General features: G+C 38.3%; 2 protein-coding genes across 3 annotated transcripts in view; both read left to right on the top strand.

Annotated features, from left to right (window-relative positions):
- The first annotated feature begins 18,863 nt into the window (after positions 1-18,863).
- AGTR1 (angiotensin II receptor type 1) lies at positions 18,864-48,403 on the top strand. Of its 2 annotated transcripts, XM_086755054.1 has the most exons (3): positions 18,864-19,011; positions 24,203-24,325; positions 41,172-48,403. In XM_086755054.1, exon 3 carries the CDS (start codon positions 41,225-41,227, stop codon positions 42,302-42,304), a length of 1,080 nt encoding a protein of 359 aa, XP_086611180.1. In that variant the 5' UTR covers positions 18,864-19,011; positions 24,203-24,325; positions 41,172-41,224; the 3' UTR covers positions 42,305-48,403. The 2 variants fall into 2 exon arrangements, with proteins under 2 accessions (XP_086611180.1, XP_086611181.1); XM_086755055.1 differs by lacking the exon at positions 24,203-24,325 and having other exon boundaries at positions 18,895-19,011.
- A 21,262-nt stretch (positions 48,404-69,665) lies between these two features.
- Positions 69,666-72,089, top strand: part of CPB1 (carboxypeptidase B1) — a 20,357-nt gene continuing 17,933 nt past the window's right edge. Inside the window, exons 1-3 of the mRNA XM_010115865.2 lie at positions 69,666-69,821; positions 69,929-70,004; positions 71,630-71,754. Coding sequence (XP_010114167.2) covers positions 69,751-69,821; positions 69,929-70,004; positions 71,630-71,754 — 272 coding nt within the window. The 5' untranslated portion in view covers positions 69,666-69,750. The remainder of the gene's footprint in view (positions 69,822-69,928; positions 70,005-71,629; positions 71,755-72,089) is intronic.

The raw sequence follows: 72,089 nt of genomic DNA on the forward strand, positions 1-72,089 counted from the left end.
CCAAAATCAACTGTGTGCCAGCAACAGAGAAAGAAGTTGAAGGTGTTAGACAAGTGACATTTCTCTTTATTAGTGTCATTGAGGGGGTCTTTTTGCATTATCTGATCTGAAGCTTTAATTTTGAGAGGAACAGCCAAAGTCAGTAACTTCAGTCCCTTATTGTTCATCTAAAGTCATTAATAGAATACAGACTTTACATTAAGTAATGAAAAATAAGCTTTAACTGATATTTCAATAGCATTTCTCCACTAACATTCATCAGTGTTGAGAAAAGAGCATCATTTCTGTATTAGCCACATGAAGCCTCCAAGGATTTATGGTGTTCCAGATGGCTAACTCTTATACAGGACTGCTAACAAGTTGGAATTTTTAGATAAAACCCTTCAAGTTTTACCTTAGAACACAAGAAAAGCAATTGCACTTTACATCCTTTCACAGGTGCAAATAAGTATGTAACAGTAAGAAATTAATTGCTTAATTTCAAGTCAAAGTTAGCTACTCTCTCTACAGAATCAACACTGCCTACTCCAGGAGGCAGCAATGAGGTGAGGTCCTTAAGCAGGATATTAGAAATTCTACAGCTTGATACCACATGGCTCCTAACTCCCAAAGCATACAAAAGAGAGAAATATCTCTGAAGAGCCAGAAGACTTACCCAAATCTGGAATCAAAGTTAGGGAAAAAAAAATAAAAAAAAACACCAACAAAAAACCCCAACCCTCCCTTTAAACGCTTATTTAGTTTTTGTAGCCTCTTGAGAGGCGTTTAGTAATAATCTGAACTTTTATACTTCGTTCATTGTACACGGACTTAGAATTTTGCTTGTCTAGGTAAAATGAAACAAGGGGTTTTAAGAATATTGCATCCTCTAAGAATGCTTGGGAAAAAAAAAAACGAAAAGAACAATAAATAAAAATAAGGCTAAAACACCTGTGATCCCATATACATATGTATATACATATACATATAAGAGAAAGTACATATTCTGGGAAACAGAGATCCCAAGTTCTCTAGCCACTCTCAGACAAAGACTAATTAAGGATGGCATCTCATCTTTACATATGAGCCAAATTAAATTATAAAAAATTTAAAAAACCCACAATGCCTATTTCCTCACTAACAGAAAAACATACAAACAATATACCATTCTCTGGTAGAAACTGCATTTAAGAATGTATGTGCTCACCATAATCTCCTCAAAGGCATTTTTATAAATGGCTACAACATTTTCTTTCTGCCTGCCTTGTTTTCCTGCTCTCCCTGCCAGTATTAAACAATGTTTTTTCTCCTACTTACCAGCACTGAGCTAAGCGTGACCTCCTCAGAGCAAGGCTAATCGCAGCAGTCCACCTCGCCTTACTAAGGAAGGGCAGAGCCCTTTCTCTGCAATTTTAAAGATCTTGAGACAACAGGTTGCCATTGAGAGATTTCTGGCTGAAGCTAACAAGGACTGTGAAGCAAACTCAACAAAGACAAATACATAGCAGTTAATCAAGACCAGCATTTCTGCCAGCTGCTTTAATTTCAGTGTTCTCAGCACATCATCAGATACTATGTGATCTAGCTCTGTCTGCAACATCCAGGCAGCCCAGGTTGCACGGTGCTCAATATTGGAGCTGCACCCAGCCACATTTATAACCTCTCAATTTACCAATGAGCCAACCAAATTACCACACTAAGAAAAAGAAACCTACCTAACTGGGTTGTATCATTTCTTCCCACTTAAGCCTCCACCTTGAGCGTGGGCATTTTTCACAGGTGAGGCAGGCAGAAGCTAACAGCACTGACAGCACCTCATCAACCCCAGGTGGGCTGTCATTACTTCAAAGCTGGTTCCAATATTCAAATATTTTTAACGACCTGCTATCTCCACCAATCACCAGGAGTGCACTGAAGCCCTTTTCAAATGGATAATGCCTTTCCAAGATCAACTTCAAAACCTATGTTAGAGCAAGTGTGCAAAAGTTAGCCAGACACAACAGCCTAACCTTGACTTGGGGAAAGAAGACAGTTACGCAATTGAAAAGACAAACCTCTGCTAGCCAACTGAATGCAATAATGAATACAAAGTCTATATCCCTATATGCTTTAGGAAACTCTTACATTTATTTTTAACTGGGAACATCCATATTAACCTTGAATAACACTGTATGCTGCGATCTCTCAAAGGCAGATAGGGCTTCTAAATATAGGAAAAAACTGATTAGAATAACAAAATATACTTAAGTATCAGTTTTCACCCTTGTGGGCTCTACAGTAAGACAACTGACGGAAGCAAGTTACACATCTTAAGCTGCAGGCATCAAAATTAATTATTCTACACCAAAGCATGCCTCAAAAGGGACCACTCTAATTAGGATTATAAGCATTAGTGCACATTGTGAATTTTATGTGGGTTTTTTTTTTTTAGTTTATAAATCCCTTTTGTACATAATCGTTTTGTTATTGTTATTTGAAATAAACACAAACCAGAAATTTAAAATCTTATTAAAATATATGCAGTTAAACACTGAATAAAGTGTATATAATCCTCCCACAATTTCAGACTTTATGGACAATATCTATCTTCTAGAGTCTTTAAGTACATTAATTGCATGGATTTTAAGTACCATTAACATTCATCCAATATTGTTATTCCAGAAAGCTTCCAGCTAGGATTAGGACCTTTTGGAAACAAAATTTAATTTGCAGGGAAGATAATCATAACATTTTAATCTATCTCAATGTATTAAAAATGAAAGGAAAAAATCAGCTAATATTGTTTTTAAACACTGGAGACCTGGCCCCCAGCTTACAGAAATGAAAACCAATCCCTCCATTGATGGCAGATTGTAGACAAGGCTATAAGTGAACTGGGGCCCCAGTTGGGGTAATTCACTATGTGCTCCACATTTACTGCTGCATGGGAAGTGTGAGCTAATTCACCTTTTCAGACTCTCACCACCTTGTCTGAGGCCTCTAGGAGAGGAAGCAGATGCTGGGGTGGAAGCAGACGGTGCATTGATTGCTTCTTTTAGGATTAGTATTAAAGCGTGTAATGTATAGCACTTAACCTCCACTCTGACAAAACACCCTCTGCTCCTGCACCTTTCGATCAGCCACTAGCACGCTGCGCAATGACAGAAAAGAAGGATTTTGCCTTAAGCCCACAGAGCATTTATAATCATTTGACTATGTAGGAACAGCATAGATTAATCTTGGTTCTGTTTCTGAATGTGGTAGTTGTTTGTTTTTGAAAGTGCTACAAGGCAACATTAGGTTGCTGGTGCCAGATACCCTATTTATAATTACATCTCAGAGACAATTTCTAAAACAATTTGTTAACATGTAAGAGTTGTTGCTAGTAAGAGGAAAATTTTTGAAGGGCAGTTCTGCATATAGTCACTATGAAATTCATGGTGCTTTCTCCAAAATTTAGTTTGTGAACCCCAGGCTCTAAGTAATTTTTTCCAGTTAATTACTGCTTTCCTCCCTAATTTTCTCAAAAATTTTTGTCACAATATCCCTCAGATTATTTCATAGCATCACAATTAGCTTTAAAACAGCTATCATTTTCCACTCAGAACTTGCTATGTTTTAAAAGTGAACAAACCAAATTTTTCCTACTTTCAGACCTGTTGTAAAGCCTAATTAACATATGTAAAGTTATCTTAGATACACACAATATCTTAGATACAGACAAAGTAAGAGTAGAAAAAGAGTTGTTATCACTGTTCATTAATTTCTTCAGAAGGAACAGGGAGGGGAAGGGGAAGAGGCGCTAACCAATTCATTTCCACTATTCCCTTTTAATAGAAACATTATATAGCATAAAATTTGACATAGAGAATCACAGTTTTGTTGCTAGGAACTGTGACATGTATTCACTGAAACATCCCCTTCAGAGAGGGGACACGCAAGCTGCAAGCACTGCCTGAAAGGAAAATTCCACTGAGAAGCTAGTCTACCACTTACTATTGCTGGAATAACGGCTGATAACACCGATCACACGAGCTAATCACACTGTTAACATCTCTTTCCACATTAGGTTACACGATTTCCATCTGAGCCATTGCTATATCCATCTTAGTTGTTTGTTACAGACACATCCCTGAGGACACAAGCATTTATGTGATCCAAAGCTAAAGGAAACCTTTTCCTTAATATCACTGGACTTTGGGTAAAACCTATGAGCCCCAGACAATGACAAAATATACACCTTGGCTGTCCTGAGCCAGCAGCTACCAAGCCCTCATCCACAAAAGTAAAAATGGAAACCTCATAAAGGTGAAGTTTCAGGACTAGTATCAAAATCATGTAATCTACAGATGCAAAACCAACTTCAACAAGTGTATGCGCAGCAGAACTAGAGCATTTTAATTAACAGAAGTTTTAAACTTTTTTTTTTGTAAAGTAAAAAAAGACAACAGTCTGTGAAGACCTTCAGAAGACAGATTTAATTACATGTGTACGTGAAGGGAAGCAAACAAAGCATTGCTGGTTATATGACACTTATCAATGTGAGAGAATACAAGGAAGATGAACTTGACTGTGTAAATTTTAGTCAGCAAAACAAGCATGTTTAGATTTGTCCAAAATGAAAGGAGGGGACTGACTACAGTAGCGTCTGGCTTATGGCAAGCCTCACATCGTAAATGCTTTGGATAAATAACTGCTGACCAAACCCTGACTTGTTCAGGACTTTCCAGTAATCATTATAGAACAGACTGGCTTACAAACAAAGTTTAACGTATTAACTTTGGTCGGCTTTAGAATCTGTTTGTAGCCTACATAAGGGACCCAGACACACCGAAGACTAGCTAAATACCTACTGCCTTCTCAGGACTCCTGACAAGTTACCAGCCATTTTCCTGACATCTCTGTCTTTCAAATGCACATCAATTTGCTACCTATCCTAGAAAAGTGGCTCCCGCCACTCCTTCCTGGGCTACCTTTTGGAAAGGCAACTGCAATTTATGTCCTTAATCACTAGCTACATTCTAAGTTTCCAGGAAGATAATGGTTCTAATGCAATTACTTCTAAAAAACACCACAGTACTGACCATAACACATTTTATTCAGCACCACATTTCTTACCTGGATAACCATACCCATTGTCCTCCAAGTGTTTGTGCACCATCTGAATGCTTTTCTTGTATTGATTGTATTTAAGGAAAGAGCTTCATCATATTTCTGCAGGTCAGCCCCAAGCCTTAATGACTGTATGCCTTGCTAAGGGAGTGGTTTTCCACATAAGCTATGAGCAGTATCAAATCTTTTTGAAGTCGGATACATGTTTACATTTCTTCCAGCCATGTACATGTTTGTTTTTTTCTTAAATTTATTCTCTCACTCGAGAACTGGCATTTCATATGCTTACTCCTTATGAAGCCTCTTTCTTTTCAGTTGTTTGACCTCTAAGTCATTGCTACTATCTATCACCCAAATTTTGCAGCTGTAGCTCCTCATCCTCCAGCTGGAGTTCAGCCCTTATAAGCCCCTTATGAGTTGGAGAATTTAACCCTGAAGAGGTCCTTCCATTTTTCTGCAGCTGACAACAGTTACTCTCTTTAATGAATCCTAGTTATGAGTGATTTCTACTCCCTCTTATTTTCACTATAGGCCCACACCAAGTTCCTCTGTGGTTTTCCTTTCCATCTATTTTCTCATAAAATGAGGCACATGGATGCACCTTGGTGAGCTTATCACAACTTAGCCCCCTCTCCCATCTTCCCACAAGTATGTCAGCTACTTCCTTGGGGTCCTATCATTTCCCTTCCTTCTTCCACAATATAATATGAACCAATTTTTAAGCATTTAGAACACACTGTTTTAAAAGAAAGTCAACTCATCCAGCCATTCCACGAGCTGGGACTCTTCCCATGGTGTGACAGGGGTCACCATACCTTATGTATGCTCCAGTCCCTGCTAACTAATAACAGAATTCAAGCATTCAGCTCCCCTAGATGAGTTTCAGTAGTCATATTCAAACATCAGAGAAGTCCTACCCATGACTCTTAGTAACTCTTAGCTTTTCTTTGTCTACTTACACAGTCATGGGGTTGTAAGAGTGCATGGTGTTGACTCCCTCTAGGTATCATTTTCCAAACCCTTCCTGTAACCTTTTATGCATTTCAAACATTTTTGTTCTCCAGTTGCCATCTCTGTGTCCTCTCATTGTATTTGAGCGGAACTGGTTTATTCCTTTGGATTTGTAAGCAATTTTTCAGCTTGTGAAAAGTTTCAAACAAAAGCTGCCATGTGAATTGCATTTTGGATGCGATCACTGAGCTATCTCAGTTCTTTGTTCACAATGCATAGCTCTAGCACAATATACCTCTAATCCAAATAGTTGCCAGCAAACTGGTAAGTTGAGGCACAAAAAAAAAAACCAACCCAAAACTACAGGAGTCTCCCACATTCTTCATAAAGCAGCGTATAAAACAGACAAAAACAAACAAAAAAAATCAGTAAGCTCCAGTCAGTAACCACAGGCATCCCAGAGACAACACAGAACAGCATTAAATACATCAGGTAGTGATTCACACCTTTTTTCCATAGAGTCATGCCATAAGAAAAGGGAACATGGAGTATTCATGTTCATATAATCGTTGCATTTAAAGACATGAGAATTACACATTGGTAGAATTTGAATGTCTGAACAGGCAGATATTCTTACTAGAAATGTTTTGTTTTTCTAATGAGTTCTTTTTCCTTTTATATTTTATTCTTGACCAATTTCACCACTTTTAAAAAACATTTTAAATAAAATCCTGTTGCTATTTGTTTCTGCCAATTTTGTTCTACTAAATTCAGTTTTGCCTGCAGCAGCATTTCAATTCTGACTTACAACTTGCACTAGTAAAGCCAATTAAATCTCATGGTATCACTTTCACTTAACCTAAACAGAATTAAGAGCTTCCCTCAAAACAGATTGGTTTCTTCTAAGCCATATTTTAGGTGATACAAGGAACGTAAAAAAAAAAAAACCAACCCAAACAAAAAAAAAACCCAACAAAAAACCCAACCCAAAAATAACAACAAAACTAAAGAAACCAAAACAAAAGATCAGAAAATACTCAATGTCATTCAAATGCATTTGCACACACTGGCTATTTTCACAAAAGTCTCCCAAGAAAGGCTTAAAATGAATCTTGGAGATACTGAGGATAGACTATTATAAGCATTGGTGAGATTTCAACAAAGTGAAGTAGAAAAACGGCCAGGGAGAAAAAAAATATAATAATACTTTCTGATTTGCAGAGCCTCCTAATCAGGACTGTCTGTTTTGTGTCCATGAGTAAAAAGATAGCCTAAACTCTTACTATGACTTCCTATTATCAACAGCCTACTGCACTTAGCTGAAGTTGGTGGGTTTTTTTTCACTATGAGTTTCCCCACTACCAACAAGCTATAGACACATACCACTAAAACAGGAAGAAATACACTAAACAGGACTTCAGTTCTCTTACTTCGCTCACATCATCTCTGTGATCTGTCTGTAGCAGAGAGACCATGTCTCCAAAAATGCACATTACCACTCAGCTGAAACAACCCAAGCCTTTTTTTTTTTTCTTTTCACTTACCCTAATTTAATACATCTGGGGGCAATCCAAAGACAGCTAACACTGGTATTTGGGTATCAATTTTCAACCTGATCAGCCCTATATTAGGTTTTGTGGTTCATCTACTCTCTTTTGTCAGCAATAATACAGAAGGAAATAATGAGCACTTCAAAAATTTGTGTTACAGTCATGGACCTTAATGCTGCTTTAAGATACTGGGGTAGTATAAGAATACAATAAAAGAAAAACAAGAGGCTTTTTTTTTTTATTTGAGAATGCATGGAAGCAGGCAAAATATCTGCTTGTGAATTGATGTTCTTCCTTCTCTTTCATTTCCTGATTATTGTAGGCTTTTCTACAATGCTAATGCGCTTTTGAAAGAGCTTTTAAAAACAAACAAACAAACCCTGTGCTTTTACTTTCTTCTGAGCATACAAACAGGAGAGATCCCAAAACAATGTGCAGAGGCAGACAAATCCTGTAAGACCTCCATCGGTGAAGAAAGGGTCGGAGATTTTAAGGCAGTAAAATCATGAGGAAGAAAAAGCAGATAAACACTGTAACAGAAGAGGAGAGGAAAAGGCAACAAAAGGGATGGAACGCGATCACTGCAAAAAGGTGGAATATCCTTTACAAAAGACAAAGTAGTAATGTGGTGGCAGAAGGCTTCAGATCAAGATGCCTATGGATGGAAGTTTGAGGAAGGCACAGGCAGATCCAGCTTTGCCTGGGAGCAGCCTGCCCAAGAGCAACATTGTCCTAACATTCAGAGGCTGACTTCTATGAGGCTTCAGCTTCTGAAGTAACCTACAACCAGCATGGACCATTCCTGTTTCATCCCTGCTTCAGATGCAGCATAAAGAACACAGGAGCAATGTGGCAAGTTTATTTTCCCAGCTATGAAAATCTCTCCTTGGGTGCTATTGATAGTGCGGTATAGAGAAGCAGACTCAGACCCTAAATTGCAAGACAACTGACATGGTCTGGCCCAAGATTTTCATAGTCTAAAACCCATTATACACATACTATTCAGTGAGGCAACAAATGTTCCTCCTCCTGTCTCTGTGACTTTCTCAAGTTCTGGATTCTTATACGTGTCAAAGTGTGCAGTGAAAATGAGACCTGCCAGATGCATCAGATAGCTCTTGTCCTGACAGCTTCTCCACATGCAATTCTGGAGAGTTCACTACAGCTGTAACTTCTAGGTAAGTAAAAGCCTGTCTTCCTAGTAGCAGGTTCTTCCACTTCACTTCAAATTAGAACTAACTTTTTGCTTGAACAGGCCTACAGAAATAAATAGGAAAACTAGAAAACAAAATATGGTTTTGCAAGAGAAAGAATGGCATGTTTTGGCTCTAAAAAAAATCAGAACAAAGCACACTGCCGATTTCCCATTGCTCAGACACAAGGCAAATTGCCAAGAATATTGCTGATTCTGAGAATCGATAGAGAGTTGTTCTATCACATAGCTACACTTTCCTGTATGGATTCTCTTTTTTTGGCTTAATGTAATTAAACCAGAACAGATACTGTTTCCAGTAAACTTGCCCTAATATTGAAGTAAATATCTTGTGTTTATAACCCTTGATCAAAGCTAAAACCCCAAATACTGCAAAAGAAATAATAGTCCTTGATAAACACGCAGAATTTTGATGCTTATAAATAGTTTATTGAAATATGAACAAAGATATGTAGCTGGCACTTCCAAACAGAGGTCTATAGGTAGAATCAATTCACTAAGATTTGTACGTGCCGATGTTTTAGAGTTACATTCCACAACAGGAAGGTAGTAAGGGTGTTTTACACTAATTGTTCAAAGCACTCTACATTCCTTCAGCGGTACAACACTGTTCCAGCTGGGCTGGGTCAGCACTTCCTTCAGAAAACAGGTATCCCAATCCTTGCAAAATGGTCAGGAAAACATGCTCTGGGCTGAATATAAACTGGGAATGGCAGAAACACATTCTGTTTTCCAGACTCTTAGGAAAATTTACCTTAATGATTAAACTTGTTCACAAATACAGCCTCACTCCCTGATTACCTGTAGGGAGCACATTTAATCCAGAACATTTCTAAAAGGATTTATATGTCTTTGTGCTAGTATTTTGATTTTAGCAAGATTTCAACATGCTGACATCACCCATTAGATGATTTCAACATCTTATGATTGTTGACTGCATAACACAGAGTGATCCTGACCCTTTATGTATGTTTTAGAGGAGAAAATTAAGAACATTGGTCATTATGACCAGAATTGTCCTCCTAAGCCTAGTAGTCCAAGCTCCTGCTATAAAGGGCACTCACATCAAAAACACAGATCTGTACTTTGGAGAAAAAAGTTTTGAATGACAATTGTAACATACAGCATGCTTTTTGACGTATACTTATGTAGTGTACAGAGAATATAGGTAAGTACACAGATATGTTTACATGTCTATATATTTTTATGTTTCTTTCTAGGTACACTGAGAGAGGCTTTAGAAAACTGTCATTCATCCTCTGTAATTCACATCTGCTAAAGAAAAAAAGCATTCTAAATGCTGCCACTCTTTGGTGTTCAAAACTTAACAATATAAATCTATTCAATAAAAACACTTCAAAGAAAAAGAGCCTGATAACCATGCTGTGATCCTCCAGTGGTTCGTTGTTCTTCTCCTCATATTTACATAGTTCACTGTTAATAACCTAAGCTGTTCCATTGCAATAAACCAAACATCACAGTAAACAAGCTAAAGTCATCTAAATTATGAACAAACATGTTCTTACTGTTCATTAAGGTTGCTTAGGAACTAGTTTTACTTTTTTTGAAAAACAGTCAATGTCTGGATAAACAACCCAGCCCCCAAAACATACAGGGAAAACAGCTATCATCTGAAAGGTATGAAACTGGAGTGTCACAGGCGCACCCCAGCCTGGCCAGGCTGGCTGAGAGCACCCAGATAGCGCCTTACAAACAGGGACAACGGTGTGCTCTGGCCAAGATTTAAATGAAGAAACCAGACACCTAAATTGGACTTTTAAATCATATGCAATCATACAGAGATATGTCCCGATTCTTTGGAATATTAACAACCAATATTAGCACAAATAACTAGGTCTTCTAGACATTAACTAACCATGAAAGAAAATGGTTCCAAGAAGGTAGTTAGCCCCACTAATTAGCCTTATCCCCCAAACCTTTGCCCCAGCAGTGCTCCCTCATGTTTTTTATTCAGTGCCACAATGTTTCTCTAAGCCTTCCACCCTCTGTGACACGTAGTGGAAGGGCAGAGAGAAAAAATATAGCAGAAGGATCTTTCCCCCGAGTCAAAGCACCACAACACAGAGCACTTGCAGATCAGAGCAGAGAGCTCCTGCTACGTGGGCAGGTACAGGAGCCGGAGGCTCCTACCACAGCCTGGTCACCCAGCTCCACAACAGAGGGACTTCAAAATGCATACTGAATGTGTAAATCTGTGAATCTCTGGTGGATTTTATGCTTTGGAATTTGGACCAAAACCAAGGTTCTGGGTCCAATGCAAACACTCCAAACTGCTGGAGTGTTTGCAAATAGCAAGCTAATTCAGTTTCTGAAAAAATAAACTTGTCAACAACAGAATGGGAAGTTGGCTTTTTGTATTGCAAAAGGTGATACAGTAAGGATACTTAAGCTATTCATGGGAGTCAGGAAAGTATAAAGGATCTCCAAAAAATATGGTATTGATACAAGATGATTATTCAAAGTTCATATTGTTATGCTACAGTCACATGCTATTTAAACAAATTAAATATTTCGCATGCACTGAAACACTGCTCTGCCAGGACATTATACTTAGTCCCTATATAAGTGTAAATAGTGACATAAGGCAATGAAGCACCAAGCTCTTTGGTTCTGCTGCTCATGGACACCTTTTCAGTAGTATACTGGGTACTTGATTAGATTTTGATTGAAGTGACAGATTTGTGAAGAAGCGTTACTTCTACAGTAGATCAGACACCACTCCATACTTGGAAACTTGCACGGACTTTTAACATCAAGTTGATAAGTATTAGAATTTAGCTGCTTTTTATCTTACTTTATAAAATGTTTGCTCTTATTTATAATAACTTGATTAGAAAGCGCTGACTCTCAGACCATAGTGGTTTGCAGATAGCACTGCTCTGGGGCTGAGACAGTAGGGGGTTTGAATTTTCACTCTGTCATAAGTTTCCCGAGGATCTCCAGCAAGTTGCAGAGTGATTATGTGGCCTAATTTCCCCGTGACGTGACGATAACAGTACTTCTGCCCAGTCCATTTAAGTCCGACAGGAATTGAGCAGGGTTAGGTTGATGACCAATATGTGCTTGGAACAACTGGGTGTTCAGCCACAACTACAATAATTATTATCCTCACTCTTAACTGCTCTGATGAGGAGGGAAAAAATGATGGTTTTGTGTAAAAAAGCAAAAGAAGCAGCTTAACACCTCTGTAATAAAAATACCATCTTTTATTCTCCTGTTGGTTACATTTCTTTTTCAGAAAGAGCAAAACCCCCTTCTAACTACAAAATAGCATTTTATCCAAGCAATCTGCACAGGGAGGAAAATACATCTTTTTGTGCTTCTGTTTAACTCGAATAACATGGTAAATAATGTTAAGAGGGTCTGATAGTTGTAAATTTACCGAATTCCAGAAGTAAAAACTGACTTCTAAGTCTTTCCACAGTTAGGTTGGAGAAGAGAGTTTTTCATATAGTAATTATCACTGATAACACTGCACACTCTCCATTAAATTTTAATCACAATGATTAGGTTCAAGAAGAAGTAGAGGCAAGCTCAAATACCAATTTTTGTTTCTCCTTTTGTTCCCAAGTATAAAAGTGTTTTAATGAATATGTCCTCTATTTAAGTTTACCACAATGAGAAGTCTTGTTTGTTGTTTTGAGAAAAGACATTTTAAAAATTACTAATTACACATTAGTCCAAACCCATTTTTCGGAGATGATTAAGCAATGCAAACAACATCTTGCTTTACTACAACCACAGCCTTTTCCAGAAACTGATAATTTTATGATCAGTTAAAGATTAAATGGTGTAGTTCTTGTGACCTACAAGAGCCTGAAATCATTAACATGCCATCAGAAGATGCTCATCATCCTCTTCTACTGCACAATAAAAGAACCACATATACTGTAGTCACACATTTTACAATGTAGATTTCTCTATTTCAGTATTTAATAAACTCTTTTCAAATTTTAACTCACTTCTACCCTGAACATAATTTTAATACAAAATTTGCTTTGGATGAGATGAATTTACTCAATGGAAGGGTAAACCAAGGGCTACAATGTGTTCCCCCACTAACAGTATTCAATTCAGTTCACACATAGCACCACATATTGAGAATAAATCACACAACTCTCCAAACATACTTCATGACCATCATCACTGCTTCCAGCTCTAAGGAATGTAAACATAATTTATTTCACAGAAATACTTTTTTTGGCTCAAATTCTGCTTTTGTATCACCTGAAACATAAATGATGCAACTAGCATGACATTGTGTGGAGATCAGAGCTGAATCTGGAACAGACATGACAGTCAGTGATGGAAATGGGAGCCAAGCTTCACAGACTTTTGGATCACAATCACGTTCAGTGTTCACTGTCTTGAGCTAAATTTTGTAAAAATATTCTTCTGATTGGCATGATCTGTGTAATATTTTATTTAACAGCATGTGTCTTTTTAAAAAACACATTTAAAATATAACATTTTGCTGCCAGTTCCCAAAAAGAACATGATCACGCAGAACTGGTGAACATCCCCAGGCCAGACTTAAATGGCAAAACCAAGCTAAATGATATATGTGTCTCTGATGAAACACTATTAAAAAGTAAAGCCTGTAAGTCTGAGGGAAAAAAAAGGCTGATTTTCAAAGGAATAGGAACATGTTTGATAAATAAAGGACCCCAAATATCTGCCTCCTCACAAACGGCATACTTTCACTCCAGTCTGACGTTTCTTAGAGGCACTCAAAAGATGTCTCTCCTTGGCTCTCCCTGCCCCAGTCAGGTGAAAAGCAGCATGAGCAGAATAAAAGGTTCCTTATCAAGAGTGCTCTTCATTCATTTAAACAAACACCAGATTTTTTACATGAACAAGAAAAACAATAGACAAAGGTAAAGAAAAGGAAGGATACACAGGAAGGAAACACATAATGCAATTTAAAAAAAAAAAACCTTATTCCTGTCTGCTTTAGTATTAAACTAAATAATAAGGACAGCAAACCAGGGTCTACTTTACATCCAGTTTGGAGACAGATATTTTGCCCACACGGGAAGACAGGTATCTGTCTTTTGGAGCTGCCAGTCCTGCAGCAGCTCCCATGACTGCACAGATAGAGCAGCACATGAGCAGCAAATCCAGCCTCCCTGCATTTTCTCTCCATATCCTGCACACCTAGCCTGTGCCCACACGTGGAGGCGAGAGTGCACTGCACTGATTGCAGCTCCACCAGCTAGGAGGGCAGCCACAGAAACGAGGTAAGAGTGTAGTAAGTTCATTGAATAATACCATATTTCAACATTGCCATCTAGGATTTTTCAAGCTAATGAACTTAATGTCATGAACCCTTAAGAAAGTCTTCAAAACAAGAAGAAATATCTCCCAAATTAGTCTTCTTTCCAGTTATTTCTCAAAGAGCTGACTATGGTTCCCTGACCCTGTGGACTGCAGAGCAGTGTCAGGACAGTTCGGGGGGCCCAGCCCAGTCCCCGGGTGCTGCTTTGTCAGTGCCTGGGCTCATCCAGCTCAGGTCTTGCTTCCCAGCAGTGCAGCACTTCATACTTGCCATTGCTGTGGATATCCTTGCCTCAAAAAGAGGGTGGTCTCTGTCACCAACCTCCCAGGACAGTGAGAAAATGACATGGCTCTGTCACCTCTGTGTCCTGCAGATCCTCTCACTCCCCTGGGAGCCCTGATGATGTCTACAGGAGGACATGAAGTTTGCACTTCATGTCCCCTCTGTCTTAGAAAGCAGAAAGAGTTCTAGGAGAAGGGCTGGGGTTCTGCACTAAACTAGTGAACTGACAGTTTCATCAAGCATGGATTTACTCTAGGAATAAAGAAGAGTCTAAGTCTCCATCCCTCCTCTGCCCACAGAACCATCAAACACTACTTCCCCATTAGTAACAGCAGCTGCCCAGGCAGGGCTTGGATGTGTTGCACTCGCTATACACCCGCAGGTCTGCTACAGTCTCGCTGCAATCCAGACCCAGCAGGCAGCCAGCCTGCTCTTGCTGGCCACCTGCACAGCAACCCTGGCACTCCAAGGCTATTCCATGTGTTGCATCTGCCACTGAATTCAACAGCTCAAACCCACAAAGCAGTTGCTGCTGCTATTAAACTCACCATCTAGCAAACTAGCAACCTAGATGTAAAAATAAGTACACAACTGCCCTATTTTATAAACTTTTAAAAGTCAAGATGTTGTGTCTCATTCAGTTCAGCTTCCTAAAATCACAATAGAGGACAATCAAAAAAATCTACTACTTATCTGTCAAAATAAATCCAGTTGAGAAAATGCTGAGATTTGAAACACTGGCTTCTTTGGAGTCTTCATATTTTTCAGCCCCCTCTTTTGCTGTATCCTAAGATAATTATAAGGGATACAATTAAAGCACACAAGCTGAGGAAGACTAGAAGTTAAAGCATATAGCTTCCTGGAAAGAGATTAACTATCTTAATTATGCAAGGACCTCATCAGAAAAAAAAAAAATGTAAATTTCCATAACTCTGGAGAGATATTAGCACCACTGCTGCTCAGAAGTCTGCAAATGACCTCCCTCACTTGTGCCAAAAGACATTTCTCCCGCTCTCTCACATACCCAAATACATATTATTCTTAGCAGAATATTCTAGCCTTAGCAAAACCTCATGGTCTCCAACAGTCTCACATAGAGACTGGATGACAGCAGTGATATACATTCCTATTCCTACAAGACAAGCTAATAACATTATTCCTTCAGCTGAACAAGTTTGGGATCAAGAGGAGGACACAGAGAATTACTATGTTTACTTTTTCTTCAAAATTTTCTTTTCTTAACATTTTCCAGTAACGTTCAGTTGCAGTAGACCTGAAGGAAGGGAATATACAGTGAAAATGTAGGTCATTGACAAAAGAGAATTAAAAAGTCTGAATAATAGATGCATTGACTTGGGATTGATTCCTGGTCCCTTTTCTCAGAACGGGTTTATATTCGTAAACAGGATGTGACTGAAAGACTCATTATGGCAGAAGGAGAGTCTTTTGACAAGAAATGTTCCTAAAAAAGCATTTGTAAGTTTTCTTGTCTTCAGGCAAATCATCAGCATACTCACATCAGCTTGCTACCAGGACATTTACAGGTTTCCAGTATGAGCAAAGACCTACCTCTGAATCACTCATTTTCTCATAAGCAAATGCACAGCTATATTCTACATGCAAAAATTCCAATCTATTTCCTGAAAGAAACAACAGTGGGAAAATGCATCAGAAATGCAAACAAAAGAATAGAAGCAGCATGCCACAAATCTCACAATCTGTGGTGCTCTCCTCAAGCCTGGCTCTTGAAGCCCAGAGGCATGGGGATCTATCAGCTTTCAACAAAGAAGATAATTTTCTACGACTCATTCTTGCAGAAAAAAAAAAATTGAAAATGTGAAAAAAAGCACAAACAAAAGTTTCAGATGTGAAACATTCCAAACATATTACTAAAAATCACAGGGTTTTAAAGGCAATGTGATTTTGAGGTCCCAATGAAGATTTGTTTTAAACAATTTATTCTCAATACAGTCCTAGTGATTTTAATAAACATTGCTATTAGAAGAGCTATCTATTTGACTTAATAGCAACCAAATTGCCCAGTCCAGTCACCTTCTTAATGACAGCTGTTTGTTCTAACACAAGCGGTAGAATGAAACCTGCTCCCTGAAGCCTTTTCTGTATTACAGACACCTCAATCAGTTCTGGTGGAAAGAAGCCTCTTTATTTACAGCAGTTCAATGAAAACAGAATTCTAGTCATCAAGTCTATTATTCACTGGATGTTCCTGTAAATCACATTTCTATGGTGAGTGCATGTTTGAGTGCTCATCGTGTTACAATTCTGTTACTGGTATTCCAGACACAAAACTGCTGGTAATGAGGAGATTTTCACAAAATTACATGAAATTACATCTTCTCTCTTGTGCACATCTACCAGAGATGGACTGAACTCAACAGAGAGATGCAGACCCAAATTCAATTTTACAAGCATTAAAAAAAAAAAAATTCCAATTTAAAAATAAGTTTATTTTTTCATTTTACTCTGGTTAAAAGTTCCGTTATTATTTACTTTCCCCATCCCTTTCCTGAAGAGAAGAGATGGTGGAAGGCCATAAAGGGAACAACTGATCCCAGGCAATGACTCACACATCCAGAGGCATTTTGGGACAAAGTAGCCAGTATCTGATGCTGGCATTGGGATTTGGCTTCAGTTCCTTCGGCTCAGCTCTAGGAGAGCTGGAAGACCACTAGAGGACCAACCCCTGCAAACATCACCTTATGGAGTTCTCCTCCCCATCCGCTCCATCCAGCAGGTTTTACCACTGAACAGACCGAGGCAGAACTCCGCAGTATCTGCCGAATACATTGATACTCAGTAGAGTTTTGTAATCAGTCACACATGTACAAGAAATTGTTTAGATAGAATAAACGTGTCCCCTATGTCAAGAGTCCTGTGTAATACAACCAGTACCATGGAAATGAAAGACCAAACTACAGTAGTCAGCTTCAGGGACTGTAGAGGCCTGAACAGTACTTACTGGCAAGCGGCTTCCAGTCCCTATCACGATAAATCTGTGAACACACATATAGTTGATCATTAGGAGATATCTCAGCATGATCTCTTCAGAGAGGAAGCCAATTACAAACCCCCCAAGTGGCAGGAGCGTTGGAGCACGCTGCCAATATAGGCCGCTTCGATCCTGACTGCTATTCTGATGAAAATGCAGGTGATTTTTCCTGACATGGCATAAGTAAGATCAGGATAAAAGATTGTGTCACAGGTAAATTAGTGTCAACATGTAAGGCACTTGTGGTCCATCAGACACAGCCTGGAACAATTAAGTTTGTGCAATGTGCCTCAGTTCTGTATTTCTAGCTGAACCTCTGATTTAGCTAACAGATTTTCAAAAACAAATTATAGCCAGACAAGACCTGATTATATATCTGCAGATGATGAAAAGTAATTATTATTCCAGTTAAAGTTGTTATTACTGCAGAATCCAAATGTTTCCTCTTGATTTGTTTTCTCCTATCACTAAGATTGCTGTAGATCCTAATTAGTCTTAGCCACAATAAAGTTACATTGAAAGATATCACCATCCTAGGTCACCATGACTTCCTTAAGAGGGCCTTCAAAAACACACTAGGTGTTTAAAAAGATTAGAAAGCAATTTGCAATTGTGCAGTTCCCACTGGAAGCATTAGCTCTTTCCATGGTCAGACGACCGTAAAATAAAACTTCTGAAATCCTATTATCGATGAGCATGAGTCTCAGAAATCCTGCCTGGAAAGTTGCTCCTTGTCCTGTTTACCAGATCTGGATTAAGAGAGAAACAAACAAACAAAAAATCCTTCATATACCTAGTCCTTTTTTTTTTACATCAGCCAGTAACAACACAAAGAGTGTACCTCCTAGGACAGGTGTTCCAAGGGGGCTTACCATACCCGTTTCCTTCTCCCCTCTACTCCCAGAGAATAAAGTTGGACAGATTTATCACGGCTGTGTTACATATACCACAACTTCACTCGTGATGATCTCAACATTTCAGCCGTGCTCACAAGCGGCTTGGGGGATTCCTAGAGAAACTGGAAACGTTTGTACGCCACTTGCCACCCCTGCTTCAGAAAGCTGAGGGCAAAAGCAAGGAGCGGGCGCCCCAGACCCGACCCCCGCCCTACCCGTGCAGCCTGCGCGGCGCTGGCAGTCACCCCTTCTCCCAAATCACCCCGAGCCCGTCAGCGTGGGCTCCGCGCTGCGACGCGCAGCGCCAGGAGACCCTCTCCTGCCCGTCCCCCCGCCGCAGGCAGCCTCCCGCTGCCGGCGGAGCCGTGCGGACCAGCCGCCTCGGCACGGGCAGCGCGGGGGCGGCTGCGAGCGGGCCAGCGGACGCGGAGCGGGGAACGTAGGAAAAGGGGGAGGAAGGAGGAAGGAGATGGGTCAGAGGGGTCCGTCCCGGGAGATGGGTGGGGAGAGAACGGGTGAGCTGGGCTGTGCTGCAACGCCCCCCACTATAAGTGCAGGGGCCACACAGCGGAGCGGGAGGAGCGGTGCGGCCGGGAAGGGAAAGCACGCAGAGTCCGGCCGAGCCGAGCCCAGTGCAGTCCAGTCCAGTCGAGTCCAGTCCGAGCCTGGTGCAGTGCGAGGGCCGTCGGGGCTGAGCCGCCCGCCCCGGCTGGGCTGCGGCAGCCACTCCGCGAAGCCAGGTAAGGCGCGTCCCGCCGGCCGCCCCGGCTTCCGCGGGCGCGGGGCCGCCCCTGCGCGCCAGCCGCCGGCTCTGCCCCCGGAGCCCCGCCGCCGTCGCGCCGCTTCTCACCTGCCCCACGGGAACACGCTGCGCGGCCCCGGGGGAGGGAAGGCGTCGCTGGTTTGCCATACGGGCTCCTGCTGAATTCCTGCTTTGACAGTACGAGGTTGGCAGAGCAAGGCTCCGTTCAGACACGTAAGCCCAGCGCCCTGACTCGCCCTTCGAGGCCCGCTCGCTAAGCCCACACCACATGTTTATTTTGGAGACAGCTGAATGTCCCACGGACTCACAGCCATACCCGGCGTGTCAGCTCTCGTGCCTTGTCACCCGTCGAAAGATAAAGCGAAGGCGCTGCTTGACAGGAGCAGTGACACCTTCTCGCCGTCGAGGCTCTTCCCAGCCGCCTGCCAGAGGCAGCCCCCCTGTTGCTAGCCCAGATCAGATGAGCGCTTGAAATTTTTATTACTGTGCTAAACCCAATGGTATTATATATACTATATATACACTAATCAAAAAAAAAACCCGAAAAGCAATGCTGATGATTTTTTAGACTTCGTATGAGCAACTTACACCAGTTAGTAACCAGTATCGGTCTCATCAAAATTCTGTAGCATACACACCACGTAGCCAGACATCTCTTCCACAGAAAAAAAAAAATTGGAGCGATCGACAACCAAAGACTAAATTTGAGTTAGTAGAAGTTAAAAACGCTTGTTTGCTTGCTGTCTTTTTTAAATTTTTTTTCTCCCCCTCTCAATCAGCCTGCTCTTAAACTTAGCTTGGACTCTCAAAAATGAAACTGGGCTAGAGTTCTTCAACATATTCAGGTGAAATCCTGTAACACAGTTACTGTCCTCCCACTCTCCATACACTGAAACACTTAAAATGCTGGCACTTATTTACAGGCATATAAGCCCTGTACTCTTCCAAGCAAATCAGCTCACCTATCAGGAGCTGGATAAGTGAATCAGATCACAGTATGGACAAGCAGTAAATTTACAGGATTCAGTTATGCTCATTCCTGTATTTCTGCAAACCCACCGGAATTAATGAGATGTATGGCAATAAGCGACAGCAGGATTCTGTCCAGAGCAGGCTATGGTTCACTGTAAATTTCCATCACTTCCATAAGTAGCAGGACTTGTTTTGATTGTGTTGTGTTGCATAGCATGGGACAGGCTAGTAACTAGCCTCAGTAAAATCACAAGCCCCCAAAAGGGATGAGGCTAAAGAGACATTTGGGTTTTTTTGGTTTCTTTTTTTTTTTTTTTTTTCATTTGTGGGGCTGTGGGTGTGTGTCTTTTCTTTTCACTTGCGTGAATCCACACTGCTAACGTTGTTAGACTTTTGCCTAACTGAGTATGGCCTGAAGCAGGTAATTACCATGGTGATGTAAAAAGGCTCTTTTAGCTCTGTTTTACTGTCAGATTAATATTTCACACTCCTGACTGTGGCAGTCTGTTTTTCTTCTTGCCACCATAATCTTGTAAGTTACAGCATCTTTCAAAAATATGATGAAGTGCCTGCAAATTAAGCTTTTGCTCATGTATTAAGAATTTTAACTATATGCCTTTCCAGCAGGAACATGACATTTCTGTACACCTTCCCTCTCTACAACTCAAACTACATAGCAGAGAAAAATCAGTTACAACTATAAAGTGCTTCTTGGTTTATATTGTTGAACTGCGAAAGCAAAGTGGTCCTATATGATTAAGAGAGAGAAGTCACCTTTATAGTTAAATTTGAATATAGTTGGTTTCATTCTCCCCTTACTTCTGTCCATGCAGTAAATGGAAACAGAATTAATTCTTACGCTGGAGGAGAGCAGAAGCGGGCCCGTTTCCGATGCTGTGAGGTGTCCTGCCTTCCTGCCTGGAAACAGTGCCTTGCTTGGGTTGCACAGCATGTGCAAACTGCAGCTACAAGTTACTAGTTTAAAAGGCAGTAAATACCAGCCTCGTATACCACTATCCAGCACTGCAGAAGTGAGGAGTGCTGCCTTTCAGTTTAAAATATCACAGCTCTACAACCTGCTTTTTACAGTCCACCTAGAACAAGAATATGAATGATTTGTATTTGTGTTACCCACTGAATGAATAGTGTCTTTAATTGTATTAGTTATCTGAAAATGTATCTTTTTTTTTTTTTTTTTTGCTATTTGTAGTACTATAAAAACAGAAGCAGATGCAGAATGTAAACATGGTGTTTATTTACATGTTTATTTACACTTTCTGGAATAATTCTGTTGAAACGTATGGACGTGTTTGCAGACATGGAAATATGTGTCAGTTAATTCCCATTAAAAAATTTATTTCGAATAACGAGCACTCATTGCATCTTCCTACACTCCTAAGTCTGTGGCACTGTGGTAGTTTTATCCTCTGTGTTTGTTAAAGGAACACATTTATGTAGTCCTTTTCTCTGGCACTGCCTATGGCTCCTTAATACAGCTCCAGTAATTAATATGGTAACTTGAAGTTACATAAGCTACAAACTGTTGTTACACTGTATTAGTTAAACTCTTGTTTATGCAAAAGTATAATATTAGTTGAAAATGTTTTAAGCACTCACAAATTACTCTCATTTGCTCACTACCACTCCTTTTTCTCTGGACCTTCTTGAGGTCCAGAAGCTACTAGTGTCAGCAGGAGTATTCATAATGTCTCCTGTGGCTATTACTGCCCACGTTTTAGAGCATCTAATCACACTGTGAGAAGCATTCAGTTGTTTCTGAGTGGTTGGCATGTATCTCTGTTCACACTTCAAGTCTTCTTTTTTGCCTTAGTGAGTTCATAAAAGATTACGTTCTCTTGAGTTGGATAGAGAACATGGATATATATGCATTATTTTGATCAAATACTACATTTTGCATTACATGGTTAATCTTATGGTTATTTTAGCTGAATTTAATGGTTATCTTCCAGGAGATACCTCAATAAAAGGAGAAATAGACTAAAATTCAGTTTGGATATGTTATACCTAAAGCTGAGTTAGGGAAACAGGTTATCAAGATTCATCAGCATATAAATAGATCCACTTGGGCAGTGTATTAGATATGCCAAAGAAAGTGGCCAAATGGCTAAGTCAAAAGAAGGAGGGTGGGCAGCAAAGCAAAATAAGCCCCTAACCTATTTGTGACAGGAAACCTGCCAACCCAGCAACATATATCCTCTGGCACCCGAAGTACTAACACGAAGAGAGGTCTGAAAGTTTAAACAAAACCACCACAGTTGTTTCCTTAGCTATTATGAAGAGGACTTGGGCAGTTAAGTGAAATGGCACAGGTGGAGTGAAAGAGACTATTTATTTGCTCAGGAACAGGATAAGACCTGTCCCAACAAATGACAGAGGAAAAAAAAGGAGGTGAAATGAAAGCCAGCCTCACAATTAATCTAGACTGCAATGCTAGTTCAAGAGTAGTTACACATCAGACCTTTTGCAAATTCTTAGATCCATTAATTTTAAACCATCATATATTTCCAGAAAGAGAAGTATAAGCTCAATCTTTTCAGAGTTACAAGCCTGAGAGTTTACAGCTATAAGGTCTGGGTCAGGGTACGGGATGGCAACTACAGGCCCCCAGCCATCTACTTGTATTGTAGGCTCTCTTGCATGTATAGGTAAATCTGTAGCCTTTGGATAATCCTGTTTCAGTTTTCAAACCTTACCTAGCTTACTGCTGATACTTGTGCCTCATGCTCTCAGTTGTGCAACAATTCCATCAGAAGTACAGCAACATGGATGTTGTGTTCTTCCATGTGTTCCTCTCAAATATTAATTAACATTCTTCAGTATTCTTGGATAAAAGTTCTGATTTTTGAACAGTTGAACAAAATTACTCTGGTAATTTTAAGAAGTTAGCCTCTACATCGTTAGGATCAGATTTGAGAACCTAAGCAAGATAAAACTGCAGACCATCACAGAGAAATGTTTACAAGTCTCATGGAATTCTGAAGACAAAATGGAAAATGTGAATCACTTAGGAAGAGAGAGAAAAGTAGAGGGAAGACTAACTTTTTTCCCCCACTATTGTATGGTTAGTTTCCATTATGCTAACAGGAATAAACAGGTTGCTATTGCTGAGAATTGAACCCCAGCTACTTATGAAGACATGATGCATACAGCTTCCACTCTAGGAGTGTGATGTTGTTTTACAGGTGACTAAGAAAGCGGTTCTGGAATTAAAATTTTATTCACAGTTAAAATTTTGGCATATATACACAAGGTGAGTTTAACTACATTGGAGAGTTTTGAGTAGGCAGCAACATAATTTACTCTTAGAGATTAAAGGTGTATAGACCTCATGTATGAGGCCCAAATGCTGCAGCTTGAAAATCAGAAAGGCTCCAGCAGAGCTGTTTTCTTATATACAGCTGCTATTGCACAGAAAGCTACTAATCATGGTATTTTATGTCTCTTCCTTCTGGTCCTAAAAACCCTGCAGTGAAAAACAAGCCAGTAGGCTTTTGCTAACCACAATATTTATTTTAGTTCTATTTCCATCAACAAATTGGTCCCTTAAGATAACTTTCACCAATACAGTCATTGTACTCAGAGCACTCATACCATGTTCTGTACTTCTAAAATCTTCTAAAATGTATCCTATGCCAAAAAAAAAAAAAATTGACAGATGTACTCCAGAAGAATCTGTGTAATTTTTTTTAACATTTTAGGGAATTTAACAAATCTGACAAACAAGGGCAGTTATGATACTTGTGCTTGATTTTTTTTTTACCTCAGCTGTAACAAACAAGTGAAATTATCTTGACTGTAAGTCCTAACAGCTGTGATTGTTTGAGACAAAGTACATATGAAATAGAATGACTGGTCTAATCATTTATGGCCTTATCTTCAGATAAATTATGGATTATACTAAAATTACTTTGAGCTTTCAAGTGAATTGTGACTAAGGCTAGGAAAATACCATGCTACAAATAGCATGCTGTTAGTATTCTCTGTTGCACCATCATCTGAAAGAGCCACAGATTTTGGGCTGTCAGGTGCCATTTACAATTTTCATTCCATTTGGTTTTTGTCTGATAGCAAAACTGTCCAGGTATCCGCTCTATAACAACACTAGCTAGAATGCTTGGTTACTATTTGTAGTGTTTATCTCCTTTTATTGTAGTTGAGTAGCATTTCTCTTATAGGCACAGAAAATGGGTAATAACTGAAGATGACCTCACAGCAGGAAAGTGAAATCAGACTGGCAATGCATCAGCAAGTGGCATGATTGAAGACAAGACAAGACAAAAAGCAGGCTACAGCAAAAGGTAACAGCTCAAGAAACTGGTACTGAATTTGGGCAAGGTCAATATTTAGACAGTATTTCACTGTTTGAGCTGAAAGCTATAATTAGAGTTACGGCCAGAACAAAGAATGATTTAACCAAACGCCTAATTTCAGCTAATTCTACTATTCCTTTCTTTACTTCTAGGTCATACAAGTTTGACAGTATCTGATAGATCAGAGGCTAGTGGAATCTAATAATCAGTCAATGAAGTATAGGAACAGAAATAGAAAATAAAACAGCATTCCTGAGTTCCCTCAGTTTTCTGAAAACTGAGAGAGATACACTGAATGAGAATACTGCCTCAGCATTTCTAGCTCAGAGGGACCCATGCAAATAGTAAGACATTCCAGAAAACCACTGGACAGCTGTACTTTATGTTGGGGGGCTTACGCAAGGGAGAAAAATGCACTAGTTGACTTTCCTGAAAAATGTTCTGTTGGCAGTTGTTCTCTGTTTAACTCTGCTTTAGCATCATGGCCAGACCCTCTGCTTGGAGCAGGCAGCACGTAGTGTATGAAGATGCAGCCTGAACTTGTTTATTGAGGAACGATGCATGCCTCTCCCCATCAGAGTTTATAGGCTGTATGCCACCTTTAATCTTTTCTCCTTTCTCCCCTGGTTCTTGTTACCCAAGCCTACAAGTTTCTACAAGTTTCCTTCCCCTCCTTCCTGCTACAAGCTACACTGAGCCCAAGAGTTAGTCTGCTACCACTCAATTTCTGGCAATTGCTCAGGATTTCCTTGCTCCTCAGGTTCTTTACTTAACGTACAACAATCAGAATTGGAAAGCATCAGCCAGGAATCAATGTCTGTTTTCAAAGTGGGACTCTAGCTCTGCTGTTACGTGTCTGTCTTTATTGTTTTCCTCTTGGCTTTATTAGCAGCTTACCATGATAAGACAATTATAGTTTTTCATTCTCTCAAATCAAGCTTTATTTCAAGTGAAAGATATTTATTTACCCCTGTGCTTCCTAAAAAGCACTTCAAAGGAAAAGGGTTAAAAATATTTTGCCTTTAAATACATTTTATGATGCTGTTCCCTGTTCTTAAACATACTGTCAAAAAAAGTAATGTCAGTACAGGACAGACACACATCCAAGCATTTGCTCAGCTCAACTGGCAATTTTCCTAGCGCTGAAGTAAGGCTGATGTGGCATCTTTCATACCACTACCCTTTCCAGGTATCTGTGCAGTTACGTTTGCTATGCAGTTACGTTTGCTTGAGAACCAAGAGTGCACTTTGTTGAGGATGCACTGATTCATAGCATCGTAGCTTAGCTCCTGCTCTGGTTGTAACAGCTTTCTTTTTCTTTGTTTTGCTACCTCTGTTGCTGGTCCTCAGTACCCACAAGGAACATCTGAGAGGCAGGGCAGTAAAGAGAGTTCACTAATGAATTTTATTTTCAAAATAGAGCAATAAATTTTACTTTGAAAAACAGGAAACAAGCTGTACAAATTTGGCAGAAGATCTATTTTGGTATCATTCTATTAAGTGTGCTCCCTTCCAGACAAAGCCCTAAGGATCACAGTATCTTGATTTTTTCATGGGTGATAATACCTTTCACATTGACATAGGTTACTGTGTCTGTATTTGACCTTCCATGCTCTTTGATTAACTCCTTAGCACCTCACTAGTCCAACTGACTTGTACAGAAAGCATAGACACATTGCTTGTCTTTATATTTGGCTACTCAGATTTTCTTTTAGACCATGTAATGATCTGTCCATAATAGAAGTTTTGTGCAAGTGAAAGAACAATTGGGCCTCTATGTTTTCCATGTTATACTTACTAACAGCTACAATGATACTAACTTCTCTTGAGCTTAGCTGCATTACCATTTAAAAAGATTTTTTTTTTTTGGTCTGAATAAACTCTTGTACTTTACCAGTTACTCATACTGGTTTTTTTTTTTCTTTTCTGCCTTTGGTTCCGTTTTTCTGACCCTAATGAGGTATTCATTAAGAAGCCTCCATGCTGATCCTTTGCTTTTAATCTTTTAACTTTTCCCTCTAGGCTGTTCCTAACATTCTCATTTAAGGAAGAAAAGTCTTTTCTGAGGCGTATTGCCGTTGTGTGATATTTTCCCACTGTAAGGATATCTAAATTAATTATATAAAAGAAAAAGTAATCAAGTGTCTCAATCAGACACAACGAACCAAATCCTGTTATGTATTGCTGAATTATGACACATGGAAGACAAAGCTTCCTCTGAACAAAGGTTTTGAAATCTAACATCCATTTCCTTGCACAGAAATCCACAAAACATTTGCTTCTGGTTCTCCAGTAAGATAAACACTGTATTTCAGCATGAAGTCAAAAGAAAGTAAGTTTTCAAGGTGAGGTTTGTTTTCCCCAGACCTGTAATGCTTTGACTAGTGGGAAAGTTATGTGGAAATCACTAGCCATGTATTGTCAATCTAGTGATAAAACCTCCACATTAGTTGGTTTAGTAAACATGCCAGACACAGATACCACTGTATGTATGAAGTATGTCTCTGTTCACATAGACACAGACATGCTACATCTCCATGTATGCCTGCTTTTCAGTTGCTGTTTTCATTACTCAAAGCAAAAGCTTCTGTCACTTTAACAACTTTGGTGATAGGTAAGAAACAGGGATGTGAATTGTTAGAGGTTTTTAGAGAAGGAAGGTCCGTTCAGATAATAGTGTGCAACATGAACTACTCTCAGCCAACTTGTCTGATTTCCATTCAGTTAGAAAGTGGAACATCTTTTTGACAGAGCTCTCAATTTCTGGAGTAGAAGCAGAGAATTTCAAGTGTTTCTTTTCTCTCACTTTTTGACAGATTAGCTATGTTGCAAATGAAAATAACTGTATTGTTCTGCACAATGCATTTCTAAAGCTTGTTATTAATTAATTTACCCTTGCTTTCTATGTTTGCAGAGGGGAAAAAAAAAATAAAAATAAAAAGCACATCCTGCAGAAGGGACTGTGTACTAAGCCTGTAGAACTCTTGGGCGCATCATGGCTCCATCCTGGTGATTTAGCTTAATGGCAGGAAAATGTCCTTTTGAGGATTAATATATAGGTAAGGTCTTACACACATCAGATAGATTCCACACGTGTCGAAGTGTTACTGATTTGCTGCACAACTTGGAGCAAATTTATGTCTGTAAGCTCTCTTGTAGCAACTTTCTTGTTTTACAAGAAACTACAGGAAGGCAGTTCCTTGTACCAGAAAAGTAGAAGTAATATTATCTTGCGTAGTTCATTGTTTATCATGATACTGTCTCACTTTTAACTAAAGAAATTTGTTCAGGAGCTTAAGTACCATACATAGTGTTACCTTTTGCCTCTGCATCTTCTAGCTTAGCAGAAGAGTGACATGAGTGTGGGAGAGTAGGCAAGTGACACTGTGGTCTCTGACTAAACTAAACTACTCTGAAAAAGCAAGGAAGCCTCTATTTGGACTAGCCTGAAATTCCACAAAGAAGTCCTATCACCTCCCATCTTGTCTGCAAAGGTATTAGCTGTCTCCTCTACCCTTCCTCCTGAAAACATCTTTGCCTAGAGGAAGCAAGAGAAACCTAATTAAAACATCACTTTCAATAGTTCTTACTAGTAACACCACTGACTGAGTTGCATCTTTCACAGTAAAGCTGTAAACCAAAAACAGGCCAAAGAACTTGCACCTAGATTCAGAAAAATCCTTTTCTCCCAGAAGTAGGTGATTTGCTTCATGAGGAAACAGTTGCAGCTTTGACCTTTCCATTCCATTTTCTATTGTGATCTCTTTACCAGTGGCAGCGAAGATTCTGACAGTGATTGCATATTGCTGTGGGCATGGCACTCATGCATTAACCATTTTAGAACATTACCATTTCTAATTTAGATGCATGAAATCCCATTTTCTGCTAAATTATCAGGCACCACTAATACAACCAAGAGTTTGAACTTATGCAAATTTTATCCATAGGCTGGTACGAACATACTCACTATCTGGCCTTTCACAAGAGTAGATTGTAACAACCCTCTTACAGGCAGTCCTAATCTGGCTATACTGATTTGTTTGTTTGTTTTTCTGCCTCCCTATAGTAATACTTATTTTCCATCCTTTAATGACACATCATTGTTATTTTAACATTCTTAACAGCATTTGAGAGACTTTTTATGCTTTACCACATTTTTTTCTCCCTAGACCAAAAAGAGAAGAGGCCTAGGTTTCATGACAAACTCCATTTCATTTCATACACATTACAGCTACTTATAATAAGCTAAAAGATATAACCATTTACCTTTGGCTTGTCTCAGTAAAAGCTGGGAGCATGGAGGGTCTTCATCATGGAAGACAAGGGAGTCTGGAGAAGTGAACTGTGTACCTGTTGCTTCCTCACAGCTGCTTGTGGGAGTAGCACCATGGAATCATAGAATCATTTAGGTTGGGAAAGATGTTTAAGGTCACTGAGTCCAACTGTTAACCTAGCACTGCCAGGTCCACCACTAAACTATGTCCCTAAGCACCACATCTACACATCTTTAAAATGTCTCCAGGGATGGTGACTCCACCACCTGCCTAGGCAACTTGTTCCAATGCTTGACAACCCTTTCAATGAAGATTTTTTTTCCTAATATCCAATCTAAAGCTCCCCTGGCACAACTTGAGGCCATTGCCTCTCATCCTGTCACTTGTTACATGGGAGAAGAGTGCAACAGCCACCTCCCTACAACCTCCTTTCAGGTAGTTGTAGAGACCGATAAGGTCTCCCCTCAGCCTCCTTTTCTCCAGGCTAAACAACCCCAGTTCCCTCAGTGACTCCTTGTAAGATTCATGCTCTAGACCCTTCACCAGCTTTGTTGCTCTTTGGACATGCTCCAGCACCTCAATGTGTCTCTTGTAGCGAGGGCCCCAAAACTTAACACAGTATTCAAGGATCCAGCCTCACCAGTGCCAAGTACAGGGGACAGTCACTTCCCTAGTCCTGCTGGCCACACTCTCTGATACAAGCCAGGATTCTCTTGGCCACCTGGGCACACTGCTGGCTCATATTCAGCTAGCTATTGACCAATAGCATGTCTCTGTAGAAAAAGAAGCTGTCTTGCAGAAATTGCTCTGGCCAACAGCCATGTTAAGTGATGCACGTTTCTAGTATTTTAGGCTTCAAATTACAATACAACAATGTGTTAGAGTTTTATATGCTGCAAAAACTGTGAGGAAGAGCCAATACGTACACATGTCCTCTCATGTCCTGTCATGACATGACATTACTCTGTCAGCAACAGAGTAACAGTTTGTGAGCAAGATATCCCCATGAGACACTGATGTTTCAGGGCTCAGTTCTACAAGTTGTAGTCTACTTGAGTAGCTGTTGTTCTCAAGGCCCCGGAACATCACTTACACCACAATTGCGATCATCAGATGATAAATCCCAGAATGCAAATAGTAACCTCTGAAGAGGCAAAGATTACATTTGATTCCTGAAAGAAAGATTTGTGTAGCACTCCTGAGTTACTAACCTCTCACTCCTTTCTGCTGTATAAAAATAATTTCCATATGCTGTGAATTTTCATTGTGTGTTTTAACAAAAGAGGGGCTAACTCTTCCTTTCCTACCAACACTGGTACATCTCATTCATTAAAACCACAGTATTTGGACTCCTTAGCAAAGCTCAGCTTTCTTTCCCTTACCCATCCAAAACATTGCTGTCTGCATGTTCCATATTGCCCATGCCATTAATACCATCCTGCTTTGAAAAGTCACTATTCTCACACCACCAGAAGAGCCACACTGAGATATTTCCAGCATTTGCCTGACCTTGTCTGTAGTGACCTCAGTAGGAGCTGCATCATCCCCCTCCATGGGAGTGGGTTTCACAAAGTCTGGCTGAGTTTTAGGAGCTTTGTAAAAACCTATGTGGTAAAAGCATGTGGAAATTATGTGCTTTTGTAAGTCAGCAAAAGCAACTTCCTTCTTATAACAGTCTGTGCCTTTTGCAGCAGCACTCCAAAACATCATCCTTTCAGGTATTTTACGTAACAGAAATGCATCATTTCTGGTACAGGATCTTTGAAATTTCAAGAGTTCATTTCAAGGAGTTGAAATGATAAAAAGCTCGTAGTGAGAACAATGTTCCATCAAAAGACTAGCTCCAGCATCACTACAAGACAAATTTCTTGATGCCTCAGTAAAATCAGAGAAAGAGCAAGTGACTGAAGTAGAGACAAGTCAGCTGGTTTAATCACAGAATGAGATCAGGCCAATAAGAAAAGAAATCCAGAAAACTTGCCTTTCCTTGAGCACTGGAGATCATCTCACTTTGATACTCCTATTGACACCTTCTCAATAGTTTTGAATTTCCAAATGGGCTTAAAAACCCTAAAGATCCTGAGTTCTATAAGGGATCTTTATGTGCAAGTACTGTTCCCTCCTGTCAGAACTGAGAGCCAGTTCTAGCCTCAGCAATTCTTGGCACAATTGAGACCTCCGTGTTGTGTCTAGAACTGAAACTATTGTCTTTATAGATCCAGATATTCTTAAAAACCAGCAAAGCAACAAGCTAATTGCCTAGATATCTCTGACTGTCTTGCATTCAGAGCAGTTTGTGGAAGTAGCCTTTATTCCCCCAAAAAGGCCACTCTCCAGTACCTTTTACTGGACCAGTGAAACCACTGACTAATACTGAGAAGATCTGGACAGTGAAACTAAGAACTCTTTGAGTGTTGGATGCACGAAGACGCTCACTCCAGCAAGAAATAAGAATGACTCAAGATCATACTCAAAACAGCACGGAAAATGTCTTGTAACCCCTTATTAAGCTCTGCGTGCTTGAAATCGTAGTGATATAACACAGTGTTTCTCCTACAAGCTGGGAAGGAAGAACAGTTGTTATTACTATGTTTGTATACCTATGGAGGCACCCACAAGCTTCAGTGAAGAAGATCGCATAACCCTAAAGGCAGATTAATAGGTATGTGAAATATCCAGTAAGTCAAATTGCGATTTTATACATGATCTGAAAGGAGGTAAGATACCTCACATGTTTTATCTGATCTGTTTTGTTAGAAGAGGGCATGATAAGGGCTTCTAGCAGTGCTTTTTATTTTTTAAAGTTTTTTTTCTCTCACCTCTCCACAGCCTTTTTAATGTAAGACTGAAATACAGATCTGGATCAAGCCCAGAATTAATGTAAATTCCCTTACTCTTCAGGTTGGAGGAGTTCACAGTAGAAGCTTATGGCTCATTTCATATGGAAATAATGGTGCAAATAGAAATTTTAGGTGTGTGATTAGGTACCCAGAAGCTACATTTGTGTAGGATGTGCAATGTTGTGTAATTAAAAAAAAATACTTTTAAACTTCTTATTCCATAGAACTAAGCTATCAGAATGGAAACTCAAAATTCATCAAGTTATTTTATTTGCACTTCACAAACCTGAATTTGATTTCTGTCTTTTATTAAAAATTATCACATGGGGCACACTGTATTTTATATAGGCAATTCCAGCTGCAATAAAGGAAATGTGTTAATCCATTTGTTTACTATCACTCAGAGAAAGTAACTGTGCAGCATGTAACCTTTCACAGCTCAAACTAATCTCACTTTTATTCATTCTGGGACTTGATGGCTTAATTCTTGATAACTATTGACTCTTTTGGGTACTTCCAAATACCCCAAAGATGCTATGTAACCAGGCATCAAATCTGAAGTTATGAATGTGCAGTAAGCTGCATATTAATAATAAAATAGTACCTTATGTTGTGTTGCCCTTCAAAAATCTTTTCATGTCAGTGCTGCAAACCCTAGACATTCTAGTCCTGTCTTGATTTGAAATAGATTTATTTTTTCTCTCCTGGCATCTAATGAGCAGTAACAGCATTGTTGGCAACACAAGGAGATGACATGTCACTGATAAGGCGACTTTAGTTTAGCCCGCTGACTATTGATCATTTTTATCTCCTAGGAGGGTGCCAGTCTTCCTTTTTGGTAAACCTAATGGCTAGAACAGAGGTGCGAAAGTCCATTCTGGGTTTATTATGCCCTCATTTCAGAGTCTTAATATGTCTAAGTGTCTTCAGCCTCTTGTAGATAAAGAGGCAATTCTTTACCCTGTGGTATAAACAAGAGTGCCTCCTGCTATAACAATAGATTTTAAATATTTAATAACTAAGTCAGCTATAGGTTTAATAACCTAGATAAGGAAAATGTTATCTTCATTCCTGTCAAGACAGAGCAACTGAGGTGACTGAGAAAACGGAGTATCACATGGAGATTCACCTTTCAGGCATCATCTTTTCTGAAGCTTCGCATTTTGATGTTTAGTTTCAGAAGTACTGAACAGGAAGTATTAAGCTAGAAATATATTTTATTTGTTAATTTAATTATCTTTTCAGTTTTATGTAACTGCTATGCAGATAATTTTATATTCACATCTCTTAAGGATGTATAATACCTGAGACATGTTGAACACCAGAGAGTTTGCAACACATTCGTGCAGCCTTGGTCAAATAAAAGAAACCAGAGGTTGCTCTGATGGATAAACATGAAAAACAGACCAGAAAATTATGTGGAAAAATATAAGATATCTGGAGTATTAGGTACACTGTCCAGCCAGAACCACTAATTGCTAAAACTATCACCTCACTGATCTTCCCCAAGAGCTTAAACGCACTGCATGTTGAGAGTGGTTAATCCTTCAGTGTTTTGGAGTTCAGCTCTACATTTATTGGACTCAATAATGTTTTTCCTCCTCTTAGCAGCAGAGAAAACAATGTGTTTATAAAGAGGAGAAGCTCCCAGAAAACAATGTTTATTTTTAAACATAAACCTAGAGCACCTAAAAAAAAAATGAAACCTATATGCTAAAATACTGAAACTTACTCTCAACCGAAATACTTTTGGCTAACCATAATGAGTTCTCTGTGCATTAATCAAACTTTTGTACAAAAAAAAAACCAACCCTGTAATCATTGCCATGCCAACATTCATTAAACCACTAAGTTCTAGTGAAGTTGAGAAACTCTAGTGAAGTTAAGCAATCCTTCTTTGGCACTTACATCTGCTAGTAAAGTTTTGTAGAAACATGTACATCAAGATTTCCCAACTTCTGGGAAAAAAACCCACCATACATGAGGAGGGAATTGGTAGAGTTAACTTTGGCCAGTGAGCTAAGTAGCATGAAGAAATATTTCCAATGTTTTTGGGCTCCATAAGTACTACCAGAGTATATGCAGAAAATAGTCCAAGCTTTCACTGCTGCTGCAACTGCTAGAACTCTATCTATGACATTACTACACTGTCGACTGTGTAAAAGAACATGGAGGAAGTTTGTCACATATTATATTGTAGTATTATTAAGCATTTAACATCTGAAAAAGGTACTTGGGAGATTTTATTCATCACTCCATAGCCCCATAAATTAGTGTTTTAGAAGTGACTTTTCACTTATGCCAATTTTTGTCTCATCTATTTCTAACACAATGTCCTTGAGCATGCAAAAGATATATTAGTTTTCTTTATTCTCTGTTTTAAATGTAGCCAACTGCTAGTTTTCTATCTCTACATATCACTTCTGTTCTCTCTAAATGCTTCTATTTTTAGCAGCTTTGAGATATAAACCTCATATGCTTGTACCCAAACATCCCTTAAGTGCATAGAGATACACTGACACCATATAATCCGTTTGACATAAATATAGGACAAGACACTGATTATTTCTACTTATCTGGCACAAGGCAATATAGTTAATATTATTTTTTTTGTTCTACTTTGCTCATCTATTAGTTTCAATAAAATAAATGTCACCATAATACTAACAACCTTTCTTCTCTATGTGATTGGAAGGTGTTTGCCCTTACTAGCTTTAGAGAATTATTTAGGTAAATAATTTGAAACAGAGTATCATCATCATCATGCACTCAAAGTGTTCAAAAGCATAATAACAAATCAAGGTGTATTAATAAAAGAAATGGGAGGGCTAAAATGTGTTAAAGATGCTTATATTTCAAATTGTGGAATTGTTTACAATTCATTAAATATATACAGCACTTGAGGTCTAAAAATCACCATTTGGATAGCAAAAAAATGTGTAGGCTCATGTTGCCTTCAGTTTCCAAAAATCTCCTTAAAAACAATTTAAATAGTTCTGAAGTTGTATTTTCCTCTAAAAAGGAAAATACATGTTTGAATCAAATTAACTTAGAATTACCTGGAATTACTTTCAAGAATACTCCCTGGCTGATATTTGGAAAATGAGTTGTATGATTAACAACATGCCTAGTTAGTTTAAAAATAATCTTTAATGAGTAGGTGTCACTGTTTTTCCATCTGCATTTTTAAAGTAAGCTATACTTCTAGTCTCCCTTTTAAAATATTTTTTAATTTGTCTCAAAAACTTTAGGGAGTTTAAGCTGCATACATCCTTGAAAAAATAAAATATCACTATCTTGTTCTGTGGCTTACAAGTGCAAGAATTGGACTGGAGGTTAGCAAAACCAAGAACGTACTAGAATAAAGGAAATTAGATATACACTAGTAGATACTAAATTAGACTTAAAATAGTTCAGTCTGGTACACTATACTTGACATAAATGCAGAATTTCAATGATAGGTATTTTGCCTTGTGTTTGCATCTTAATTATCTTGAAAGAAAAGGATGTTTTGAAAAGTGTTGGCACTTGAATATAAAATAAAGCAATTCTGTTATTTTAAAATAGGAAATACAGACCTCTAGTGGTCAAAATATATACGAGTTAAACTTCAAAGTGATTTAAATGTCACTATGCTTAACTGCATTCTTTTCCTTTGTATAAGTCACACACACCTCCAATTCCACTGTTCAGTCATTCCACAAGCATGAATTTGTCCCAGAGAAAAAAGTACCTTCATCTGTCCTTTTCTCAGATAAATTTTATGACTGAAACTGAGTACAGTTGAAAGACACTTGGGAAGTGAAGGGAAAAATTAATGAGTACTCTGTGCAAACAAACAGAAGAGAGATGTACATTCTTTTCAGAATAAACTATGAAGCCATCATACAGAAGGACAAACTCTTTTGAAGTATGCTGGAGGAAATAAATACAGAGACGTTCTTACACAGAAGGTCAGAGTACATAAACAGTTCACATTTACAAGGTAGCAATCATAGAATCATAGAATGGTTAGGGTTGGAAGGGACCTTCAAAGGTCATCTAGTCCAACCCCCCTGCAAGAAGCAGGGACATCCCTGACTAGATCAGGTTGCTCAGAGCCTCATCCAGCCTGGCCTTGAACGTTTCCAGGGATGGGGCCTCTACCACCTTTCTGGGCAACCTGGTCCAGTGTTCTATAACTCACATTGTAAAAAATTTTTTCCTAATTTCTAATCTAAATCTACCCCCCTCTATTTTAAAACCATTACCTCTCGTCCTATCGCAACAGGCCCTACTAAACAGCCTTTCCCCATCTTTCTTGTAGGCCCCCTTGAGGTACTGGAAGACCGCTATCAGGTCTCCCTGGAGCCTCCTCTTCGGGGAGGTCCTCTGCTAGCACAAAATGAGTAACAAGCAATTTAGAGTTTTGATGCAATAGAAGTATCAGATCCTGGAAAGATGGCAGCCAGTTCACTTTCCAGCTCTGTAGAGCTAGCACAAATGAAACAGACCAGCTCCAACACTTGCAAGGGGAAGGCACAAGAATCCACGTGTAGGATGGAGAATTACAAAGATAAATACTTTACAACAAAAAAAAAAAGCAGACGCCACAAAATTAACAGCAATTTCAATAGGCTGGCAGTTGTTTTATAAAAGACTGGACAGGAGAACAGCTATTAAATGAAAACGCACAGGCCTGTAGAAGGTCCTGGAAATTCCCTTTCTTCTGATGTCAGACCACCTCGTGATCCAAAACTGCAAAAGCAACAGCCAACTTCACAGTTACTAATATGGATCTTTTGAAGCTTGCTTTCTGTTCTTGCTGCTCATGAATTGATGTACAGACAGTGTTCCAGTTCTGTACTGACTATTGCAGCTCCATTTCAGTAATAGTTTGATTTATTGTCATTTACCGTGAAGTCAGACAATGACCTCCCTAGAAGATAGTGGCAGTGATGACAGGAGGTCTATGCACACTGCAAGGCCACAAAAGTTTGAATTACATGCCTTTATTTCTCTCACCCTCCTGAATTCACCTATCAACTCTGGACTAAAAATACTTAGGAAAGCTGTGAGTGGGGAGTACTGACTGTTAGAAGGAGCAGCAGAAATAAGGAGAAAGGTAGATTTATGGCTTCACAGTCAGGAACACCAGGAAAGCAGGGAAGAGTGAAGTAGGCATATGAAGTAGAAGAAACCGTATTCATTAAGGGAATGAGAATAAAAAGGGTTGTTCTGCTGGACAGGAGAAAAATGTCAGTGAAATAAAAGCATTTGGAAAGTGTCATTTGTTTCTCAGCAATTAGAAAAATAAGATAGAAGAAATTAGGAAAGGAGGGAGTACTAAACTCTCAAGATAAAGGAAAAAGCTTACACCACCAGAAAGAAAAACATAGTTACATTGAACATATTGATCCAAACATTTTTCAGCCTCTTCCCCATGTGCAATAATTTTGTATAAAAATAGAATGCACCATCCTCTTAAACATGGACATATCTTGTCATTTGTAAGAAAAGCAAATAATCCACCTATCATCAGAAGAAAAAAAAAACCCTCTCATTACCTAATGGTGAGGTGGCTAAACTGTGGCAGGGTTGGTCAGCCTGAGTTTATTTAGTCTTTGTCAAAGCAAATATCAAAACCACATTTTTGTTTAAAATCTGACTTGTGACATCTGCTTACCTATTTATAGCCTGTGAAGTTCTCATGGAAAGCCACAGTCGGTGCTATCTTATCTTTCAGTAGGCAAAGTGCTGTTTACCTTGCATGGGCTCAGCATTCCTTGTTGTTTCCACAGGCAGTTTAATTAGGATGCATGTTCACCCAACAGATGCAATGAATGGAGTGGTAAATAATAGTTGGCAGAGCAGTCTGAAGCATTTCATTATCTGTGACTTATTATAATCATTGTAATTAAAAAAAAAAAAGATAAAAGGTCAAACAGGACAGTAACATACAACAGGGGTTTGCTGCTCACCAGATAATTTGCTTTGAGATTGATGTTGCCACACCATTCATAGACACGTCAATTCAATCCTCTTAGAAAAAACTCCTTGTGTATCAGCCTTAAAATAAGCCAATTATTATGTTAACTCAGGTTATTTGAGATGCTTTACATGGAATTATCAATGTGCACAATTTCAACACCTGCATTTAACTGGCTGGTGGTTTAACCTAGTCTGGTGAATTCTAGCAGCATAAAGCTGTACTAGCCATCTGTTTCTATAACATTTTTAATCTGCAGTATTTCCCAAGTATCTGCTTTGCATAAAATGTATATAACCATGATCCTGGGACAAGCAGGTGAACTGTGACAAATAAGAATAACAGCAAAAATTGCAGTGGTACAAAAAATAAATCATTGCCTGTATGGAGTTTAGACCTCTACGGCTGCCCTGTCTCACCACTCTGCACCACTATGGGCCCATGCTTTCCCAAACATGACTGTTCTCTCCTGTATTGAAGCTTTTCCTCATGCACAAAAGTTACAGATGTCCTCAAAAAAGCAGATCTTCCTGAGGCTAGCTCTGAAACTTTAAAATTTCCAGGAAATTAAAAAATTCAGTTTGGGATTAGTAATGCTTTGCTCACTGTGCTTCAAATGTCTCAGAGGTTCATTCTTACAGCAAGTTTCAAACTGTTTTCAGATATACATATGGCAATCGATATCTATTTATCCAAAAGCAGCCACATTATGTGTTTCTGCTTTCTTTTCATTTACTGAAAATAGGGATGGATTTCTTTATTCATTGTAATTCCTCAGTACAATTTAAACTGATAACATACCAAACACATCCTTTGCGCAGTTCCACTGACTTCCCTGTTACACCAAAATCTTTAATTCCAGAAGTGCTAGAGTCTTACAAATATAAATTGAAGTATTGCACTGTATCTTGGCCAAATTCGTGATTCTTCATGGGAATTGTTCTGCCTTTTTTTACTTCCAAAGCACTCCAAAATAAGCTCAGGGAATTCAGTACCTTAAAGAGCCAGACACAAGTTTCCCCAACTCAATTATTTTTTGTATATGTTTTAACACATTTCTGAAAACGGAATATAATCTTTATTACGCTTTCTGGAAAGTACATATGCCATTAATTACATCAACTGAAGCTACTACTGGTATGAAAAGTACAGGCCACCATGTGAGTAGAAAAGGGAAATTGGAAGTTAAACAACAAAACAAGGAAATACGGTACGCTGAAGAGTGGATGAAGTGACTGTGGGAAGGGTGCTGCTGTGCAGAAACAATACCGTCAAAGGAGGACTATTCATCAGCTACAGTTGTCTTAGCCACTGAATCTGCCAGTTAGTACGCAGAACAGGACACACTTGCCAAATAGTACCACCAGTTTGTTAATCCAGTCACAGGAAAAGGTCTTGCTCAGTCTTTACCTGGGCCTTGATTTGCTCTACTACAAGTTTGACTTGCAGTGGTGATTTTCTTAGTGGAGACTTCACAAAAGTGTCTTACTGCTAAGTTTTGGGCTGTAATCTCAGCAGGTATATAAGCAAGCAATGGCTATGATACTGAATAGGCCATGCACCAGCACGTAGCTGGGACTAGGCAAATACTGCTAGACCTTGATGTTGCAGAATCTGTCTGTTATTGTCACGTCTCCTTGGGCACTTTCACAACCAAAGGATAAGATAAGATTTCTTTATCTTGAAATCTTTTTATTGTAGTTCTCCCTGTCCTATGGATAGCACGACCTTCCACAGAGCCAGACACTATGTATTCTAGATTTGGCAAAGTTTGAAAGCCAGGAAGTTGAACTCAGGATGCATTACAGTGCCATGCGTGATCAGAATGGTGTGCAGTTGTGTCAGCTGTATTTGCCTGACTTTCACTTCTTAAATATGGCAAAACCAGCTGATGTCATTTTCAGACACCTGGACTGAATGAGGCAGCAAGACTAATTCACAGAATGAATTGGAAAGAGGGGTCGCATTGCACATATTGATAAAATTTGTTAGATTTACCTAGATATTCCACACTTGATAGAATTATAAGAACCTAAATTTTGAGATTTCCCTGCTAGCTTTATGGAAATGAATCAGCTCATTAATGCAAACATATAATAGAACATTAGCTAAGATAGAGAAATACTGAGGCTTTTAAAAGCTAATAAATTGAGAGCCAAAGGGTGACTCTGCTCACAAGATGCTGACTGCAACCCATATTCTGGGTTCAGTTCCTGGCTCCACTTCAGACTTCCTGTGTGGGCTTTGCTGAGACCTATCTATGCCTCGCTTCCTGATTGAAAAGACAGACTAAAAAGACAATCCATTTGGAATAAGGTTTGTCTTCCAGCAAGAGCATGTCAAACACTTCGCAGAGCAACATTCTGTACTTAACAGGAACTTCAGTGCTGAACAACGCAAATAATGAGCACCCACCTCCGTAACAACACAGCGCTTTCTGAATGCGTCTGTACTGCCCAAGGCCTTAGGGCATGTATATTCATCTATATAAAAGTGACTTACATTTATAAGGGGTTTATTATATTTTTAAAGCAAATATATTTCACTTGATCTGTGTTTCAGGCAGCACAAGTTTGGTTTGGGCTGACAGCTGTTGGGATCCTGCAGACAGCAATAAACACTACTCTGCAATAACAACAATTTTTTATTTTTTTACAGTCTCCACTATTTTTTCCAAGACTGTCTATCTGTAGACTGTGGAAATGATTTAGTATCAGAGTCACTTACAGCATCCTACCTGCTTCCTAAGGTCATTAATAAGGATATCATTCTTGCAGAACACATAAGCCCTGGCAAGACAAACAGGTGCCCTTTAAAGGGGATTTCATACCATTTCCATACATGTAATGCTGTCCAGAAGTATTTTTTGTACACTTAAAAGACTACAACTTTAACTTTTGGATACATAAATTTAGGCACTAACTAAAAAGGTAATGTGAATTGTAGTTTTCCCCCTGCACCCTTTTAAAACTATTTCTATAGTTATTACTGTTCAACAAATCAACATGTCTGGATTTTCACAGGTTTTTTTTTTTTTTTTTTCCTTTGTTCGTAGTTAGATACCATAGTTCCAAGCCAGATGGGGAGCTAGGTAACTTCTAAGTATTTAAAGTATTTACAGTAAAACAGAACATTAGATTCTGTGAGTATCTTCCTCTTTCTCTGTGATGTAGAAATTGATTCAAAGAATTAACCTTAATGTATAGAAAAAAATTCTAGTGGTTCACATCAGAGATCAAAATGACTACCTAATTTTAATTAACTTTTTAATGCATTATGCTTTTCATATTTACAGAATCAACTGGTATTCAGAGTGCTTAAGTGTAGTTTCTGAGAAATCTGAATTAAATAGACCACCTGTTTATGGAAAAAAAATAACTTAAAGACTCTCCTGAATTTATAGTTCTCTGCTATTTTGAGTCTCTATTATTACTTTTATACTGTATGTTCACTAACCAGTCTCTCTTTTTTTTTAATTTTAACCTTGTTAATTGAAAGAAGTTTTAGATTTCATTTACATTAAAAAGAATCTAACAATGTTCAGCCAGCTCCTAAAACTTCTTACCTGTTTTATTCTGCAGTCTCTATTAAAATAGAAATTGGCTGAGAAAACACTTGAGGATGGCTTATTTTTAAACTCAAAAACATTAACACATTGTATTAGACACAAAAATTTACATATAACTGAAAGTTTTTAAAAATTAAATCCCTGTCATGTCCCCTAATATTTTCTTCCTTTTTTCCCCTTCTAGGCGTGAACTTCATATTTTCTCTCTGAAATTAGGTTGCAGCTGAAGAGGTCAAGATGGTCCCAAATTACTCTACTGAAGAAACTATTAAAAGAATCCACGTCGACTGTCCTGTTTCGGGAAGGCACAGTTACATCTACATTATGGTTCCAACTGTTTACAGCATCATCTTTATCATAGGCATATTTGGGAACAGCCTGGTTGTTCTTGTCATTTACTGCTACATGAAATTAAAAACAGTAGCCAGCATCTTTCTTCTAAACCTGGCACTGGCTGACTTGTGTTTTTTAATAACTCTGCCACTCTGGGCAGCCTACACGGCCATGGAGTACCAGTGGCCTTTTGGCAACTGTTTGTGTAAGTTGGCATCAGCAGGGATAAGTTTCAACCTGTATGCCAGTGTGTTCCTCCTCACATGCCTTAGTATTGACCGGTACCTGGCCATAGTACATCCAGTGAAGTCCCGAATTCGACGTACCATGTTTGTTGCCAGAATAACTTGCATTGCTATCTGGCTTCTAGCTGGTGTGGCCAGTTTGCCTGTCATCATTCACCGCAATATATTCTTTGCTGAGAACTTGAACATGACAGTCTGCGGTTTTCGATATGACAACAACAACACAACGCTCCGGGTTGGGTTAGGTTTATCCAAAAATTTGCTGGGCTTTTTAATTCCTTTTCTGATCATATTAACAAGCTACACTCTAATTTGGAAGACCCTGAAGAAGGCATATCAAATTCAAAAAAATAAGACCAGAAATGATGATATATTTAAAATGATTGTGGCAATAGTATTTTTCTTCTTCTTTTCCTGGATTCCTCATCAAGTGTTCACTTTTCTGGATGTATTAATTCAATTACACGTAATAACAGACTGCAAAATCACTGATATTGTGGATACGGCTATGCCCTTCACCATTTGCATCGCTTACTTTAACAACTGTTTGAATCCTTTTTTTTATGTTTTCTTTGGAAAAAACTTTAAAAAATACTTTCTTCAGCTAATAAAATACATCCCACCAAATGTCAGCGCACATCCAAGCCTAACAACAAAAATGAGCTCCCTCTCATATCGGCCACCAGAAAATATACGCTTGCCCACTAAAAAGACTGCTGGGTCTTTCGACACAGAGTGATGCATTTTGCAATATACTTTTTTTGAACAACCTTGTGAACGAAGCAGCAAGAATGACAAAACTCATATCTGCAGTCCTGAACATTGCAGCTTACTGCTCATTATAGAAACATTAGATCACCTCAGAGAAATCGTACTGTAAAGATTTAGCAGTGGCTTTTTATTTTACATTGTGAAGACGACTGCTTGGTTTTCATTCTGTTGTTCTTCACTGAAAGCAACATAAATATGGGACAGGCATGTCAGTTTGTCAGCATCCTGCCGTTTACTCAAAACTACAAAAAAACAGTAGAGAAAACTTAAGTTCAGAGATCTTTCTAAAGGAAAAGCTTGTATAGGTTACATGAATTAAGAATGACCTGTTTCACACATACATGAGCTATTCCTAATTTTGTTGAGTTGGTGGAGCTACACTGCTTGTTTTATTGGTTTTGGTTTTTTTAATTACATAAATGTCATATCATATTTATAATATATTTTTGAATATATGCTACATAGAGAGGCCCAATTTTAAACTCAAATGGAAGTTTAAGGTCCCTGAAATTGGTCTCATGTGATTTATGCTACTATTTTTCATTTTTTAAATGGCAATTTTTTCATAATAATATATGTAATAAAATGCAGATTTATTTATTAAACACAAAAGAAATATTTTTAGATTTATATTCCTGCTTATACATTTCAAACATTGCTTCATAAATGTACATTTATATCCCAGTGGGTATTTTTCTAGTAGTTTTTAGAAAATAAGTGTACACACCACGAAAATGGGCTTCACTCAAGCTTCTCATAATATGCCACACAAACTTTGAAGAATATTACTTATAGAGTAGGTTGACTCCATACACTATGTAACTAAAAGTAAAATTCTGTATTTGAAAACATGAGCTCTGGGACAGAGGTGATCAGAAAACTTCAAACTTTTTTGTATAACCACCAGTGCACTCAATGAGAGAAATTACTAACTAATTAAATTCACTAGTTTTTTCAAATTCTTAGACATTTAATAAACTCACATTCTGATAAGCAAAAATGTGACTAACAGTTATAGTATAGTTTAACTAATAATACTTTAAGTCACATCACAAAACATCCAATACCAAACTTTACCCTTGGCTTTTACAGAATTCCTCTCTGTTTATACAGAACTAAGCCTAGAGTATTTGCTCCCTGTATAATCTTTTTTTTATGTGTATGGAACAAATTCAAATTTATACTAGCATAAATCAGAACAAAAGTCTGGCTCAAACTCTCCATGCAAATGAGGGAAGGAAGAAGGTAAGCACTATAGGATGTTTCAACTAATCATATCCTCGTATGTCCTTTTTACCTCAAATCATGAAGTCCAGAAAATATTTATTCTTATTCACACTCATTTGTTGTCTTTAAAGAAAGTAAATACTTTTTGACGTAGCAAAATTTAAGAAAAAATCCAAAACTTTACATATATCATGTAGACAATTACATGATCATTGAGAATTTGCAATATTTATAATCATCAAAATTATACTTGTAATGCAGCTTTGTCTTAGGTAGCAAGTGGTTGAATTTTCCATATTTTCAGATTATTGGTCTCTTGCATATACACTATTTAAAATTGTTTTTTACTTTAGGAAATTATTTTAAGTCAAAACACAACAGAAGTTACTTCTGTAGTTTAATGCTTTTTAAGAAAAAAAAAAAACAGGACTACAACCAAGTCTGGGAATCTTGTGCCTCTTCCTGCTCTTTCACTCATTTACTTTAAGGCAAGTTTCTTCAGTTTTGCCTTTGTTCTTCCAGTTGCAAAATGGGAACAACCTCTACTCATATGTGTCCCAAGACACTGTGAGGATTCACTAAAGTTTCCAAAGCTGTATGTTAAAAAAATGCTCTTTCATTAAAGGCTTAAGTTAATTTGATTGCAAGCTAGTATCTCAAAATTTGAAACCTGAACGTGTCATTTATAGTTAAGTTATTCCTATTTTATATAATGCTTTATATTTAGCTTATTCTATCCTTACATGCACATGTGAGATAGCCATTCGTTAAAAGTGAAGATGGCAATAGTTCTGTGCATTATAAATAGCATCCAGAATAGTACCACTGCCTCCGTACTTGTTAAGCTGACAAAGGACTGACAGAGCTTGCCACTTATCTGTACGCTATTTTGTTCATGTACACGTGTGCACATGCTGAGTAGCTCTGGGAGCTTCCCCTGGCAGAAGCAGCTCTGTCTCAGACATAATTCAGTGAGCTATGCTTGCCATCTGCTGGAGGCAGCCACAAATTTGTTTTTCATCTCAAAAGTTGTTACAGGAAGAGACAGCAATATTTCCCTGCCTCCTGATGGATCTTGAGATCCTTACCTGTGGCAAAACTCCTGTAGACATGAAATACCAGCTTGTCCATCTGGGAACCAGATAGCTTCCTCAACAGGGGCTAAGCAAGCATTTCCTCATCACCTGCTGGTCCCTTTGGTCACTGAAATCCAGTGTCCCCAACAACCACAATAAGTAGCTCATTGGCAAAACATTGATTGCATTTCTACAAGAGCCATCCCAAGTAGAAGAATGTATATATAATGTATAAAAATAAAAATTGAAGCTAATTTTCCCAAGGGATAACTAAATATTTAGTTGAAAGCACTCATTTTATCACCAAGAAGAAAAAGAAGAAGAATTAGTAGTGACCATGAATTATACAAATAACTATTACAGCAGAAAACAGAAGAGAAGCCATTGGTTAGTGATTTTGATCATTTTGTGCCAAATCCTGTGTTTTTAAGAGCCTGTGTATGCTAGGCTGTTGGTGCCAGCTGTGCTTACCTGCATCATGGGAAAAAAACACAAGCATGCACATCCGGCTGGGTTGCTGCAGCAAAAGGCAGGAAGGGATTGCAGCTGGTGTGCTTTGAAGGCAAGACAGTCCTTGAACTTACAGGCAAAGAAAGTGGAGGGCAAAGCTGTTGTTAAATAATGATGGAAAATTTTTGTTCTCCTAAGGGGCAGGAAAATGGTCATTTGGCAGCTGGCAAATATAGTGGATCCTAGTTTAGTGTTTCCTCAAAAAAAAAAAAAAAAAAGCAAATAAAATTCTCCAACTGTAACTGGGCAGCAGCAGAGAGCAGACTTTCGGAGTTATTGTATGCAGCCACATCCTGCACTTTCAGGTATGCCCACAAAGCCCAAACTGACAACTCCCAATTTCCCTCAGCACAACCAGGCCACTTCCAATTGGGTGCTGAGAAACACCTAATTGCTCATGTTGCTGAGCCTTACACTCCCCTGCCTACCTGCTTTCTGAAAACACTGTGCTGGAGACCATGTGTGGGGTGTGCAGAGCAGCAGTATGAGAGAGGGCAGGATCTGGCTGCTGTTGTGGACCTTGGCTGTGTCCTTACTGAGGTGCAGGTAGGAGACGGCCAGAGCATCCTTTGTTGCAAGAACTTATTCCTTGCCAGTGGAGGAGGAGGTAGTAAGATTTGGCTTTATATGACTTCGCTGTCTTTGGGGAACTTTGGGCTGAGCCACCTTAATTTAATATCAACATAAGAACTAGCTAGCTATGTTTAAGAACAAACTCCCACTATCTTAAAGAACACAAAGTTAAGATGCAGTAGGATGCTGTTATTTTAAAAAGAAGTATCCAAAGTACTTTTCATTCTCAGGATGACCAAAGTGAAATACTTGACAAACTCCTAGTCTGTCCCCGTACTCTTCTTGTGTGAGGAACTCAAGCCAGTATTAATGCAGACAGCATATGGCCAGCCCTAAATACAGGTATCACTACTCCTCATCTATCACAATTATATCCTGTTGATTTGTTTGAATTAATACTTTCTTTCTGCTGGCAGAATAATTACTATATCACATTATGTTTGATGTGTACATACGTAATATTTATTTCTATTTATTGTGCATTAGTACTTTATATGACTCATTTCATGCTCTGCTCTCTATTTGCCTGCCCGTTATATGCCTATCCTAAGTAATACTATATAATCTGCACTGGTTAGCCTAAATTCTAACAAAACAATTGCAGATACAATAGAGATTAATTTGGCTTCTCAGCTTAACAATTTCCTCATGTTTACGTTGTTAGTCAAGAAGTCGCAGAGTAAGTACAAGGCCAAAAATCCTTTACTTCACTACAACTGCTATTTAAGTGATGTTTTTCCATCATCTACTTGAAACTGTGACAACAGCAGAGAATACAGTAGGATTCCCAGGTTTGGTTTAGTTTTGCTTGCATAGCTTCAGCAATGATTTATCTTACTGATCTCCTTTAAAAGACTACTGAAGAAGTATTTGCAGGGAAACACTGCAATGGAAAGGAGAAACAAATACCTGGGAGGGAACGGAAGAAAGCCCAAAACGGAGTTGCTGATTTTGGAAATATTTAGTGTTAAATGTAAATACTTCATTTTATTTTTGCAACAGATGAAAAAAAAAAAAAAGAACCTAAGAATAAGTCTTTCAGCTAAGTAGAAAAACTTGCAGAAAGAAAATTCTGAGAGGCTTTTAAGTTTCTTAATAATGTCCTGTGCAGTTTGGAACATATCAAACCATTTTCACCCCACTCACAAGGTCAGGGTCTCCAGCTCTGCTCTTCTACATCACATTACAGGCTTGGCCATACCATCTTTCCACCAGCTCGCACAAAGCGATGAGGAGGCTGTTTTATCAGTCATCAAGTCCATTTCAACTACGACCTCACATCCAAGGCTGAACTAACAAATCCTCAATGTTAATGGCAGAGCTGTCAAGCTCATTGTCACTGGTGAGTTCTGTAGATGTGGCTAGACGCACAAAAAATAGATACAGATCATGTTTGAGAACAGCATTATGTGATCTTTTTAGTCAACTAGTGCCATGGCCTGCAGCTTTGAAAGTACCTGGTAGATTAAGTAAAAATAATTAGATTTTTTTTAATATATTTTTGTGCAGTCATGAAGTGTAAATTGGTGGATGTTAATGTTTTCTATTTTAATAGAAATAGTTTTATATTGTAGAAGTTTACTACTATTACATAAGAACTTTTACTGTGTGAAGTATTACTGAACATATACACATCAGTAATAGATATCTTTGTGAAGCCATCTCCACTGCTGTAGTAATCCAAAGCAAAGAGATATGTATCTGTATTGTTGTAAGCACTTCACTATAATCAGTATGTCTGTAGCTACATATCTTAGGCAACATCATCCTTACCAAAGTATTTCTATTTAATGCTGTAATACTTTATACCACCATTCCTCATTCCTTTTAATCCAAAGTCTAACCCAGCTCCCCCTAGACTCTTGAGATTAGCAGGCTCTGTCTGCAACTCAGTGGAAAGGATACCTGGCTGGCTCCAAAATCACATGTGGAACAGTAGTTCAGTAATTCATTTGTTTCCCAGAGCTGGCTTTGGCTAATAAGGTTTCCTTGAAGTGGATACTTAAGTTGTTAGTTTTCCTATATACAGGTTAGAGCTTAAAGTAGAAAATAGGCTTAACTTTTTAGAAGCTAAATTAAATAATAGGGACAGACTTACCCAGAATATTGTGTCAAATACAGGATCGCATTACATTATGAATAATAGCCCTGAAAAGCCACACTCAGGCTGCCTGTAGCCGAATATTCAATGTAAATATATCCACTTATATAGAATAAGTGTTGGTGTTTCTAAGCAGTGCCACATTGTATAGTGGCTTCAATGGAAACAGGATCATGTTCCAGCATAGTAAAAGGGGATTGGTGCCTTTTTTTTGGCAAAAGAATGGATCACACATTTTGAATATGAAAATAAAATTGAATTTAATCTTGCATATCCCCAGTAAACTCCACTTCATACTCTGTTTTATAGTGTCACACACTGGAAAAAAGTGAAAAACGGTTAAAGGCTGGGCCTATAAAATGTTGATGGCATATCTACTGAATAACTTATTTTTTTACATATTTTAATTATTCCTCAGTTTTATATATCGGCAGTGATGTGAGGCTACAGTCAAACACAAGCCCTGGTACAGGAGGAGGCATACATACACAGAGAGATACGATCCCTTGGAGTTTCACAGCTTAATAAGAAAGTGAAAAATTGTTAGAATAGGGTGGAAAGCAAAGACTGTTGCTGAACACACACACAAAAAAAAAACCTGCAAGGATATTTCACTCTGCCATTAAACAAAAAATAAGATCTCTTTTTTTAAACCAAAGTGAGCCAAAAAGCTTTCCTTTCATTGAAAATAAGAAAGTGAAAATAGTAGAAAAGAAAATACCAAAAGGTTTTCTTATGAGTGAGGACCAACTCTGTACATATACACACAGACTTTCAAGCATCTCCAACTAATATTCTGAAGCAAATGTAAACTTGGCCGTTTTTATGAAACTGAATAACCAGAAAAGTTATAATCAATAGATGTATATAAGATATTAGCAGCTAATTTGTCACTATTGACTTTTTTTCAGAAAAAAAAAAAGGTTAATTATGCATTAGAAACGCATCAGACAATTATTTGCACAGGAAAGGAAGACAATGTACTGCATATAGACTTACATGAGATTTGCTTGCCTAATCTGAACTCCTCCTCAAGCTGAGTTTATAAAATACACCAAAAAATCCCCCAGAAACCAAACCAAAGATGATCTCTTAAAAATATAGTATATATTATAGTAGTGCCATGCATACTTAATTTTGCTGAGCAGCTATGAAAAAATAAAGGACCTAAAATAAGTTTATTTTCACATTTTTATTCATTTAAGTAGCTTTTTAAAGCTTTTATAGGGATTCCGTTTTGCACTGTGAAAAGCCTCCAAGCAAGATAAAAATTTGCAGATCCAAAGCCCTCTTTCTGTATAAGAGCACCTATAAAGTGAGAGAATGTGTATGATTTCCAGGATACCTTTTAAAGACAAGTCATGAATAAATGTACATGAGATGTAATTTCACCTACTAGAGTATTGTTAACGTTAGTCTGGGTTTTGCAACATGATTGCTCTAGATAGAAATGTAAAGAGGCATGCAGAAAGGCATACTTCACATTATATACTAGACTGTACTATATAGTGCAGTGTATAGTGTTAAACCCAGCAAAATTGTACTTCTGGTATTCCTGAATTCCTCTGCTTATCTATAACTCTCTGTACTGTCATCTGTAATTTTTACATGAAAGTAGACAGCAGATAAGCACTGCTCTGTTTCAGAAAACTTTATCACATTTTAGACAGGTTTCTAACATAACTGTGCAAAAAGAGTAAGAATTTTTCACAGAAACATCTACATCAGACTGATTGTATTTTGAAATATTGAAAATATTAAACAATCCAAAATAACTTTAAGTGTTGGTTTATCTTAGTCTTCACACCATATGATTAGATTGTTTCCTCCAAGTTTTGTCTGTCATCAAACCTACAAGTAACTGTGGTTTTAGCTCTAATTTGCAACACAAGTAGCAGAACAGAGTCTGATGGGAATACAGGATTCTAAATGAAGATGTTCATTATCTGTACAGCTCATACCCTAGAAATTCTGAAGTTGCACATAATTTTGTTTCAGAAAGTTTGTGACTCAATTTCCTGTTAGTTAAAGAAAACTTTAAGTGTTCATTGGAAAAATACATTGTACTTATTGCTGAAGTCTAGATAATATTCTGGTCTCTTTAAACATCTAACTTCAGTTTTCTTGTGGGACTCACCACTAATGTTCATATCAATTACGTTTCAAGAGCTTAAGAGATCAGTGCTAAAACATCATTCAATACTGTGACCCACAAGTACATGCTGGATTTAAGTGTGGAACTGAATCACTACAAAAGTATAGACAGGTTTGTTTTTTTTTAATGTACTGTAAAGCCATGTTCCAGTTTTTAGCTCTTTCCTCCAGCCCAAAAGACAACTGCAAACTTGACATGCAAGACAAAGTTTTTCTTGTACTTCACTGCTTATCTTGGAGCTGTTTAAAGGCTAAATTTTCTGCTAAGTTAATTCAAATACTTAGACAAGGCTATTCCATGACAGAACATGCCTTTATCTCTCCCACGATATCATTTGATTGATGATCTGCCTGTCACAGGAGAAGCTGATCAACACTGTAAAGCTCCATAGCTTCCAGCTACAAACAGATCATCATCACCACCAACAGTGGAACTTGCACAGTATATTAGTGTGCTCAGCCCACGCTTATGGAATCCAGTTTCGCTTACTGACCCAATACAGCCACAGAAGCAATGACCTCCTAAAAAAAATACTGTAGATAGGGACATCCCTAAATTGCACCTACAATGAAATACCTGCAATGCCATCAGTAAATGCAATACTGCAAATATATAATACTGACTGCCATCCAGCACATATCGTATACACGCCAATGCTGCACTCCAGCATGCTGCAAAAATGCAATAATATACACTATGGCTTGTTATTATTTGGCAAATCCTTGTATTTTATTTCCCATATATACGTTTAACTTTTGGTTTTTCTCCTGTATGTTCTTCTTCCAACACACAGACACTATTTCATGCATAACTTATGTTCACTGTAACAGTGGAGAAAAACACATGGGCAGCACTAAGGATGTGCTCCATAACTGTGTTAATCTCACGTTGTTTTTAAATGTGTGTTTCCATCGGGGGGGGGGGGGAAGAATCTAAGACTTTCTCTGTATGGTTTAAATTTGAGAAATGTTTGATTTCCCAAAAGCACAGTGCAGTTCTCTCTGGACATCTCTACCAAATTTGACAACAAACAAACTTCCTTATGCATAAATGTTGAATTAGGGTTTAAACATTATTTTAAAATTTAAACTAGGTTTCTGGTCTACTATTCATTCTGCTGACTGTGCATTTGACAGAAATACTGAAAGGACTGCCAGCAAAATCCTTTCTCCTTCATAGGGCCTCTAAGTAACAAGAGATAAAATATTTTTTTAAACAGATAGAAAAAAATTTACACAGAACAAGAAACATTTGAAGACGGGTCAATGCAAATATAGTTCCTAGAGCTGCATTGCACACTATTACTTTCATTACCTTGAAAATCAGTGGATTTCAAACTAAGGGCCTACCTAAAAGGCAGAAGTTGTCTGGAGGCTCAGTATTACCTCAGGCTGTTTGAAAGATATAAATCTTCAGGCATTACAGGAATCAAAGTTGCAAACATGCATTTAAGTATACTTTAAATGCTTTGATAGTCTATATTTAGACTTCGAAATTCCACCTTGTAATAGCAAGCATTGCCCTTGATTTAGAGTAGTAAAGTCAAAGCAGTTCCACAAACATTGGCCATAAACCTGTCACAGCTGTTCTACGAGCAAACACTAAAGCCTAAACACTGCCCCTAAGATTTCTGTAGCATGGTGCCAAAATCTGTTTTATTTCCATCTAAAATGGTATTGCTGCGTGGACAAGATTATAATTGCTAGCCTGTTAAATGGGACTTTGCATTTTTAAGATTATGGAAAAAATGAGAAAAATATGCAATCACCTGCAATGCACAATACTGAAGAGCTTTACAAATATGAGTAGTAGTACTGTGGTGTGCAAAATAAATTTATCAAACAACCACGAACACCAGTTGAATCTTATTCCCACTGATGTCAGCTGGAATTTTACTATTGGTTTGAATAAAAAGACAACGCTCCATTCTAAAAAGTCTCACATGCTACTATAATTTTAGAAATGGATCAGAAATAGTATCTGAACAATCATTTTATCTCCTCTTGCACAGAAATGAAAATATAGCATAAAAGCAGAAGAAAACTACTTCCATCATCAAGGCATGTACACTGTGCAATCAGCTAGGCAGTTCAACACAGAACAGATCAAGCCAAAATGATGGAACCAAGCATTTGAACCATCTGCTTGGAAAGCTGGTTTGTTTTTTTGTTTTTTTTTTTAAATATAGACAAGACAATCTAGAAAAGACAAAAAAAACTACTTTATTTCCTTATGCTATGAGGCAGCTTCCTAGCCATCATCTTTCTTTAGTGCACAGCACTTCTTTGTAGCATGCATTAATCGGGAAATTAACCTGATGCTATTCTGCCTCACTATCGGAGGGTTTGAAGCCATTTGCATTAAAGCCATGTACAGTGTTGCTTAGTAACAAGAGACAGTGGAATAAAGCCATAAACAGGGAGGAGGAAGATGAGGCAGGAAGAAATCATGGCAGCATAAAAACTTTTATTGGCACTTAAGCGTATTTTTCCCTGATTGAAGCAGAATTCATTGAACAATTACAGCCCCATGACAAAGGCTGGTAATGATTAGCCCTTAAGAACTACTGTTATTTTCTGACAGTTCGGAAGCTGGGTTTGTTTATTTCAGGAAAGGAAACATCAAATCTTCTTTGGACTATCCAAAACTGAAGGCACAGATTAGCACCAGCTAATTACCCAGTGCCAGCATTTCACTGAAGCTCCCACTGTAGAATAGGAAGCTTATGTAATAATTTATGATTGTAATTAGTGTCACTCAGTTTTAAAAATAATAATATACACTTCAGTACCCAGTACTTACATTACGCTGCGCAACAGTGGAAAACATACAATACAATAATAGCAAAGGAATTACTGGATAAAGAAAGAGTTGTGAAACAATTGTAGTAAATTCAGTCAGAAATATTGACAGAAAGTAAAGTGTTATATAAAAAAAAAATATCAGTACTGTGATAAAGGCAGGGCTACATGAAGTCTTTCAAGCACTTCAGCAACCTTTGAACTATGATGTAAACAAAGATACACCTTTCTTACAGCAGCTAAAAGTTACTTCTACTCAGTCATGCAAAAGGCTTTTCATTCTAAAGGTCATACAACAAATCTTGCATAGAACAGAGAACTTCTACAGTTCTTTATAGCAGGGTCCCAAACAAGGCCCTCTGTCTTGGTATTCTCTAATGTTATCAGAATCTTGGCTTTGATTTAACCACATTGTTTCAGTAAACTTTGAAAGGCTCAATCCTAACCGTATGATTTAAAAAAAAAAATTGCTTAAAGCTCTAGACAGACAAGAGCTTACTCCAAACACCACTTCAGAGCCCACCATCAGCATGTAACCATAAAGGTAAAAATGCAGAATCCCCATCCCAACCGAGTGGATGTATCTGTCAAACAGGTATTGCAGGCCACTTTCTCTGTCCAGGGGAAGTGACCCCCTTTCTTCCTCTGCTTATGCCACCAATTTATAGAAGAAGCAGGGTTTTCCTGCTCTGCTCTTCCACGAGCAAGCATAGAGTTGTATGAAGTTGATAGGGAGAGAGCCCCACCAGAGCAAAGAGCTCAGATTTCTCTGGCCTACTCCAAATTCACATGTGCACCCTGTTTCACCTGCCTTGTTGTTGATCTCCTTTTTATGCCTAATCTTAAAGGGCAATGTTGTGCAGACAAGGGAGACAAGTCCATGCATTTGCTCTGTAAACCCATTTGTATGTTTATGATGCTGGATAAACAATACAAGAAACCGACATTTACTTAAGAAACTCACAAACAAGACAGTACATATTTGAACCATTAAAAAACTACATATATAAATAAAAAGTAATTTCTTATTACAAAAATATCTGAGCTTACCTCAGAACCTATCCAGCTGTAACTTTGAAGTTATAACATGAACCTTTGAAGATTTCTCTTTACAAAGACCCCACTACAGTTTAAATATACTTTTTGATACATAATAATTTATAAACCTTTTCTGTCATCTCTAGACTAGGAAAGACAGGAGGGCTAAAACCACTTCTCTGCAAGAATTGCCACATACCACATAAAACATGCATTTAGAAGCAAGGACAGAAAGTACTACAGAAATACAAAGTATTGGAGAAGTACTAAGGCTAGACTCAGGCTAACCCTGCTTCTGTTTATAGATGTAGTCTGCCATTTGCTACAATACACATCCTCTCAGGCAGCTGTTTTAAGCCTGAGAAAAACATAATATGATCTTTGGCCACAGCCCTTTAAAATAGCTGCTTAGTTTACTACATCACACCCATCAAGCCGCTATCAGGTGCGTCCACAAAGTCACAACAAATTAAATTTAAAGTTTCACTGACAATTTGTTAAGTTCTCCCCAGTTTGCTGAATTTTCCAAGAAATACAAATCTCCATTAAAAAAAAACGCTGCTGTTAAACACAATTCTGTGCAAAGTTCGATACACAAATAAAAATAAATCAAGCTAAGACATCACCCCATGTGATTTCCTGAGGGAGAATACCCCATAGGATTTCCTGAGCTGGGAACAAAACAATAAGAAACAATTTATGATTTAATGCTCAAATACAAACATAAGTGCTTTAAACACCAGAAAAATCACTTTTATCCCCTCTAAAACTTTTTTTTTTAATGTAAGCACTGTTATTTATCAGCTCCCTAGTGAAAAATATTTGTGGTTTTCTTTTAAAAAATGATGAAGGAAAACAGATGCTGCAGTGCAGAGAGCACAGCAAAACAAGGCAGAGTTGTTTGCTTGCTCTCCAGCGTGCCATCCACATTATTTGCAATCATGCAAGACCTCATTAGGCCATGTGCTGAGCCAGGATGCAGCCCTACCGCCCTGGGAGCTGCACACGTGCAACTGAGATCAGGATTTGGCCACGTACTTTCTTTCCCGGCCCAACAAGCATAACCCTTGCGATATAAATTCTTACAGATGCAGAGACAAACCTGGCCACAGTGTAACTTCACTGCTGGCAGAGCTCACATTCCCTGCATCAGGCACAGCTCACAGATAGCACGTTTGCACTTTCATCAGGACACTGACCAATAAAACATGAAATGAGACTAACTGTTCACTTCATTTATCAGCTAGCACAAAGGACAAAATGCTCTTTGTAATTCTGTGGTGTTAAAGCCCACCAAACCATCACCTTACCTCAGAAGGCAGCACTGTCCTCCCACTGTTGGGCAGCCAGTGGCCAGCAAAGCTGTGGCATTAGTCCTGCGTCCTGGTGCAAGCCCCCAGTTGAAGGGGGCAGGTACACCAGTCTTTCACTCCCTCCAGCACACAGAGTTTGCCTTCCATGCAGCACAGGGCTCACAGAGACCCCAGCCCAAACAGGGGTGCCCCACCACATAAGAGCAAGGCAGCCTGGGCACCACGCTCTCCCACACAGCTCCCAACAGGGCCCTGCCCCAGGACGTGCCCCAGGCTGCAGTCTGGCTCCTGGGGGAGCAGCCGCAGGCCCCTGGGGGCACTTATGGGCCTTTATGACCCTGACAAGCACCAGCTGGAACCTGTCCGCCCTACCCTTGGCCCAGCAGCCCATTTCAGCCCAGCCTGGGGCTGTCTGTCCCAGCCCCAGTAATACTGAAGGACACTGGTCTCCAGTCCTGCCCCAGCCTAGCCTGTCCCTGTCCTGTGCCTGTCCCCATGGCCCTGCCTGGCTGTCCTAGGCTGTGTCTGACACTGGTGCCCCTCACCAGGCCCAGCCCTGAAACGAAAAGGCTGAGGTTTGAAATTATTCTGGTAGCGGTCTTTGGGGCTGAGAGCTGGCTGCAGCAGAGACCGGGATATAAAAGCTTTGCACACAAGCATACCTAAGACTAGCGTTGCATCCTACATAAATCACACTTTAGAATTGATAACGAGGGGGTACTGTGGTTGGGATTGCCAAAAGAATTTCAGTCATGTTTTAGCATCTAGGTGTTTTTAAGACTCAGTCTCACCTGGGGGCATGTCTGAGTTTATTTGGAGATTTAAGGTGATTTACGATAAACCAAAGGTTTCTCCCAAACCTAGACAAGCATTAAAAAACCAGGCAGGGAAGAGGTGTGCAGTGCAGTCTGGTTTGGCCTAGTGATAACACTGCTTAGCAGGCAGGTCAAATGGGTAATTACAGCCCTGAACTTGTAGCTACCTTTTACCATATTCTTCTTGGCTTCTTAGGCGAGAAACCAGTTTTAGTTTCCATGTTTCAAAGTTTAACCAATTTTATCCATCCATAAACAGCTTTTTTCAAAATGTTATAATTTCTTTTTGTAACACCTATGAGTGGAAATTTTGGCACCCGTAGCACTGGAGAATTTTAAGAACAGATAGTTTGGGCAGCTATTGGGAATGACACAGGTTATCCAGCTTTGGGTCAAAGCGATGGACTAGCTAACTTGTGATAATAAACTTTCTGTTGGTTTAGAGGCTACTTCTGAGGCAGAGGGCAAACTAATGGAATAATTCACTTCTCAGACATCAGCTTGAGATTTCTCAAATCTTGCAGCAGTTTGTAACAGCAGGCAAATTCACGGCCATTCGTTAGAAATGGTGTTGGCCCTGTGCTGAGGTCACAGTTTATGATACTGGCAACGTTTATTTATAGCAGACAAATGCAGCCTGTGATAAGCTTGGAACAATTAGAAAAGACCTTGGCAGAGCTTCAGCACAATTTGAGATGTTTTTTGGCTTCTTGTCCCTTGGGATGGTATTCCTCTAATAGGTGTTTCACAGGAAATAATTAAGATAGACACTCTTGAACTACCTTTGACTCTTTCAGAACTTGCAGTCTCTCCCACCAAGAGCTTACAAACTGATAGCAGGATATGTAGTTCAAAGATGGCAGGAAAGACTCTGCTTTGTGCTGTTATTTGTACATTCTGAAAGAGGCATGAGTCACAGGGACTTATATTTATGATGAACCATTTGTATTGTGAACACATGTGCTTTACAAAGTTCATAATTTTCCCTGCAGAGCTTGTAAAACCTTGCAAACATTCATGCTAGAGAACTGCAAAAAGTATAGATTCTTCAGAATTTGTGGATTTGCAGTGAAGAGCATTCTTAGATTACAAAACCTATGAGTTGTTTGACCCTAAATGTCAAAAAATAGCTCCCTTCTCTCCTCCAGCCTTAAAAACTTGGTCTAGCTGGCAAACAAATCAGAAGTTATTCCTTTCAGGATTCATACAAGCATTAAAAACAACAATCTGAAATAATTTCATTCTGAATTATATTGAAACAAGACTTCAGAGGAGCTAAGACAATGAAAGTAAATAAAAGGTTTCACTTCTGTTATTTTGAGAACTTCAATTTTTCTTTTTAAAGAAACAAATTGCTTTTTTTCCTCAGCACTGTGCTACTTCATAACAACTTGATTACATTTTTCCTAAAAGGGCACAAACTTCAAACAGCTATTATACTAATATACAATTTGGGACAAGTGGAATAAAAAGCAAATAAGCAGTTGAAATAGTATTAATGCAACCTAAAAAAAAAGCAACTTGTAACATTATATAGCCCCCTGTAATGATCTGCAAAGAGCTCTGTACAATTGCGTCCTTGCGACTGCGTGGTGTTGTGGCCTAAGTCAGCAATTCTCAAAATGTGGTTCCTAGGAAGCAGACTCTTTCCTCCAAGCTTCCAGATGCTAAACTGCATTAGAAGAAGTATAACATCCATTAAACCCTTTTTCCATGTAAGTAATTGCTGCTGTAATGCTAGAAAATTATGAAAGGAATGAAGGTCAGCACAATTCCTGAATGGGTGGAAACAGACTACAGAAGGCAATCTTTTTCCAACCATGTGGCCTAGCCCAGAAACAAGCTTAAGAACTCCTGATGCAAGTCTATTTGAAATGCAAATTTTTATTTACTTTTTTTAATGCTTTGTGCTTGTCAGGTTGCTTATATACGCTTCTGTAGTTTGTCTGCATTCTTCCAGTCTCCTAGCCTTCTGCTTGACTGCAGTTCTTCTGGGCAGAGTGAATTATAAAAGGAAAATGGTATAAATCAAAAGTCCTTGTAGATTACACTGTGGGGAAAAAATATAAAGAAACATAATGCTCTTACTGCCTAACTCTCAATTATAGAAAAATAACATAAGTGAGAAAATTACTACTTTTATAATTACACCTCTCAATAACTGGTTTTTGACATTCCATGAAAAGCTCTCAGAGAGCTTTTTAAACTTTGACGCAGTGAAGTAGATCAAAGTAAGTGTATGTTTATTCTCTTTTATTAAGGAAGCTGTACAGTATTTGACAGCTATAGGCAATGTGAATTATGTGAAACTTGTAGGATCATGACAACAATAAACTTGAAGCAGCACATGTCTTGATAGATTTAAATACAAAATAAGAATGTAATGTTGCCAGTTAAATGGATTGTGGTGTTTTTCTCTCCTCCTCAGGCCAAGCATGCAGTGTTTTAGACAAAAAACAAAAAAAAAACCCCATGGTTAGAAAGGAAAATGATATTTCTTTTAGTCATAATAAGTGTAGCTTTCTTGTGTTTTAACCAAATTGTATTTGGGGGAAAAAAAAAAAAAATTAAAACAAAGTCTGAATTGAAGAGATAGGAGGTAGGACATGGTTAAATGGATTTGATCACCTCTGGAACACAGACTTTCATCAAGAGCATGTATATTGTTACATACACTATTGCCAAATCTTCAATACAGAAATACTCCTATGGATAGGAATAAGTCAGAGACAGAGTTAACAGATTACAGTACCTTCTTTAACAGAGGGAGCAATTGCAGAGAGATTAAGAACACCATTTCTCTGTCATTCAGTGCCTTGAACAATGGGTCCATCAGCATGTCTGTTTCTTATAAGGCATGGCTACATTTGCTAAAGCTGTAACTGGAAAGAATGTGACCTCTTACTGTCACTAGCCCAGCCTTTACCATGAAAAACTCATAGAGGAGCAAAATATCGAGGAAGATGTTTTGCCTGAAAGCACACGTTCATCCTCCAAAGCAACATCTACCCTTCAGTTTGTCAATTTTCCAACAACAGCTGCTAGTTATCTGTCATATTAATATGCTTTCAATATACTGTGCTTGAAGCAGCTGGACCAACTTGAAATCAATTTGAAAAACATATTTATAGAGGAATGCAAAGGAAATGACCTGCAACATTGTAGACACAATATGTTCCACATGAGAGCTCCATCCGTTGAGTTTTTACCAACTCAGCTGTTTTATTATCATTCGAGGTCTCCAGTTTTCATTGTGCTGCTGTTTGTAGGTCTGGGATGCCTCTGACTTCCAATCTGTCTTCCCAATATTTTCTGTGGTCCTTTGGTCCCAGAGAAGAAGCAGCAGTAAAACAGCCATTTCAGTGAACCGCTCCACCACACATTCCTGTGCATCTGCAGTGGAGCGCGATGACTAAACCAGGACTTGGTTACCTAGTAGGTGAGTGAGAAGAACTCAAGCAAGCAGGTATTTCCTTTCTTTTGCAGCTATGAAAAGACAAGAATAAACCTCAAAGACTAAGTGCTACAAAATGGTTCAAAACGAATGTTTTTTCTTCTAGGCAGCTTCCCTGTAAAATGTGACAAATCTTCCTTGTAACAAAGTGATCCACCTCCCACCCACGCACTACTCATTGCATCAGGATTTAGTGAAATACAATCGTTAGAAAGATCACAGTTTTAACTATTTTGGATGTTAGGGTCACATCTTAGAATGTAATGAATGAGAAAGTTGATGAAGAGAACATTCTCTCGTCTTTCATTCTGCATAAAATTCTTATGTAATTAGAACCAGAATTATTTCCAGCAAGCCAAGCTAGTCACTTTTGGTTCATGAACTTTGAGGCTAAGAATGTAAATTTGAAAAAAAAAAAAAAACAAACAACAAAACCCAAACATTTTCCCTACAAGTACTATATTTTATTCACATTTCGTAACAAAACATATACATGCCTTTAAATAGCTATTTGATATAGGAAGTACTGCAGGCCTGTTACTCCCACTTGGTGCCAATAATTTTGAACATTTTGGTGGTTTTGCATTTAAATTCTCAAGCCTAAATCCAACATTTACAAGAAATTTCCTTTGTGTGTCCATGTGATTTAAGTTAGAAAGTGACCAGTGGCATTTTGAAGTAACGAGGGAAAAAAAACAAAAAGTCTTGTTTAATCCAGCAAATGGTTTGGTTTGTTTAGTCTAGCAAAATAAAATCTACCATGAGATAGAATTATTCCTCATAAATACATCACAGAAAGGAAAAATAAGCTCTTCTAAAGCTAAGAGATAATGCTGGTATGTGAATAATTGAGTATCAGCTTATCATGAACAAATCAAGGTTATAAATTAAAAGGCAGTTTCCAACCATCAGAAGAGTGATGGTCAGAAACAGTTTTCTACCAAGAGCAGTGGGAGCACCAGGCCTAAGGTGGCACTTGACATGTTTGTGAACAGGATAACACAGTTGTGACGCCTGAGAAAGCAAGGAGCAAACCTGGTTTTGAAGCACAAAATCCTGTTCCCCTGGCGAACTGCATTACATGGCTCCTGATTTTGATGCATTCATTGATCTGGAATATCAAGGGAAATAGATATAAAACCAGATTTTATGTACATTGAACATCCTGGAGGTCTCTAAATTACATCTTTTTTTCTGCTTTTACTCTGTCCTGGGAGCTTAAGGGAGTATTTATTTAAATAATCCTTAGACATACAATAAGTAAACATGAGCACAAACATCTTGCAGGATATCTGAGCATGCAAATATAAAATCTTTACTAACCACTACATTTTTCTAAACAGAACTGCATCCACTAATGAATTTGAAGTCTGCTGATAGTGCAGTAGAGAAAGGATGAGACTTTTCTAATCTCAGTCTCCCTATCACCTCTTATTCTCAACACGGCTCCTCACTTCTAATCATGCTTTCAAAATGTCTTATGTCTGTTTCACATCAGATCAGCCAGGGGATAAAGAAAATCCAGGTGGAACTCAGCAGCTTCAGTTTTTAAAGACTGTTTATGATTTTTCTGTTCAGCACTGATTTTTCTGCTTTGCCACCCAGTTTGAACCATTGCTTTTCCATGAACTTGCTGATACCTTGATACCAAATCTTACATAAAATGCTAGGTTTCACAAGCAGCATTTTTTCAGCTCAGATATCCTCATTTTACTGATAGGAAAACTCTAAGTCAAAGTAATTGTCTCGCTTCTGCCAGACAGAAATGCTCTGCACGGAAATGCAGAGCATTATTACAGCAACCTTTAAGATACTACTTTCAGCAGGCATGTTAACATGTTATCCTGAATCTGCAGAAAAACCTCCAGCAAGCTTGCATCAGGGCTTAAGCTAGCAAATCTGCATTACTTTGCCCATGCCACATGGCCTCATGAGCTCAAGAGCCTGAAATATTAGGCAACAGTGCTCCATGGTCCATTTATTAGTGCAAAGGCTTTGTATGTGTTTGGAAATGTCACTATCCCAACAGATACTACCAGGATAAAAGGATGAACAGCAACTTGCCTTAAAGACATCTGAGGGCTTTCCATTCCTAAAAAGTCTTAGAAAGTCTGTAAGTCCCCTCCTCTATAAACTATCATGGAGTTCTGCACTGCAGGACCAATGAATCCTTATTGGATTTTTCATTCAAAATGGAAATCAGAGAACAGCAGTAGGATAAGAAGCAGTGGATTTTTTTCCCTTAGGCCTATGTATTCTTTTAGCAGTGCTGTTAGTCAGCCCGCTCACCCACAAATGACACTGCCACTGAGTATATAACAGCCCTGGCCTATATATCACAAGAACTGTAAATCTTAAACAGAAATAAATAAAATAATTGGAAAAAAATTAAAATCCAAATATTATATGTTCCATTAATAAATTATTTTCATGTGCTATTTACTAAAAGTATGATGAATCTCTCTAACAAATTAAACTCCGATCTAACATTTGATTTAAACTCTTCCAAGTTTAAATCTAATATTAACTGCTGGTAAAGCAAGTAATAAATAAATGACCTATCCTTTAATCTTGAATACCTCTACATTTAGCATAACTTGGAAGGCTTATTCTGGGACTGCATAAAACCCCCAAGCATGCTTTTCCTTCCTGCTAAACTTAGGAATGGTCTGTGTTACAACGTACCTCCCATTGACTTGCTCCACATGGATCACTCATGAAGAACAGGGCTTTCCATCAGCATGTGCTGAGCATCCATCTAAAGACCTTAAAATGGCCAGAGGGAAAGAGGAGAGTTTCTGCATCTCAAGGGTACTGGGATACGACTGACAAACCTACTTGATTTTATTTCTATTATTTGGCCCTGACAAAACCTCTCAGTTCCAGCTCCAGAAGCTTGCTATTCAGTGAGAGAGAGGTATTCAAAATCACAATCTGTTCTTATTTTCCTGGAGTGAATAGCAATTACCAGTTTCTTCAAACATGTGCGAAGTTCCAGCAATTTACCTAATTCAGAAAATAGCCTGGGACAAAGGCAGCATAAAGAAAGCAAGTATCTAATTAAAAACTGTGTATGAATCAGAAACAAGCAAAATCCTCAACGTCACGTATTCTGTTGCAAGCCTCCCAGAGAGAGGGCAAAGTCAGCTGTGAGCAACACAACAAACAGCCCAAGAGGCAGCTTTGCTTAGGCAGGAAAATCCTTAGGCAGCAAAAGAAGAACAAAAAATTCCCAAATCCTTCTACAAACGCTCTAAAAACATTTCAAGGTAGGAATATTGTGGGTTTTTATTGAAAAAAAAAAATCCCATTTTTATATGTAAAATAGACTTTATATTCCATATATTTATATATTTTAATATGTTTTTTTTCTATCTGGCCAGGGTCTTGGATCAGATTTTCTGGTGGCATTTGCACCAAAGCAGGAGCTGAGGTGCTGTACCGCATGGCTGGAGTCCTCAGTCACAGAACATCACGGTGTGACCGTCCTGCTGCAGAGTACAGCACAGAGCCTTGGGATACCTTCTCTACCATTTCCATGAAGCACTACAGCAACATTTCCACATCAAAATATATCTCTTTTTTTTTTTTTGAGAAAATGCTTTAAATAATTCACAGAAAATATAAGGATTTCAGGTAGCTGTGATGTTTCAGGAGGCAGGGGATCAAAGCATGATCTCTCTCTACTCCTTCACGGCTTCCCAGCAGATCTGATTTCAGGGTTGGAAGCTGAGAAGTGCAGAGAAATGTAAGTAAGAAGCAGAGATAAATTACTAGCAAAAAGCCTTTATCTAAAACTAGACCTGCATCATCCCGGCATTTGAAATACTTGTATTACAAACTAGAGTTTTACAAACTGTTTCCAATCAAGTTGGTAAAAATAGTATTGTTTCAATCATGCTCTACCAAGCAAAAAAAGCAAAAGCATTGAATTTAAACATCCAGACTTGCATGGGTGTAATACAGCAGAATCTGTTCACTGATTTTAAAGCAGCTATCTTATCTCTGATGCCTAAACATTTCCATGTGTACAGACAAAAATATTTCCCAAGAATGTTGTTGGTTTATGTTCTGCAGCTTGCTTCTTTTTTTTTTGTTTTGTCGAGGTCCTTTTCGTACAAGTTAAACAGAGATGTGTCCAGCTGAATTAATTTCCAGAAAAATTAATGAAAGTTAGATTAGTCTGTGGCTACATGATGAAATTGCTTGCACTCTGTATGTTTTTCTTTGTTCTGTGAAACCTACTGTTTACTGAAAAACAGCAAATTATTCATTTATTGAGAAGTCCAGTTTTATCTTTAGTCCCTCACTTAATTCCATGAATAAAAGGAACTTTTCACCTGGACAAAAACCCATACCTCAAACAGATTTGGTTCCACACACTTCAGTAGCATGAATTTGATTTCTTGTTATTTTTTCCCTGTGATGGCTCTGGCTCACAAATAGCTAATACCCTTCCTTAAATCAGAGGGGTTCTCCCCTCAGTTTGAACTTTGTTTAGTTAACATGTTCACAGAGGAACAAAGAGTGCCAAGATTAATTTCATTCAGCTTAATTTGCTACCCCATACTCTTATAATGAGTGAGCTCTCACTATGGTTTTCCAATTATTGTGTTTTAATAATGCTGTCCAAGTACAGATTATTAGTCCAATTAATTGCTTTGGGAAGAGTTTTATGAATATTTCTGATCAAGTAAGAACCACAAGACTTTTGAAAAAGAACATATTGTTACATAAACAAATCGATATGCAGAATACCCAATGCACTTAATCTATTTGGACTGTTTGGTCTGGTGATTTTTCATGATTTTTTTTTGTTTTTTTCCTTTTTTACAATATGACATATGGAATCTAACTTCAAACTCTGGTAGAAAGTAAGAAGGGAACTAATTTTAGTGTATATGTTTTGTTGGGGAGGAAGCTAGAGAATTAGCTGAAGTTCTAGTTGATCATAGTGGAGTTGCACTTTCTTCTGCAGCTTTTGAGTTGGGGTTACTTCAATAAATGCAAACTGAGAAAGTTTGTTCATTTCTAAGTGGTCTTGTTTTTCTGAAATGGTAGGACTCCCTGCCCCTTGCCCCAGGTATGACAGCAGTGGATACAACCTGCCTTTCAACAAAGGGCACCAGATTTCAAAATCATTCAGAGCTGAAGGTAACTATCCAGGCACTAAGCTTCAAACTCTATCACGTCTACAGATGAAAAACGAGCTATACGGGAAAGGAAGAATGTTCGCGAGTTACAGCATCCATGAAGGCCAACACACACAAAAAGCAGAACAGAACAGTAAATTATGCAGAAATCTGTAAAAAGAAATTTCGTTAGGCCTAAGTGTGGAATCAAGCTGCTCAGTCCACTCTCTTCCTTGAATCTTTCTTGCTGATGTGTTTTTTTATGCATCCTGGACTCCCCCATTACCTATCATCTGTCTTTACTCCCACTCATGGTGATCCTGCTGTGCTGTGTTAACTCCAATATAGCATCAGTATCTGGATCACATTTAGCTCGATGAAATGGAGATTCATCTGTCTGTCTAAATCCTTCTGTTTAAAACTGGAGGTGGATGATTGCACACTGACAGCCTGATTTACCTTCAGCCCCTGCAGAGCCCTGAATGGAAATCAGGGGAATACTGAGAAAGACAACGTGCTAACAACCCATGTTAGATATCCTGGAGAGGCCTCAACAGTGGGCAGATACTCCTGTATCTCATTACAGAATAATTCTAGCACTGCCTTAGCAGCATCTAGTTCTGGCATTGCTGGAGACATTATATAGGTATAAACATTGTGCTGATCTACACCAGAAGAGAAACTCCTACTCCCATCAGATATTGCAAGAAGATGAGAGCTGAAAGTTTCAACTGGCTTCTATTAGGAAGATAACTGAGGATCTAGTTACTTGTGCACTTTTTTAGGTTATGAACTTTCCCCTCTAGCCATGATCTCTGACTACATACTACATGCTGATCTCAGTGCCTTAAAAATTGTAAAGGGGAAGGATATTATGCTTTTTTGTATCTTGGAGCTGTCACTGAGTCCCGCCATGACGCTGCCAGCCGTAGAGATGCCAGGGAACAGGCTTGAGTATGAGAACCCACCACACTCTTGTACATAACAGAAAGCCCATCCCAAGGACAAGCTAATTAAGCAGATATTCGTGACCAATGGATGTGAGGTCAGTCCTTCTCATTGCTTCATTAAATATATTTTTTCTGTTCAGCACTTAACAGATTCTTGGTGCTTGGTTTCTGGGAATTCTGGCACTGACAATACCTTCATTCAGTGCTTAGTATATTTTAGTATATTTCACACTTTTTTCAAGCAAATAATCTGAATGTATGTGGTACATGTAATGACTTCTAGCTAGGGATATAAAATACTTTCTAAATACTAAGCAATCCATGCTTTTATCATATAATGAAGCTGCAATACATTCAGTCTTAATTCCTACTACTAGAAGGAATGGTAAAAATATGGTATCTATTTCACAGGAGATACTTGGGCAAGAATCCACCAACCCTGCAAAAGAACAGTTACACTTTTGCTGTTTCTCACCTGGTGAGCCAATAGTAGAAGAAGAAACACATTCCAAAGTCATGAGAGCTACCTTTCTTTTTGCTCCATACCCTAGATCTCATCACTCCCATTCTTTCCTCTCCTTATCCAGTTCCTGTTCACATTGCAAATAGCATCTGCAAATGCAGAGGTTTGGGGGGGGGGGGGGGGGGGGGGGGAAGAAGATATCTACATGTAGCTACCAAAACAGTAGGATATGAGGGTGTCCCAGGTCACTGAAGTTGAAAAAGCCTTTGATGAATTAAAAGATGCAATATTAATAATATATAAATACAGAGAAAGCACCAAGAAAGCTTGGAGAATATGCTGGGTGGCAGATCTTGCTGATCCTGGTCTCTTCAAAGTAATCTCAGAGGTCTTCAGAATACATTCAATAGTATTACTCCTGAAAAATAAGGTTAGCACATATTATCTTAACAAATAAATGATGATAACAGGGTCCCCATAATTCAAGCACACGACTGGTGCAGCACATGTTAGGGTTTTGCTACATTACATACATAAGCAGTGCTAAGATTTGGGCATTGAGGAGTTTCTCACTGATCTTTTGGAAGATAACAAATATCAAGTAATATTAAGAAGATAAATTTGTCAATCAAGGATCTTAAGAACTGACAATATTTTGTGACTAAAAGATAGCAGACTTTTAAAAATACAGCTTAATAAACTATCTGATTCAGGAAATCTGTATCTACTAAAACTCCTAGAAAAATAAAAGACATTATTATCCTCAGACTTTTGGACTTGGTTTGGTAACAAATGGGATGAAAGGCTTCAGAGGATAAAGGCTGCATCTGAAATGCTAACATTGATTTGTGGTTTTTTCCTTTTATCAGTTTGCAGTTAGCCTTCATAAGCTTTTCAAAGTGCAGTAGTAGAGTAATTCTATTCCTAAAAATGAAAGAAGAAATTACTACCAAAATGAATTTAAGATGGAGTATAGCCAATTATTAGCATCAAAACTTTTTACACCTCATGTCACTAAACACAGGGAATACTCGTTGTGGGTGACAATATTTTTAATCATCAAAAAAGCAAACAACTGCAACAAAATTGCAAGAGCTGACACTTTTTGTCAGCTGTGCTCACCTCAAGTGTGAGACAAAATACATGTCCTGAGGGAAATTACTATTCACTCTCGTTTTGGGGTGCAGTTGGTTTTGTTACTTTCTGGATTCAAAAAAGAAAATCTTCCTTCTGGATCTTTTCAAAGACACAGGCAATAGTAGCCTCTGCACTCAGTGTTGCCTAGTAAAGGCCAAGATTTACTCAGCCATGGCCAACTGATGTGCTTGTAATCAGACACTAAAAAGAACAGAAGACTTAATCAAATTTTATTTGCTATTTTAGTTATCCTTATGCTGCCCCTTTATCATACAAATATTAAACATTTACATTATATAGTTATAAAAACAAGATAATGTTTAGAGGTAGTTTATGAGCTAATCTGACAAAAAAAAAAAAACAACATTGATCTTGAGATGCAAAATAAATCACTTAAGTAGAATTCCGGGTCATTGGTTTTTTTCTGACCTAGTCTGGGATGGAAACAGCAAAGACTGCCATTAGGAAATCTAGTATTCGGTAATGCTTGCCAGCTCAGTAGTGGGTGGCAGTAATACTATGTCAGTGATTGGAGAAAAAAAAAAACCCATACAACAACCTGCCTCCCTGCCCATCATCTCCAGCTGCATCAAAAAGCAAATAATTTTTAAAAAGTAAACTAGAGCATTGAAGTCTGGCAGTCTTCTATTTCCAAGATGCTTCTCAGTGCTCAATAGGGAGTTATGACATCTGCAATTTGTTTGATTACTTCTTGTGATCATCTATTCATTGCAAGATCTGGGCTTGATCATCTCCACATTATTGCCTTAGCAGTGTTCACAGGATCAAACCATTTCATCTGATACCATAGATCTCATCATCGTAAAATTAAAACTTCTGAAGACTTTGAAGTATTGTTTTGGCACTCTGTCAGAATAACTCCTGCTGTCATCCTTCTTAGGAGTTTTTACTCTAAGTAAGATTATTGCTGGGCATGAACCTACAGTGCTATAAATTAGGTCATTATTTGTAAAGTAAGTTCAAACCCTATGATTTGGCAAAGACAGTTCTGGATAAATAGGCTCAGTGCAGTTTTGGAGTCTCCTTTTAGGAACATATTAACCATGGGTCATATTGTTAAACATAAACTGCTGCATTTTTGGTACACTGATTTTAAAAATATATTTCTAGGTATTCTGTACATAAGGCTGCTGTAGCTGTATTCAGTTGACTCCAGAGAATGTCAGAAAAAAATTAGGTGCAGAATTTGATGCCACATTAACTCTTAAAATGGTCATTGCCAATTCAAATTTCTGCACTTCAAAACTGTAACTGTCTTTTAATTTAAGATGAATATATATTAATTTTCTAATAAATTTTCATGTATTATATGATATGCATATATGTAGATTTCTGAAAAATTGCAGACATGGAGTCAAAGAACATCTTCAAGATTATCTGTTTGAACCCCTTTAATTCATCTGATCACTTATGCACAAGAGAAGACAGAACTGAGCTCATAAATTCCATTCTTTATATATTTATACACTGACTCATTTAGAGGCTCCTCATCCAAAAAAAATCAGTCACCTCAGGATACAGCATCAACAGGCAATTAACATTACATTTAATGCCATGTACTTGTTAATGAGCACTAAACAGATGCAAGTGCAGTGATGCAAACACACTATTGTTTCTCTGACAGTTTAGGCACAACATGAAAGGTAAAGCTAAAAAGGCTTTTGTATGACTACATTTCACTTGATCTTCTTGACCTACATGTAATGCCCACAGTAGTGCTTAACTTAAAAGATATTTACCTCTGATCCTTACATGATCAATTTTGAGAATACACAAGAATCAATGAATGCATTATGTGGAGTACATATAGTATACATACAACTACTGTGACTAGAGATTTGTACACCCTCATTTCTGCAGACACCTGACTTACTCATAAGTTTCAGTGAAGTGACTGAGCAAAGATCAAGTTCAGTACTTTTCTTCTCTGTTGGGAAAGAAAAAGATAATTGGTACAACCCAACTGTGTTTCCTCTTCCTTTGTCAGTCAGCCCCATATTATTCAGGAAGAGGGACAATGCTGTGTAATTAAGACCAGTCACACTGCAACAACATCTGATAGACATCTAGCACTACATAAACAATAAAGTATTACAAAGTTTGTAATCCAGCAAGCAAATGATTGTAAGAAAATATAATTTATTCAAAATTCACGTATAACAGAAAAGAACAAAGTAAATTAAATTAACCTTCTGAATTTTTTACAGTGAGGGAGGTGGAACACTGGCACAGGTTGCCCAGAGAGGTGGTGGATGCCCCATCCCTGGAAACATTCAAGGCCAGGCTGGACGGGGCTCTGAGCAACCTGATCTGGTTGGAGATGTCCCTGCTCCTTGCAGGTGGTTGGACTAGATGGCCTTTAAAGGTCCCTTCCAACCCTAATCATTCTATGGTTCTATGTGAAGAGTTTATCCAGCTCAAGTAGCAAGATTGTTTAGCCTGCCTGCCTTGAGACTTTCAGCTGTTTTCACAGGTGTGGAGTAAAACACACACTATAAATAGTATGCAAATAAAACAAGGCCAAAGGAATAATCTATCAGTTGATTAGTGAGTTGTTCTGGTATATAATTGATAAAAAGCAGGACAAAATGGGTTATAAAAGCAGCACAGAAGAACTGAAAACCTGGGGTTTTTTTCTTTAAAAAAAAATGTGGGTGCTCTTGTTTCTCATAGGTGCTGCGGGTGTTTCTGCTCACCTGCAGGATCTTGCCTTTGATGGGTAAGAACAGACATCAAGTTTTATATTTGCACAATTTCTTCTGCGGAAGCAAAAACTTCTCAATTGACTTATCTGTTTCAAATCCAATCTTTTTTCTCCCTTTTCAGGCAGAAGGTGTTCCGTGTGATTCCACAGAATGATGAGCAGGTGGAAATCATCAATTCCCTTGCCAGCAACATGGAGGTAAAGAACTTGGGAAAGGGGCGATATTGCATTTGAAAGGAACATTTATCCTTTTGTTCAACTAACATATATCTTAAAAAAAAAAAATCGTGCTACTGAATTAAAGACCTAATTTTGATTCCATTCAAGTCAGCTGGAGTGTTTCTTCAGAAGGAACAGAACAAGGTGATAAATATAGAGCTATGCAAATACGTTCCAATACCTTCCTAGAAAGTTTGGTTAACCCAGTCTCAATATCAAAGTGCCCACCAGAATTTATAAATAGAATAACTTAATCTGAAATGCTATCTTCAGTGTGGGGCGCTTTCAAGAATGTGTTAGATAAAACACGGAAATTCCAACTACCAGAACTTTTACTGTTAGAGGCAAAACATTTTGCTCATGTAAAAATAATCTAAAAATCTATACTCCCAACAGACAGAACCTTTTGTTTGGCCTCTAGTCTCTAATGTAATCTTTTCTTCTCCAACTTTCCTTTTAAGCTTTCTTTCTCTCCAACCAAGCTGCATGTTTCTTACTGACCTTGATGTAGATATATGATGACACAATGACATAAGAAAAAACAATAAAGACAGCAAATCTGTTCTCAATATTTCTCTTCGGCTTTGATGTTGTAAAATAGCTGTTGGTGAAAAAGACACCATTATCTGTAGGATGAAAGAATGGTTTTTTAATGAAATACAGATGTGGAGAACTATCATCAACAGGCAAGTACAGCATGTTGGAACAGTATTCCGTAGAACATATTATTGGAATGGTGCTGCCAATATTAAGAAAATTAATATACCATGCTTACTTTTAAAGGTGTAGTATGAAAAGACTGTTTATTTTCTTTCTCTTTTAAACAAAGAAAATATCCCTGGATTCCCATTGTTATACAAAGGAAGCAGTCAGGACTGATAGTAGTATATCCTGGAACAGTTATCTCACTTGAAGACACAGAGTCCACCAGTCCCAATTTCCTTTACGTTCACGAGATGAAAGGCTGAAAAGGCATTAGGTTGGCAAACTTGCTTTGCTTTCATTGGCCTTTAACAGGGTGCTAAATCCAGAGGTCTGGAAGCTTTCTTCAGCAAAAATACATTAAATAACAATAGCATTGTCATTTGTCCACCCTAAACTAAACATCTTCTGAAGGCACAGGTTTCTCATACCAATTTTAGTGAGCTGAATCTTAAAAGCGCTCAGAAAACAGTCTTTCCCAGCTCATTTATATAAAGCATTCATGTAGCATTCCCCTACTACTGAGTCAGGAGTCCATTTCTGTCTAACGCTTATAGGCAAAAACATCCAATGAAATCTGTACAAAGAATGAAAGAAATTGTAAAGATAGTAATAATATTCACAGGTCTGTATGCACTCAGATGCTCTAGATAACTCGGTATTTGTGAAACTGTCACTACCATCTCCAGAATTCTGCCATATAAACTGCGAGGCCTAATAAAATCTTCTTAATCAACTTCCAGTTAAAATTTAGGTTGATACTTCTGGCAAGAAAGGCTGGGTCAGTGTAATAGGATAGGATAGAACTTTGGTATGTTAATCATAATAAACATCACCATCACAGATACACCGACCTAAAAATCACATTTATTTGTTTATGTATTCATCTGGCCTTTTTTCAGATTGACTTTTGGCAGCCAGACTTGGTCACACTGGTAAGGCCAAAAATGCAAGTTGATTTCCGAGTTGAAGCTGACAAGTCTTCTGAGGTTGAAGAACTTTTGAGAGAAAGTGGAGTGGAGTATGAGTAAGTTTGTTCTCACTACTGTATTTCGAATAGAAGGAGATTAAATACTGGGGAAAATGTGTTTGATCTTTTCGTATTGGTCAACTGACCTTCCTGTCACAAACTTCATCCCTCCTGTGGATGCCTCTGCCGGGTTCAGCTTTCCTATGGCAGTTCAAATGGACTGTACCTGCTCTTTGTTAGAGGAGTGGGACAAAATGTTGACAGAGATGAGACAGGAAGCAATGACTTACTACCAGGAACTTCACAGAGGCGAGAGCTCACTGCACTACACAAGGCTGGAGTTCAGAGGGGACAAGAAAGATTTCCCACTAAAGATAAAACACAGCAAAGGT

This window comes from Chlamydotis macqueenii, chromosome 9 (genome assembly GCF_036417535.1).
Source record: "Chlamydotis macqueenii isolate bChlMac1 chromosome 9, bChlMac1.mat, whole genome shotgun sequence".
Classification (NCBI taxonomy): domain Eukaryota; kingdom Metazoa; phylum Chordata; class Aves; order Otidiformes; family Otididae; genus Chlamydotis; species Chlamydotis macqueenii.

What these genes read in the sequence shown, in the direction of transcription:
- AGTR1 (XM_086755054.1), top strand. Translation starts at nt 41,225, where the DNA reads ATGGTCCCAAATTACTCTACTGAAGAAACTATTAAAAGAATCCACGTC.